This window comes from Molossus molossus, unplaced genomic scaffold, assembly GCF_014108415.1.
Source record: "Molossus molossus isolate mMolMol1 unplaced genomic scaffold, mMolMol1.p scaffold_m16_p_9, whole genome shotgun sequence".
Classification (NCBI taxonomy): Eukaryota; Metazoa; Chordata; class Mammalia; order Chiroptera; family Molossidae; genus Molossus; species Molossus molossus.
Genome location: NW_023425403.1, coordinates 61,562,614 through 61,633,395, shown reverse-complemented (window position 1 = coordinate 61,633,395; position 70,782 = coordinate 61,562,614). Strand labels below are relative to the sequence as shown.

At 50.8% G+C, this 70,782-nt stretch overlaps 1 protein-coding gene across 1 annotated transcript; it reads left to right on the top strand.

Annotated features, from left to right (window-relative positions):
- The first annotated feature begins 15,523 nt into the window (after positions 1–15,523).
- On the top strand, positions 15,524–61,432 carry GAS6 (growth arrest specific 6). The gene is made up of 15 exons (XM_036250059.1): positions 15,524–15,602; positions 15,884–16,050; positions 30,116–30,140; positions 31,706–31,768; positions 42,841–42,963; positions 43,946–44,068; positions 46,717–46,839; positions 47,702–47,823; positions 49,152–49,270; positions 49,619–49,808; positions 51,941–52,105; positions 53,232–53,400; positions 56,992–57,164; positions 59,610–59,838; positions 60,884–61,432. Exons 1-15 carry the CDS (start codon positions 15,524–15,526, stop codon positions 61,036–61,038), a joined length of 2,025 nt encoding a protein of 674 aa, XP_036105952.1. The 3' UTR covers positions 61,039–61,432.
- The last annotated feature ends 9,350 nt before the right edge of the window (positions 61,433–70,782 follow it).

Genomic DNA, 70,782 nt, shown 5'->3' with positions numbered 1-70,782 from the left:
CAGGTTTTGGCACAACTGTGCCAAATTCATAAGACAAAAGAACAAACCATCACCTGCAAACCACTCGAGTGAGAGCATTCGGAAGATGGGTCTACTCGGCTCTGCCGTCCTGGGAAAACAGAGAGCCACAGATCTCACCTCTGATGCGTGCAGGGGCAGACAAGTCCCCATTGAGGCCTCTCCCAACGTTCCCATCCCATCACCCAGTGTTATGAGTTGATGGTATCATTCTGAAATTCATGTGCGAGTCCTAACCCCACGGTCTTTCAGAATGTGACCTTGTTTGGAAATAGGGTCATTGCAGATGTAACTGATTTTTTTTTTTTTTTATCCTCACCCGAGGACATTTTTTGTTCAGGTAGAGTGGGAGGGAGAGAGAGGGAGCGAGCGAGCGAGAGAGAGAGAGAGAGAGAGAGAGAAACATCGATGTGAAAGGGACACATCGAGTGGCTGCCACCCGCACGACCAACCAGGGCCAGGGACAAACTGCAACCAAGGTACGCGCCCTTAGCGGGAACCGAACCCGGGTCTCTCGGGACCGCAGGCTGATGCTCTAACCGCCGAGCCACACCGGCCAGGGCAGATGTAACTGATTAAGATGAGGTTCTAATCCAATATGACTTGTGTCTGTATACGAAGAGAAGAGACACAGAGGCAAGATTGTATAAAGACAAGGCAGGGTCTGCCGGCAAACCCCAGGGGCTGCAAGAGGCAGGAAGGGCCCTCCCCTGAAGCCTCTGAGGGACTTGGCTTTCCAAGGCCTTGATCTTGGTCCTTGTTATGGTGGTCCCAGGACACTGACACACCCGTGTGCACAGCCTTTCTGAGGACCGAGCTGTGCTGACATGGGCGTGGCAGACCTACTGAGGTGCCTTGAGCATGACAACTGGCCTGTCCTTGAAGGTTAAAACTGACTCGTCATGTGTTAAAATAGCTGAGTCAATTCTAAAGGCTCAGGAGGCTGCTGTAAACACTTTGGATACTCTCCAAACATTTCTAGAGCTCTTCAAGCTCCATGTTAAACCAGTTTTTTTTTTTTAATTAATTAAAGCAGAGCTCACCAGTTTGTTTGAAACTTTCAGGGTTCAGCAAACTTCAGCACTTGTGAGGAGATGTGTGCCACAGTTTATTCAATTTCCTTTTAATAACTTTGTTTACGTGTCACCAGCATTCACGACCCAGGATCCAGTTTCTGTCGGCACTGGTGGGTGTGTTTCACACTGAGCTCACGGCATGACTGCATCGTCCCGAGACCGCCCTCTGTCACGTTTTCCTCAGTGCTGAGCCAGCCCTGAAGGCAGACCAGACCGAAATCTTCACTGCTGCCCACACCGAGCTGCAATTAAATCCTCCCCACAGAGGAGCCGTCCGCGACACCTATTAGAGACAAGGTGGGGAATGACACACCTGAAGGCCCGTCCTGAGTGTATCAGGTCATGTGACCATACTTCCTTCCCAGGTTCCAAGGGAGGAGACGAGTTCTAGCTTGCTTTCCACTCATTTACTCAGTTTCCCTAAAAACTCTTCTCCATCCTCCATCAAAGAGGGGAGGCTTTTGAAACTCCTCGGGATGTCCCAAATCTCATTTTTTACGATTATCCATGTTTTCTTTTAGGTAGATGTTAAATGACAAAGCAGACCTCCCGGGCCAGTCTAGGAGTGCTAACTCTTCCACAGTTCTCCCCGTGTCCACCCATCACGCACCCTGTCTCCTGGTCTCAGATGCCCAAGGTGCCACACGGCCCCTCCCAGGCTGGGGCAGAATGTGGGCCCCTCTGTCCCCAAGAAACCCGTGAAGGCGACAACACCCCTAACCACCACCTGCTCCTGTGCTGCTCCGGGTTTGGGCTCAGAAGTGCCTTTCAGTGCTTTCTCCGGAAAAATCCGACTCACCTCCTACTTCCTGTTGTGAAAACTAAGTGAGCAACCTCAGTCTTCAGAGACAGTTTGCCAGGGAAGATAGTTATCGCATAATTTTCTAAATAAATAAACAAAGTTATATGGCTTTTCAAAGATCCTGATGACTGTTACAGATAAGAGAAGGGAACAGTCCAATGAGTAATCAGATAATTCACCGCAAGAAACAAATCAGTCCTAATGACCTTGTAATTAGGTCTTTTCAACCTAAGCCACCTAAGCAGGCGGCTTGCAGGCCGTGCACGTTTGTCCGCGATGGTCAGAGAGCCCAGCGAGGCCGCTTTCAGCTGAGCGTGCAGAACGCTTGTGGGGGGAGAGTCCCGGGCCCCACACGCTGTTGTGCCTGACATTACTTGAACCCTCTTTATGCAACAGCGAATGCTCACCCTCACAGGGGTTGGTCGACATTTAGAAATTATACTTGCTATAGATGCTCCCTGTGAAAAACTCAATAGGTGCAGAAATAGAAGGACAAAGCAGAAAGGGAAGGCCTCCTCCCTGCCACAGGTGGCTGCTGTCTGCGGCCCACTCACTGGCGTGGAGATGGGGTTTCCACACACATCCATCGCTCGGGGCGTTCTGCGGTCCCTCCTTACAGCTTTGATGCGGGACACTCTGAGGCCACAATTACAGCTCCTCTGAGAAACACGTGCTTAGAGCTTATCATCAGAAAGCTTCTTCTCCAAAATATGACGTCTCTCGGGTTCTGTGAAAGCTGCTGATTATTACAGCCCTAGGGTCCTTGGGCGGTTCCCAAGAGTCTATGCATCTCCCTGTCCTGGGCCACCATCCAGGTGGAACTTCACATCGTCCATTGCCCTGCCTGGCCTTCATTTCCAGAACTTCCCAGAGGCTGGGCCTCCCAGCAGGTGGTCTGCCTCCTCCCTTCGGGCACCTTGAAGCAACCTGAACCATACATTCCTGGCGGGACCCAAGTGGTGCAGGAGGCGCGCTGTCTAATACTTGTCTCCCGCACACGGCAGTGAGGAAGAGGCCAAAGGCCCCTGTTGGGCTTGGGGCATTCAATCGCCGCCACACTTGGGGCTGAAAGCATTGTCCTGTCCAAACGATGCTGAAAGCATTGTCCTATCAAGATGGACTTCAACTTGAAATCCACTTGAAGTGTGTTCAGAGTCCACATGGCATTTCAGTTCCCCACAGCTCTCCATGGCTCCCATGTGCCATCCAAAGAAGGCCCAAGTGTCTTAGCTGGGAACCGAAACCCCTCTACTCTCTTCTGAATTTTCCCCTGTTCCAGAATTTATCAACAGAAGCACACACAACACTGCCTGTGGAACAATCTGCGTGTGAGACTGTCTGCGCAATGCAGGGTGTTCAGCACCCCTAGCCCTGGCCTCTAGTTTCAGTGACGCTCCCCAATCACTGTGACAATGGAAGTGACTTCCACACGCTCTCCAGCCGCAAGGGTCACCACGGTCCCTGAGCACCTCCGAGCATGACCCTGAGGGACACGGGTCAGTACGGCTAACGCAGGGCCTTCCACACACCCATTTCTTCAGCTCTTCTCCCCCACTCTCCTCACCAGCCCCAAGGACCAGAAGGAAACTATAAATGAAATGCCAAAGGGCTTTTGAGGGGGGCGAGACCAGACCCAGACTGAGGGTGGGAGTCAGAAAGCAGCGGGAGGAGGAGGCATCACGGGCCGGGAGCAGAGGGTCCAGCAAACTCCAGCTCAGGGTAAACCCAGCTCTTCTGTGCTGAATGCACGTTTCATGTGTGTGCCCGTGTGTGTGTGTGTGTGTGTGTGTGCATGTTTCCCTGCTTTGGCCCAGTCTGGAAGGCTCCTGGTCATAGACCATGAGTCATAACTTTGACAGTTGAGCCGCCACGAGGGGAGGATGTGAATCCAGACTCCGAGGGCATGTGCCACGTCCCTTGGGGAGCAGGGACGGACTGAATACTGCAAATGGCTGCAGTGATCTGACTTCCTTCTGGGACATCCCCATGTCTCCTTTTCCAGAAGCAGGGCACCGGGCGGGGGCGTTGGGCCCTCAGAACATTATCAAGAAGCTGTCATGTGTTGTTCTGCATCAGAACGACCAGCTTTGTGTCTCTTGGGGACATGTCCAGTCCTCTTCCTTCGTAGGTCAAGTGAGAGGGACTTCAGCAAAGACACCCCACAGTGGAGGGGAGGGTGCTCTGAGGCCACTCGCGTGTTTTCCTCCTGCCCATCTGCGAACATAATCTTAGCGTCTTCATAAAGGAAGTGACAGTGGTGCTGAGCATGGCGGGGGCAGTTTGGGGCTTCCTGTCCTTGAAAGCAGCGCCTGACTTCCTGAGGTCACAAGACCCCAGTGTCTGGGTGTTGCAGGCCAAGCTGCACAGTATCCAGGCCAAGCTTCCGGAACATATCTGCTTGCAGGGTGGATCTGGCTGACTTCTCTCCCAGAAGAGAGAATGCAGAGGCAGCTCACCTCGCTGGGCTCTTGCTCTCAGCTGCAGGGTCTTGCCGAGATCTCCCCTCCCCTAACTAAGCCTGGGCAGTGGGAGCAGGGACTCCGGCTACGCTGGCTTCCTACCATCGTGAGCGGCAAAAGCCTCATGTTGCCACCCGTTTTGTCAGCACCTCCAGCTGCTTTTGACCAACCACCAAGTTCCATGTTCACCCCTCCGGGCCTTCCCAGAGCCAGACTGATAAGGAATCTGTTACAAAGGGGAGACTTCCATTTGAAATCCACTTGAAGTGTGTTCAGAGTTACTTAGCTAACAAAATTTATTGGGGATGCTAAATGGATACAAAAAGAACATTTTCTACTTGGCTTTGCAAAACATATATATATATCTTGGTCATGATAATAAAAGTAAAAGTCCAACTGTAGCTATGTGGTGTGCTGAATGGGGGAATCTGGCATTACCCGCCTCCACGGGACATCAGCTGGAGCCGGATGCCAGGCCCAGCACCTGATGATGTTTCTTGTAAACTGTGACTCCATTAGGTGGTCGCGGCAGCAAAGCGTAGATCAAACCCTACAAAATAATGTCAGGTTTTCAGAATTTTAAAATCCACTTCTGAGCTGATTCACCGGCTTTTCTAACAAATATTGTTATCAGCCAGAAGGGAAAGAAATGTTCTGAAGAAAGTTATTGTTCTGGAAGTTCTAAAAATGTAAACTTTTATGTCACAGGACATGTCGTTTACACCTCCAGTACAGAAAGTTATTTTTCCAGATAAGGGGCATCTGTTGCATTTTGTCTGCCCAGCAACTTTCCCTTTTTGGAGCTCTGTCCTGCCAAGCAGGGCTGTTGGTCAGATGGCACATTTCCTGTCAGAGCCGCGAGTGAACGCCTCCCCGATCATGAGTGGGAGCGCGGCCCACGCAAGCCCACTGACTCCTCCTTGAATTTTAGTGGGAGCCTATGGAACCATGGAGGTTTCCTCCAGATGTGAGGATATTGCAAGCCGAGGGCAGCTGTGCCAACGCTGCCGCTCCCAAAGGAAATGTGACTTCAGGAGAAATCCAGGGAGGGAAAGGCAGTCCTGGCGTTGCCGGAAGCCTGAGGTCAGCGCAGCCTGGACTTCCCAGTTACTCGAACCAACGCATTCCATTTGCAGTGTAAGCACGTCTGCGTGGTGTTTCTGCACACGTGACCAAACTGGCCCTAAATAGCACAGTACTGGAATCGACAAGTCTTAACTGCAGTTATCCCTGGGCAGTGGCATCACAGGGCACAGGCTTTGTCCAAGCACAGGGTCATCAGGATGGCTGTGGCAAAATATTTATGCTTTACAGTGCCACCTTGGTCACCCCTGCTCCTGGGGTCCTCCCAGACCTACTGGCTGGATGCCCAGGTGACCCCACTTGGCATCATCATCCTTCCAACCGCTCCTTTTCCATGATTCTCAGCTCCCACGAGGTTTCCTGTCAGGGTGATTCATTATAGCAGTTCTCTTGTGCTAGACCTGAGTAGGGGGATGTTTTGGAATGAATACTTGGTCAGTAGTAGCCTCTCTACAGTAGACACACTCAGCAGTGAGGCTGTCACCCTCTTCTAAGATCAGCAGGGGGTCAGCAGTGGAAGCTGCGTGGCTACAGCAGGATGGGGAGTCACAGGCATGGCTTCCATTTGGCCATGCCAAGGAGCTCCCCTTCACTGTCTCCTTTCATTGCCACACAGTTCCCCAACAGTTAGGAAGTGTCATGTTATTTTGCAGACAAGGAAATGTGAGGTGGAGAATAACAGTGACTTGCAAAAAGTCACATTAAGTGGAAGAGGTAAACTGTATCTATTCAATTTATTATTATAGTGTTTTCCTTTATTGATTTTAGAGAGAGCGGAAGGGAGAGGGAGAGACAGAGAGAAACATGGATTGGATGTCTCCTGCATGCCCCCCACTGGGGACCAGGCCCACAACCTGGGCATGTGCCCTGACTGGGAATCAAACCTTGGTGCATGGGTCGATGCTCAACCACTGAGCCACACCAGCTGGGCTGTATCTATTCAGTTTAAAGGTCCCCCTCTTCCCACCTTGCGGATCCTCCCTGCCCCATTTTCTCCCCTCCTTCCCTCCCTCCACTAGGCAAATTTATCAGGACTCACAAAGACGAGGCTCTATGTTTCACACTAAGGAGGGGTTAACCAGGTTACGGTAGGCAGCCTTGCCTGGAAATGGGTGTTGTTTCTCTGGGAAGATCCCTATGGCATTCCATAAACCATTTATATTTGGTACTAAACCTCACTGTAAGTAACACGCTACAAAGGGACCCCCAAGGGCACACTGTAGGGAGACCAAGAATCTCTGTCTGCTGAAGGCTGAGGTGGTCATGGGAACCAAGACTTTTGATGTTAAAAATTAACCCCCTGGAAAACCAGAACAAGATAGTCACCCTCAGGCAAAGCGCTGGAGGACTTTTCCACAAAGGGATTTTCACCTTAATGAGGTCTAACCACTTTTATTTTAAGTCTCTCCTTATCAGTAACTACTTTATTATTATTATTTTTAAACTTGCCTTCCCCACCTTATTGTTTGTGTCTATTGGTTATGCATATATGCACAGAAGTTCTTTGGTTTATCTCTTCCCGCCCTCCCTGCCCCCTTCCCTTTGAGGTTCATCGGTCTAACAACCAAGTTGTACCTAATTCCTTCATCTTCTTCACTCATCTCCCCAGCCGCCTCCCATCTGGCAAGCAACAAAAAGTTCTGTGTATCTATGAGTCTGTTTCTGTTCTGTTTGCTCATTTTGTTTGTAGATCCAATTGTTAACAGATATGTATTCATCGCCATTTTATTCATATTTTTGTTCTCCTTCAAGAAGACCCTTCAACATTTCACGTAATACTGGTTTGGTGGTGATAAACCCCTTTAGCTTTTTCTTGTCTGGGAAACTCTTGATATATCCATCAATTCTAAATGACAGCTTTGCAGGATAGAGTAATCTTGGTGGTAGGTTGTTGCTTTTCATCATTTTGAATATCTTTTACCACTCCTTTCTGGCCTGCAAAGTTTCTTTTGAGAAATTGATGGACAGGCTTATGAAAGCTCCTTTGTAGGTAACGAACTGCTTTTGTCTTGATGCTTTTAAGATTCTCTCTTTGTGTTTAACCTTTGGCATTTTGATGATGTGTCTTGGTGTGGACCTCTTTGGGTTCATATTGTTTGGGACTCTGTGCTTCCTGGATTTGTATGTTTCCTTCACCAAGATAGGGAAGTTTTCTGCCATTATTTTTTCAAATAGGTTTTCAATTTCTTGCTCTCTTTCTGGCACCCCCATGATGTGAATGCTGGTAAACTTGAAGTTGTCCCAGAGGTTCCTTACACTGTCCTCATTTTTTTGGATTCTTTTTTCTTTTTGCTGTTCTGATTGGGTGTTTTTTGCTTCCTTATATTCCAAATCGATGGTTTGCTTCTTGGCTTCACCTACTCTACTATTGATTCTTGTAAATAATTCTTTATTTCAGTTAGTGCATCCTTCATTTCTGAGTGGTACTTTTTTATGTTGTTGATGTTCTCACTAAGTCCCTTGGAGTTCTCCTTAAGTTCCTTGAATGTCTCACTAAGTTCCTTGAGGCTCTAACTTCCTTGAGCATCCTTATAATCAATGTTTTGAACTCTGTATTTGATTGATTGCTTATCTCCATTTTGTTTAGTTCTTTTCCTGAAATTTTGTTCTGTTTTTTCACTTGGGACATGTTTCTTTGTTTCCTCATTTTGGTTGCTTCCTTGTTTTGTTTCTATGTATTAGGTAGAGTTGCTATGTCTTCTAAGCTTTGTAGGGTAGCCTATTATTGTAGGTCTCCTGTGGGGTCCAGTGGCACAGTCTTCCTAAATCACTCCAGTTGGGCCCTCGAAGTGCACCTCTAGTGTGGACTACACCCTTCTGTTGTAATTGAGGCTTGATTGCTGTTGACACGTCAATGGGAGGGATTTACTCAGGCTGGTCAGGTGCAAGGACTGGCTGTGCCCAATAACCACTGGCCTCTGACTCCCTTGGAGAATCAGTGGTGTAGGGCCCTAACACACAGAGCAAGACTTACTTCAGCAGGGCTCTGGTACCTACTGAGTCCACTCACTGAGTGTGTCACTTGTGGAGGTGGTTTGGTAATGCTTCAATGTGGTCTGAGGCTGTCCACTGGGTGTGCTGGCTGTGGGACAAGGTCCACCTCTGCCTATGTTCTACCCGGGGCCACACGGCATAAGCTACAAAGAGAAGTCCCCATCACTTCTGGCTGTAAAACCAGCAGGAACTGAGGAACAGCGGGGCTGAGGCTGCTGGAGTCCTAGGCAGCTCCTCTTAAAGGGCCCACACACGGACTTACTTGGATGTGCTCCTTCTGGGCTCCAGCGTGGAGGGGAGGCAGCTTGAAAGGCACCAGAGACATATGGGGAAGAACTGAATTGTTCGGGATTGGGACAAGAGCTGGAGGGGCAGCTTTCTCCTGGCCAGACCTGTTCTGGGAGGCCGTTGTTCCTTTGGTGAGCCCTTCCCCCACAGGGCAGGCAGACAGCCCCCATATCTGGGACTCCAGCAACCTGGCTCACACTGGTTGCCCCACCCTGGCGATTCCCTGAGGCCCCGCCACACCCAACCTTCAGGCCCATCCAAGCTGTTTCCAGTGGCTTTACCATAGGATTGGCCTGTCTTGGATCCTGCTTCCGATTTTTCTAAAATCTCTCAAACAAGCAGCATCTGGTCTCAGTGAACCTCATACCTCTTGTTAAGTGGCCCCAGGCCTGGCACTAGAAACAGCCAGCCTTGGTTCACAACTTGGCTTTTCCTGGGCACCTCCAAGCCCAGCGCAAGCAGCAGCTATCAGCAGATCAGTGTGCTGGCTCTGGGGCAAGGTCAGCCTCTGCCTATGTTCTACCCGGGGCCACCAGGCATAAGCTACAAAGTGATCTGCTAATGGCTGCTTCTTGCGCTGGGCTTGGAGGTGCCCAGGAAAAGCCAAGTTGTGAACCAAGGCTGGCTGTTTCTAGTGCCAGGCCTGGGGCCACTTAACAAGAGGTATGGGGTTCACTGAGACCAGATGCTGCTTGTTTGAGAGATTTTAGAAAAATCGGAAGCAGGATCCAAGACAGGCCAATCCTATGGTAAAGCCACTGGAAACAGCTTGGATGGGCCTGAAGGTTGGGTGTGGCGGGGCCTCAGGGAATCGCCAGGGTGGGGCAACCAGTGTGAGCCAGGTTGCTGGAGTCTCAGATATGGCGGCTGTTTGCCTGCCCTGTGGGGGAAGGGCTCACCAAAGGAACAACGGCCTCCCAGAACAGGTCTGGCCAGGAGAAAGCTGCCCCTCCAGCTCTTGTCCCAATCCCGAACAATTCAGTTCTTCCCCATATGTCTCTGGTGCCTTTCAAGCTGCCTCCCCTCCACGCTGGAGCCCAGAAGGAGCACATCCAAGTAAGTCCGTGTGTGGGCCCTTTAAGAGGAGCTGCCTAGGACTCCAGCAGCCTCAGCCCCTCTGTTCCTCAGTTCCTGCTGGTTTTACGGCCAGAAGTGATGAGGACTTCTCTTCCTGCACTGGAATCCTGAGCTGGGCACCTGGTGTGGAATGGGGACCCCTCACTCCTCAGGTAGGACCTTCACAGCCAAGGTGTCCTCCAGATTTTTATCCACCACATGTGGGTGTGGGACCAGCCTGTCCGTGCCTCTGCCCCTCCTACCCGTCTGATGTGGCTTCTTCTTTAATGTCATGGTTGTAGGACATTCATTCAGCTCGATGCCAGGCGGTTCTGAATGATGGTTGTTCTGTAGCTTAGCTATAATTTTGATGTGGTTGTGGGAGGAGGCAAGACCGCGGTTACCTACGCCGCCATCTTGACCGGAAGTCTCTAACCACTTTTATTCACTATGGTGAGCAGTGTTTTCAAACTTTTTGACCACAAACCACAGTAATAATTACATTTTACATCATGACCCAGTACACACTCAGAAAACAGATATACAGTAGTGGAAATGAACCCACATCTGATAAATTCTGATATCCTCTATCTATTCTGTATCATTAAAAAACTGCTGGTTAACAAAATACTAAATTGATTTCAAGACCTACCAGTGGGCCCTGGCCGGTTTGGCTCAGCGGTTAGAGCGTTGGCCTGCGGTCCTGAGAGACACGGGTTCGGTTCCCGCTAAGGGCGCGTACCTCGGTTGCAGTTTGTCCCCGGCCCTGGTCGGTCGTGCGGGTGGCAGCCACTCGATGTGTTCCTTTCACATCGATGTTTCTCTCTCTCTCTGTTCCTCTCTCTCCCTCCCACTCTACCTGAACAAAGAATGGAAAAATGTCCTCGGGTGAGGAAAAAAAAAAAAAAAAAGACCTACCAGTGGGTAGAGACACTTAACAACTAATTCTATGAAGCCAGCATTTCTTGGATACCAAACCAGATAAAGATAATACAAGAAAAGGAAATGTCATCATAACATGGATGGAAAGATTTTTAACAAATTTTTTGCAAAATGAATTCAACAACAATTTATAAAGCAATTAATACATCATGACCAAGTGGGGTTTACCTCAGGGATGCAAGGTTTATTTAACACTAGAAAATCAAGGAAATTCACATATTAATACATGGAAAAAGGAAAAACAAACATGAAATTAGAAATAAAAGGGAACTTCCTCATATTGATAAAACTCATCTATGAAAATCCTGCAGCTAACATTATACTTAATGGTGAATTATTTCTCTAGGATCAGGAACAATATCCACTATCGCCATTTCTAGTGAACATTGTAGTGGAGGTTGCTAGACAGTCAATAAGGCAAGAAAAGAAGTAAAAAGCACCCAGATTTGAAAGGAGGAAGTAAAGTAGCTATATTCACAAACACGTGATCATCTATGTAAAAACTTTCTATTGAATCTACCAAAAAAAATCAATGAAACTAAAAATTTAGTTATATCAAGTTATAGGATGAAAGATAAATATACAAAAAGTAACTGTTTAAATAATCAGAAATATAAATTAAAAACATTTAGAATAGAATGAAAAATATGTAAAATATTTAGAAACAAATTCAAAGTGGATCATAGTCTAAATGTAAAACTCAAACCTATAAAACTGCTGGAAGAGAATCTTTGTGGCCTTGGGTTAGGCAAATATGATTCCAAAAGTAGAATTCACTTAAAAGTAATAAATTGTACTTCAAAATTAAGAACTCTGCTCTTTGAAAAAGCAGAGTTTTCCTTCTTTAGTAACTAGTATTTGCAAATCACACATCTAATAAAGGACTTGTATCTAGAATATTTAAATGACTTAAAACTCAACAAACAACTCACATATTGAAAAAGTAAACATCTGAAATAAAAGAAAAATTAAAAAATAAAATTTAAACACACACTTCATAAAAAAATATACTTGGATGGCAATAACAACATCATTACTTATTAACAACATTAAACAACATCATTAATTAAACAACATCATTAGTTACTAATAGTTACTAACAACATCATTAGCTACTAGAAAAGTACAAATTCAGCCCAGCTGGTGTGGCTCAGTGGTTGAGCATTGACCTATGTACCAGGAGGTTGCTGGTTTGATTCCCAGGCAGGGCACATGCCCAGGTTGCAGGTTCAATCCCTGGTAGGGGGCGTGCAGGAGGCAGCCAATCGATGCTGATGCTTCTCTCCCTCATTGATGTTTCTATCTCTCTCTCCCTCTCCCTTCCTCTCTCTCTAAAAAAATCAATAAAAAAAAAAAGAAAGAAAAGTGCAATTTCAAGCCACAATGAGATATCACCGTGCATCTACTAGAATGGCTAAAATGAGAAAGACTAACCATCTCAAGTGTTGGTGGGGATGTGGAGCAACTGGAATTCTTATACACTGCTGGTGGGCATGTAAAATGGTAAATCACTTTGAAAAACAGTTTGCTGGTTTCTTAAAAAGTTAGGTAAATACCTATCATATGGTCCAATCATTTTGCTTTTAGAAATGAAAGTTTTTGTGTATACACTAACTTTTATGAAAATGTTCATAGCCGTTATACTGGTAATAGCCAATCACTGAAAACAAGCTAAATGTCCATCAACAGGTGAATGATAAACAAATTTTAACATATCCATACAAGAGACTACTGAGCAATAAAAAGGAATAAATTACCAATATATGCATCAATGTAGGTGAATCTGAAAAATACGCTGAGTGAAAGACGACAGACAAAAAAGTCTTTACATACTGTATGATTCCTTTTATGTACAATTCCAGAAAATGCAAACTATTCTATAGTGACAGAAAGCTGGCCAGTGGTTCTGCTTAGTGATAGGGATGAGGGCTTATGTTCAGGAGGGAGGATTTGCCAAAGGGCATGAGGAGAAGTTTCTGAGTGATGGGTATGACTGTGGTGGTGGTTTCACAAGTGTATACATATATCATAGATATATCAAAGCTTATGTGTGCAGTGTGTTGTACACTATTACCATTATACCTCAATAAAGCTGTTTTAAAAAATCAAACAAAAATAACAAATCTGATTGGTCTGGTCAACACCCAGTATAATGTCTTTTAAGACAGTAGACTCCTCAAAAACATGGGTTTGAATTGTGCAGATGGGTCTACTTACAGACAGGTTTTTGAAGAGAAACAAACAGTAAGACTTCCGTATCCCTGGGTTTCACATTTATGGATTCAACCAACCACCAATAGAAAGCAGTATTTTAGATCCCTGGTTGGAAATGTGTGGATGGAAAGAGCTGACGTATACATTGTTCTGTGCTATTTTATGTAAGGGGCTTGAGCATCCACAGATTTTGGTATCTGAGGGGGTGGGGTCATGGAAACAATCCCCCTTGAATACCTAACATTTTGGGGGAGTCAGAAGTTATACATGGATTTTTGACTGAATGTGGAGAGAAGCAGCACCACTAACCCCACCTCACCCCTAAATTGTTCAAGAGTCAGCTGTACTTAATTCACATTTTTGAGTGAATACCTAAATAAATGGTCTTACTGCCTCGAAATCATCACCCACAGATGTGATGACAAGAGAATGCAGAACTTTCATTGCCCTACAACCACCTCATTTCCTACCCCACCCCCACACTTTCATCCCAGTTTATCCTTAGAAAGAGCCACCAGCTTTCCACCTCCTGACCACAGGCCAAGTGTCCATTGCTCTGGGTCCAACCTGCCCCTTGTGGAGGTGAGCTATCTACGTCACCATTGCTATTTCAGTGATATACAGTGTCTGCTAACTCTTCCCAATTTTGGAACACATTATCCAATTTGTTTTTTACCTATTTTCCATTTCTGCTTTATAGCAAATTTCCTGCATTGATAACATGGGTGAAAATTTTGGACTTAGCTTGAGTCACACATCCTCCACTGCTCCCCATATTTTCTTTCTGCATTCTGAAGTTATCAAAATCAAATAAGCAAGTGCCTGAAAATGCATTTTATTAAACAAAGTTTCTACATGATGGGAGGTATATTATTGGGACACCAACTCAGTAGATGGAATGAATGGGGAAGGGGAGTGAGGTCCACATCAACAGGTCAGGGGACCTGAAAGGCTCCATCCAGTGGGTCCATACTGATGCCAAGTCACCTGAAGCAGCGAGTCCACACACATGCAGACCCTTCCAGAGGGACAAAACAGAGGCCTGTATGCTCACTCTTACTAGGCTCAACCTCTGAGAATTACATGCACTCTATAAACTCTCTTCTCCAAACACACACAAATGATGCAGGAAATAATTGCAAACAATTTCTAGGAGTTCACACACTTCCTGAAATCTACCCATGGGCTGCTGGCTTAGAACCCCTAAGAAATAATCCACAGAAGTGTCCGAATACAATGGTCTTTCTCAGCTCCGTGGTGCTTGCAGGAACTTCCATCACTAGGCTGCAGTTGAGTCGCTAGCTGACAAGGGAGTGCCTTGTGACTCCAGTTCAGACACAGATGCAGATGACTTATCTATTAAATTGTTAATTCTATTTGAAGATGGTCCTCATTCATTTCCTGGAATTTAACATTAATGCTGATTAACCCACCTTTAAACCAATGACCTCAAAGAATTCTACCAGCAATGACATCTCATTCTCCTACTACAGAAGGGGAGGAGAAACAGGTCTGGACTCAAAGTTTCAAGCCCACCAAGCAAAATGACCAACCACTTGGGGTGGAGGCGACTTGCTGTCCCTTTCTTACCGTTTTGGGGTGTGAGGGGTATGGACTAAGATTCCCCAGAGGTCAGTCAGCTTCCAGGACACCCGCACGCTGGGTTTACACTGCCTGCTTCAGTCATCCTTGAGTGGTCTGCTGTGTTTTGGTTTTGTTTGTTTGTGTGTTTTTTGCCTATGACTTTGCGAAATATTTGGGAAGGAGAGACAGAAAGTCTTGGTCTCTGTGAACAAGCACAATGTTGCTTTCAGCTTAAATATCCACTGGGAAACCTCAAGGTTTTCAATGTCATCATTATGGAAAACGCAGATTACAAAAGGATAATTTAATGTCACTCCCTGGCCCCCACTGGGATTCATTTTGACCTCAGTTTATCTTTTCTTTGGTGGGTTCTTGAGAAAATTTGCCTAAGAATGAAGAATCCAAAAAGGATAGGGTAGGCTTGGGTTGGGGGAGGGTTTAAATCTGGTACTTGGTCATATTGTAGTACCTGGTCACGTTGTACTTGGGTGTTATTTCTTCCCTTTTACCCCATTCGGATTAATAGATTCAATCGCCGATTTAGTAGAAACTCCTCCAGGACTCGGCAGTCTTAAGCAGCCACCGTGTGAAGTAGCCACGCCCCGTTGACCTGCTTCCTGTTCAATCTTTGATCTTCCCAACGAAAACCAGCTCGGGCGCCAGGCGGCTGGTGGGAGCTAGCGGCCCCGCCCGCCCGGCGCGGCCCCGAGGCCAGTCCTGCCCCCGGCCGCGCGCCCCGCCCCGGCCACCCCTGGCCTCGCCGTCGCCTCCGCCCAGACCAGCCGCAAGCCTGAGGTGCTGCTGCCGCTGCCGCCGCCGCCGCCGCCGCCGGGATGTGACCTTCAGAGCCGCCTGCACAGGATGACCGGAGCCACCGCCCCGCGGCGCCCGCGGCTCGCCCCGGCCTCCCCGGCACTCTGACCGCGCGCGCTCCCGACTGCCCGCCCGGCTCCCGTCCCCGGTCCCGGTCCCCGTCCCCGTCCCCGTCCCCGGTCCCCGGCCTCGCCATGCCGCCGCCGCTCGGGCCCGCCGCCGCCCTGGGCACCGTGCTGCTCCTACTCCTGCTGGCCTCGGAGTCCACGCACAGTGAGTACCGCGCGGGGGCTGCGGCGCGGGCTGGATCGAGAGACCCTCCCCAAAAAGACTGCGCCACCTCCGGGGGCATGGGCAACACCAGTGCCGGCACGCCGACCCGGCCCGGTGCGCCCTTCTCCGTGCGCTCCCGCCCCGCCTCCGCATCCCTGGGCCCGCTGCTGGGAGCACGGAGCGTGCGGGCCGGGTTGACAGCGTGTCCTCGCTCTCTCCCTTCTCTCTCCCCGCACCTCCGCGCTCCTTCCCGCCCCGTCCTCTGACTCGCGTCGGGGCAGCCGTGATGCTGCGAGCGCGCGAGGCGGCGCAGTTCCTGCGGCCCAGGCATCGTCGCGCATACCAGGTCTTCGAGGAGGCCAAGCAGGGCCACCTGGAGAGGGAGTGCGTCGAGGAGCTGTGCAGCAAGGAGGAGGCCCGGGAGGTGTTCGAGAACGATCCCGAGACGGTGAGCGCGGGGGCAGGCGCCGTGCGGAGGAGGTGAAGAAGTGGGAGGTGTGCCTGGGGCGCCTGGGGGCGCCTTGGGATTCTACGGCTGGGTGGGACCGCGACGCGGAGCGTTAGAGCCGCCAGATCACCTTGAGTGCTGTCCCTGCAGCCTTCCTTCCGTGCGCACCCTTGCAGGAAGCCCAGGGGTTCCTCTAGCACCTCAGACTTCCCTTCCCAGAGTCTGCGGTGTGTCCTTCATGTGGGAGGACTGTGCTGCAAGTCGCACCCAGAACTCCTAAATAGGAAGGTATTGCGTTTAGGAATGGTGAAAGGGGGGGGGCGGGATATAAGGATATAGGGAGTCTGGACCCCGGCTTACCCTCAAGCCTCTTCCACACCTTTTGAGATAGAATTTTCTAGGTGACTCCCAGGTGCTCCTGTTAGGTAGAGGCAGAAGCAGATCTTTGAGCAGGGTCCTGTTAGAACTCTACAGTTCTCTTCTTCAGTAGACCTCTGAAGGCAGCCACCTTAAAGGAAATACGCAGTATATGACACCTCCACCAGAAAGAAATACAGGCCGTTTTTGTTTTGTTTTTTTAATGTGAAAGAAATACAATGGTTAAAAAACCCAAATAGCTTCCTACCTCCCCTCTCTCTTAGCTGTATTGGAGGTGAGGGGTGGGGCTGCCCACAACTTCTTGATCCTCATGAAGAGGGATACAGGGTTTGCCTGAAAGAGGAAATGAAAGATGGGAAGACTAGGACCTGAAAGACTAGTGTGGCTCAGTTGGTTAGGCACCGTCCTGTGCACAGAAAGGTCACTGGTTTGATTCCTAGTCAGGACACATGCCCAGGTTTTGGACTTGATCCCTGGTAGGGGTATGTGTGAGAGGCAGCCTATGTCACATCAGTTTTTCTCTCTCTCTTCCTTTCTCTTTAAAATAAATAAATTAAATAAATAAATAAATGTATTTATGTGTGTGTGTGTGTGTGTGTGTGTGTGTGTATGCATGTATATGTATATGGGCTAGAATTGCTTGCAGCAGTAGGTCCCAAAATATGATTACAGACATAGTGCTAGAACATATATGGTTGGAATGCCTGGAAGGGGGCACAAGGTCAGGGGGACCTCAGGGTGGAAGTTAGGAAAGGGCCCCAGCACACGCGCACACACACGCACACACACCAGCCCCTTTCCACAAGGTGCTCTTTTAGAAACAGCTGGTGATTTCAGAAGCCTGATGGTGCTGGCTCAGGACATATTTCTATTAATAATGCCCTTGGAGACTGTAGGGGGCCGGGCAGCCAAGTGCCGGCAGGGAGCAGCCCAGGTGTGGACTTGGCGGCTGTGCAGGAGCTATATGATCTTAAGGGAGAGGAGATGTGTAAGAATATTCATGGTGGTTGTGATCTGTGGGACCTGGTGAAAGCCCTGGATATATATCTTTTCTTGGGCAAATGACCTTCGAAAGTAGTAGTGATAGAAATGGGATGGACTTACATTACATCACTTTATGCTGTGAGATCAGGGTGATTTCACAACTGTTTTTGGTTCTACCAGATCTTTTCTTTCAAAGTATTCTCTAGAATAAAGTAAGTGTCACATGCAGTAAATGAATGGCTCTGTGTGACTGATGTATTCTTTTGGACTTATATTTCTGATTAGTTGACTTGACAATCCCTTTTAGGTCCCCTTTCTGAAAACAAGCTCTAAAACGGTTGACTGCCACTGTGTTTCTTTCTGGCCAGTTCACTGTTGCTGTGGGTCAGCTATGATAGGGTGATTTTCTCCAGTGTTACTGCCCTCAATGTCAGTAGCAACACAGTTTCAGTCCTGTGTATTGAGCAGTATGGAGCAGTTTTGTGGGTCTTTTCTGGCCTGGCTCTTTTCCCGTTTCTTTGATGATAAATCCTAGTAGCCCAATGACTCATGCCTCTGCAGAGGATTTTTGAAGGTTCTAGCAGCAGGGCTGTGTGCCTGGCCACCCAAGATCACTGTCCAGCTGCAGGATTGTGTGACAGGTGCAGTGTTCTCTATCCACATATCTAGCCTGGAACATTGACTTGTGCAGAAATTGTGCAATGGGGTTAGCAGGTGACAAGAGTTGAGAGCAACCCACCCTCCTATCCCCTGCCCTGCCTACCCCAGCCTCTGTCTGCCCAGGACAGAAAAATCCTGACCTGGCTTTCCCTTCCTGTTTGGACATACTATGCATTAACCATTGTGCCACTCTTCCCAGAATGTTAATCCCTTCTTTCATTTTAATTGCTTTTATGTTGTACTTTTAACTTTATTTGCAAATGTAGGAGTGAAGAAAAAAAAAAAGTGTTCAGGATCCCATACCTTTAATGCAAACACTGTTTTTTCAGCCTGTGTCTACGGAGAGACCTTGCACATTCCTGTGAGGTCTTGGCTCCCTCCTTTTCCAAGGCACAGCTGAGTTGCTTTCATGCTTGGGGTTGAAGGGATGAGGTGGGGCACCCTCCCTTATACTCCGGCCTCATCAGAAGTTTGTCAACTCCTTCTCATCGCAAAGCCTCCTATAATTTCTTAGAATTTTGTCCTCCTTTCCACCCCCCACCCCCAAATAGTAATTACATTTATTCCATTATTTATCAGTTTCCCAAATTGGACTGGTTACTTCTGCGTCATCCCTCCCAGTTAGTTGGATTACAAGCCCTTCAATTTAACCTGTACCTTGTATTCTGTGTAGACTTTTGTGTAGACTGTTGTGTAGGCCATGTGCTCCTTAGTCTGGATTTTGCCTTTGGCTTGTTTTCCTTTTCTTTGAGGCAGTGTGGAATGCTGGGAGAAGCTGGGTTAGGGTGAGGGGGTCAGGGTGAGGGGTTAAGGGCTGATTTGAGTCCCAGCTGTTCTGGTAGACCAGTTGTCCACTTCGATGTATCCAGGTTTCCTATTCCATCTCTTTACTTTGGGAAGATTCATGTTCTCTGGCAGTGCTGAGATACTCCAAACACTGTTCAATGCTAATGTATTATAGTAAATACAGCACTGTTGAAAGAGACAGTCCTATGAAATAACCAATGAGTTCCTCTGCTGCAAAAGTTTGGGGCTCTCACTAGGAAATATTTATACCTTGCCTTCAAATGTAGCTCATTTTGCAGTTGTTTTGTTTTTGTTTTTTTTGAGGCTGATGGAGTGACTCAGGATGAGGAGCACTGAGCTTATTTAGCTTAAGACATCCCCAGGACCTGACTGTGTGACTGTCACAGAACCTTGAGGGTCATAGTGTCCTGATATGAAAGACTGCACCAGAATTGGCATTTCTTGAGTTGTAATCACCTGACCCTGTGATGGGGGTGCTTGTAGGAAATGCCAGTGCTCCCAGGCCAGGGTCACCTTCACGGCTGATTCCACCTGCCCCTCCTTGTTGTCTTCTGGGTTAAGATGCTGGAAGCAGCCAGTCTGTCCTCAGTGTGCCTGGCCCAGTTGTAACCACCTGCCCCGCTGTCGTTCTGCCTTTGGTGGAGTTTACAACACTGCTCCTTCCTGCTGGCAGAGAAGACAGTGCTACGTGTCTCGTTCCCTTTCCTGGGGCTCTGAGGGCACCCTGGTGGAGGAAGCCCCAGGGAGGGACTGGGGAAGCTGGGGATAGGGTGTGGTGACTTGGGCATCTGAAGCCAACTCTCTGGGCTGCAAACCCTCTTCCAGAATTTGGAGGTTTGTACTTGTCGAACATGCACTGTGTGCTGGGCGTGCTCTAGGTCTTCCTTCCTGATCGGAGTCGAAGTCGTTCCAGACTGAGCTGTTTTCCTCTTTGGGGCAAGGAAGGGAGCCTGACTGTTCAGCAGGTAGCTGTTCGTGCCATGGCTCTTCCTGATTTCTGGGGTGATCACACCTTGCTAGAAAGGAAGGGAGCCTGGTGGGTGCCTTCTTGACTCTCAGGCATTCTGGTCACCTGCTTCCCTCCTGGAGGTAGATGACCTCCCACCCACATTCTTTCTGGCCCCAGGAGAGTGTCCCAGGCACCCATTGTTGCCACTGCTAATCATCTGTTTCTTCTGTCTAGAACCCAGTGGTGATTACATTCCCTCCTTATCTTGTTTCCTTTGGTGTTATTCTCTGTTTCTGACATTTCCCTCTCCCTTGCTTTTTTTTATTCTAGGACCCTGGGTAGTCCATCCCCTGCCTGTCTTTAGGGGCTTCCCCTGAGTTCTTATGAAAGGTCACCCAGGCTAGCCCAGCAGGTCACCTTTCTGTGTAAATCCTTTCAGGCAGGTGGATACCAGATGCCCTACAGGTACCATCTCAGTAATCACCCTTTGCTTTCAGAAAGGATTCTGGACATAAGGCTTACCCCGACTCGACCTGCTGCCCAGGCATATGTCACCTGACAGCACCTGGTGCCTGCCCCTGCAGCTGACCTATGGCTTGTTGGTAGGAAAAAATTCCATACTGCGGTTTTTTATCCCACCATCTGGTTTAATTTGAGATACAAACAATAATATTTACACTGTTCACAACTGGCTAGTGGCGCACCCTGAAGACCACAACCGGCAAGACCACGACTGCTGGCCTGTGCTGGAGCGTTTGGGTTCACCCTTTTCCTCCTTGCATCTGTCTCTGTCTTTGGCTCTGTCTCTGTCCACTCTCTCTCTCTATCTCTATGTAATCTCTCTGTCTCTGTCTCTACCTCTCTCTCTGGGTCTCTCACCCCTCTGTCTCTATCTCCCTCTGTCTCCCATCTATCTCACCCCCACCACCCTTAGCTCTTGCAGATGGCAGGGAACTCAGTTGTAGTGATAGGTTCTCTACCTCAGAGAGTTTTTAGGGGGGCAGTCAGTTTCAGAGCCTCATGTGCTGCTGATTGGTCTTGACCTGTGTGTGCTCCCAGGACACCCGTCTTCCTGAGATCCCAGATTCTTTGAGGACAACTTGGGGAGGGGAACCCCATACAGAGGTGAAAATTCCTCCCTCAAGTTGCCCCTTTTGGGGTGGTCTAGGGGGTATCATGAGGGTAAAAGTGGGGTCCTAGCAGGAGGGTGGGGAGGAAGAAGGAGTGGGACCTTGTCAGCTTCAGTGATTTGCCTCTGCAATGCAGGTCCCCGAATTGGGGTGATGACACCTTAGCTGTGGCATCCAGGACAGCTGCTGCTCACCTATGCCTTCCTGCCCTCCACACCCCACTCTGCCTTCCCAGCACACACACACACACTCTCAGACACATATGCATATAGTCACACCCACACCTGCACATATATATAGACATACACTCAGAAACAGAACATCCATGCAGACACATACAGACACGCACAGTCACATACATGCACACACTTTTCTCTCTGCAACTGCGGGTCCATTGAGAAGTGAGCCCAGGTCCTTCGTCCTGTGGAGACCCAGCTCTGCTCTTTCTCCAGGTTCTGTTGCTAGGGGAGCATCGTGATTCCAGGGCAAGTGGTTCTGCTCCCACTGACTGCTTTGGGCCAAGGCCTCCCCTCCTGGGACCTCTCCCACTTGGGCTTTTGCCACTGGAGGCTTGAGGAAGCCCGTCACGGGCTGGGTTGCTGAATTGTTGTTCGACCGGTTATGCTTTCTCTAGAGTTGGCTCCTGCACAGCTCAGAGACCTGCAGACAGTTGGTTAGAGCAGAGCTAGCACCCACAGGTCCCTAGCACCCAGGCTGCCTCTCTCTGGGGGTGGGCCTCGAACAAGAAACAAACCCTGCCTGGCTCCCCCCGGCCGCCTTCTGTTGCTGCTGTGCCTCCCTCTAAGTTTGTTTTAATCCTAGGAGTCTGCAGGGACTGAGCCAGGCTCTCCAGTGTAATGACAGGCCAGGCCCCATAAATTACACCTCGTCCTCGCCAATGGCTCAGCATCTGTGGAAAACCAATTAAAGACATTTCAGAAAACACTGAACGCCTGCCTTTGTTATTTAGGAACAAAACACCCTTTTAAGAAGCTGATGCTCATGGCCTGTTTCTTGAAATTCCAAGTAGCTGGGCCAGGACATTTCAAACACGTCCCAGGTTACTAGGCTCTAGCACTACTGGCCGGTGTCCCAATTTCTTCATGCTTCGTTTTTCCCTTGTTTTTCTAAGGTCAAGCTTGGGAGCTGTTTCAGTGATGCAGAGTTGTTATGGGTTGAGGGTCAGTATTTGATGTTGGAAATACCCTTTGCCTCTTTGATGGTTATTATAGCCCACTGGTTTCATTGTGAACCTGGTGCAAATGCCCTGTAAATTTGACCCTGACAGAGTAGTTCATTAAAAGCTTTAAATTAAACTTTAAAGCGGAGTTGGAAGTGGAAGAAGTTGAGAAGGACATCAGTTCTTTGTTTCCCTCTGACAAAGGCGCAGATCTGCTTTGACTGATTGCAGGGATTACAAATAGAATATTCATGAGAGTAACATGTTACTATCATACTTGTTAATATCATGCTTGTTTTCTTGGACTTGTTTTTTCAAATTGCAGGTGATATTTGTTTCTGATGTTAGCACCCATGATAATAAAATACATTTTTTTCCCCATAAGTCCCTAAAACCTGCCGTCTAGAGCCAGTTTTCTGAGGACTCTTCTTGGTATGTGGGGCTCCTTGGAAATCATACAGCTGGGCTTAGCCAGCTCCTGGGGGTGGGGGTGCACTGGTCACTGGGCAGCCGCACACTCAGCTGCATAGGGGCCTCCCTGAGGCCAAGCTGGGGCCATCTGCCCAAGATGGTTGTGTGACTGGCGGCTGCAGGTGCAGCCTCCCTGCAACCCTCTGCTGTGGACACACATTTCTCTAGCACGATGCTTCAGAAAGAAATAGAAGACTGTGCATAGGAGGTTCCTCTTGGCAGTTGTCTGGGGGCCAACACAGGCATGTGGGTTTGTGCTTCCCTCCTGCCTCATTGGGTAGCAAACTCCTCAACTTCAAAGGCAAATCCACCGCTTGCGATGTAGGGATCTGTTGCCAGGGGCTTGCTGCAGCCATCATTATCAGATGCATTCTTTGCGTCACTCCTTACACTGATCACATGCACACTGATTTTTTTTATCTTCACCCGAGGACATTTTTCCATTTTTTATTCAGATAGAGCAGGAGGGAGAGAGAGAAAGAGAAACATTGATGTTAAAGGGACACATTGAGTGGCTGCCACCCGCATGACCCAGCCAGGGCCAAGGACAAACTGCTGCCAAGGTACATGCCCTTAGTAGGAACCGAACCCGGGTCTCTGTGGACTGCAGGCTGATGCTCTAACTGCTGAGCCAAACCGGCCAGGGCCCACACTATGATTTAACGTGGATCCAGAGACACTAAAATACATTTGAACTTCCCTTTGTTAGCCAGGAACAAACAGGAATTTTGCAATAATGTTTGTGGCAGATTTAGGCACTCTCATGAGTGAATCTTTTTAGGGACTTGTCTAAGTTAATTTATTAGTGGGAGGACTCATATGGAAACCGAGGTCCCCAAACTCCAAGTTTAATATGCAAGCGCTTAAAGGAATGGAGACCTTGAGAGGGCGAACATGGGTCCAGAGGAGGTGTCTACATAGCCCAATAGACAGTGGCTTCTGGAGAGAAATGGCTTTGTCCCAAAGATTGTCTTGGAGCCCATGCTATTTTTTGTTTTTGTTTTTTTGTTTGTTTGTTTTTTAATCCTCATCCGAGGACATTTTTCCATTTTTTGTTCAGATTGAGTGGGAGGGAGAGAGAGAGAGAGAAAGAGAGAGAAACATCGACGTGAAAGGGACACATCGAGTGGCTGCCACCCGCACAACACAACCAGGGCCGGGGACAAACTGCAACCGTGGTACATGCCCTTAGCGGGAACCGAACCCAGGTCTCTCTGGACCGCAGGCCGATGATCTAACCCGCTGAGCCAAACCGGCCAGGGCTGTTTTTTGTTTTTTGTTTTTATCCTCACTCTAGGACATTTTTTGCATTTATCTTCAGATAGAGCGGAAGGTAGAGGAGGAGGAAGAGAGAGAGAGAAACATCGATGTGAGAGAGACACATCGACTGGTTGCCACCCACACAACTCCAACCGGGACCTGGGACAAACTGCAACCAAGGTACGTGCCCTTAGTGGGAACCGAACCCAGGGCTCTCCAGTCCGCGGGGCCGACGCTCTAACCGCTGAGCAAACCGGCTAGGGTGCCCCTGCTGTTTCAACTGCTAAATTGCTAATCCTGTACTCTGTCAAGTGTCTTATTTTGCTATTTTACACGATGAGAAAATACATCATTTTCTTTTTCCCAAAGAAACAAAAAGAGAAGTGCAACTGTGCATTTGGTGTGGGTGCGACTTCCTTGGTATTTGCCGAGTTGTCCCAAAGCAGCAAGAACTGCCACCCGGGGGTGAGGAGCTGGGCAGGTGGTCACGGGCTCTCCTCCCATGACCGTTAAGCCTGTAGGCTGTGGGTGGGTGCCAACAAGGCTTCCCTCCACGTTCTCCTCTCTCTCTCCTTCAGACTGGCTTCTTTCCTCCTTCCCCATTTTGGTCACTGCTACTGTTCAGCCTCTCAGGCCTGGAGTGAGTGTCTGAAGGCCCCTCTGCCCGCCCATCCCCTCCCACCCCTGTCTGTACCAAGCGGCCTCATCCCAAGGCCTCCTCCTGTGGCATCTCTCCTAGTTACCACTTCCATGACTGCCCACAGCCGTCCCTGGATAGGCTGACATTCCATCCCATCAGTAAAGCTCCCTGCCTGGCTTGTCTGTCCCCATTCACACTGCTCACCAACCGAGCACAGTTTCTCCCCTGAAAGCTTTGGGATCAAGCCCAGACCTCTCAGCAGGGCCTGTTGAGGCATCATGCCCTCTCCAGCACCTGAGATCACACAGGCCTCTTCCCTGCGCAGGAAAGACTGGATTTCCCTGTTTTTTTGCTCCTCCAGCTAAGTGCCTGACTGAATGTATTCTACCCGCAGGCACCCTGCTTGGGGCCACCGGGGGTGTGGTCTTTGATTCCAGCAGGTGGGCAGTGTTTGCATCCTGGCAGCCGTGCAGCCAGGGCAACTGCTGGGACTCTCCACGTTCTAGTGGCCACGTGTCGCTGGAGGTGGGAGCATCTGTGGATGTGACTCCGCGGGTGACATGAGCAGAGGGACTCGCACACATGTACAGTTCTGGAAGCCTGAAGCCTGAAATCACTCTCTGGGGCTAAAACGAAGGCGTCCAACCGGCTGCTTCTTTCTGGAGGTTCCAGGGGAGAATCCATGCCCACCTTTTCAGCCTCCAGAGGTGCCACCTTCCCTGGTTGGCAGCCCCTCCTCCGCCCGCACAGCCAGGAAGGTCAGCGCGTCTTTTCAAGCTGCCCTTCCTGGTTCTCTCTCTGCCTGCTTCTTCCACACGTAAGGATAGTCTAGACATCGGGTGAACCAAGTGTAAATCTCATCTTCCCCATGAGCATGAAAGCAGGGGCCACCACCAAGCCTGAATCTCCTGAGGGCTTAGTTGCTTCCTGCTCCTTCCTGTCAGCATATCTTCCTCGCTCAGTGACGTCGCTGCTGTGGCCTTGAGCAGCAAGCAGTTTGCTGAGCAGAGCTGTTGATGGTCAGCCAGCGCAGTGGAAAGTGGGAGAGGCCTTTGCCAGGAGAGCACATGAGCACAGGAGGAGAGGTCTTTGAAAGTGACTCCATTTAAAACACATCATATTGCACAGTGACTGGAAAAATTAATGTTGAGAAGTGAAACTGCAAATTATAAAAACAAATTTAGTCCATCTCATACTTTATTATTTTTTTAATTTTTAAAAAAATCCTCACCTGAGGATATTTCTCTATTTATCTTCAGATAAAGTGGGAGGGAGAGAAAGGGAGAGAGAGAAACATCAGCGTGATAGGGACACATCGACTGGTTGCCTCCCGCACGACCCCAGCCAGGGCCAGGGACGACCTGCAACCGAAGTATGTGCCCTTGACAGGAATTGAACTCACGATTCATTGGTTCTCGTGCGGATGCTCTACCACTGAGCCAAACTGGCCAGGGCCATCTCATACTTTATAAAATTTGGAGTATAAATGCAATTAGGCACTACATTTTGAGAAGAAAGATAGAAGTAACATTCTTCTAACCATAAATGGAGATATTTTTTGCAAAAAGTGTGATGTCTTTGTCCACATTCATAATCCTTATTCTCTTCTGAAGCAGCCATTTATGACACTTGCAGACTTTCCTTTCTTTTATTGTTAATTGGCCTAAACCCTTATTTGTCAGTGCCTCTGCAGTGGATGGTTCCCAAACATTCATATAGACTCATAAATTCTTTTATTTTTTTAATGTTTTTATTGATATTTTAGAGAGAGAGAGAAACATCAATCAACTGCCTCCTTACACAACCCCTACTGGAGATTGAGCCTGAAACCCCAGCATGTGCCCCAATCATGAACCCAACCGGCAATTTCTTGGTGCGTGGGACAACGTCCAACCAACTAAGCCACACCGGCCAGGGCTGGACTTATGAAATCTTGAGTCTTTGTAGATTTATAATTTTACTTTGCAGGTGATTACAGTTCTGTTTGCACTAACTTGTCAAATTCAGCTAGCCTGAAATTTTTGCTGCATAAATTTGAAAAATGCAAACGAGGAGTTAGTTTACTTCGTTCTCATGTGAAAGGTGGGGAGCAGGCCGAGGAGTGCTGCTCAGAGGTGCCCATGGACTCACATTACCTGTTTGTGCTCTGCTGTACTGGTGGGTGGCCTTTGTCTTCAAGGCCTCCTCACACACCTGTCAAGATGCTGGAGCGCCAGCCATCACATCTGCACTTTAGCAAGGAAGGTGGAGAGGCAAAGATCCCCTCGTCCAACTCTCCCCACTCAGTTTCACATTGTGCTCTATCTTATTGGCTAGAATTTAGTCACATGGCTAGTTGCAAAGGAAGCTGGTAATGTAGTATAGCTAGCTGGGTGCATTGTAGCTTTAAAACAAACGTGAAGTTCTGTTTCTAAGGATGAAAGGAGAACTGGGGAGCTCTGCCATGGGGAAGACATATTTGGGAACAAACCTCTTTTACAAAGTTAATTCCCATGAGTATTTTTATGCCTGGTGATAGACATTGTAACTAGCTGTGTCAGAGAGTTTTTGCATAACCCACTTCTCACACAGTTGTTGTCAGCTACATTCACAATCCTGCTGTACCTTTTAATGTAGTACTTGGTGGAGGGACCAGCCCTCCCCTCCACTTCCCTGGTGTCCACGCTGGGCCTATGCAGTCATTTGTCAGCCTGCAGCTGGCGATGAGAGGAGGGCTTCTGCCCTCGTTGTAGGCCTTGGCATGGCTGGAGAGGAGCCCGAGGACTCCACTCAGGGCCTCCTTGCTGTTGCTGGGTGCCCATAGCACATGAGAAGTATATAAGCACAGTGCAGAGGTATGGTGATGTGGACAGGTATAGACTGCAGCGAGCGTGGTCACTGGGGTTCAGTGTGGGGACCAAAGTCTCCACACCCATCCCCCAGAGCCTCTGTGGCTCATACCAGGGCCCTGAGCATCCAGAACAGCATGTATCAACTCATGTTGGTTACAAGTGTTTCAGTTTTGTCCTAAAACTGGTTATGTAAAAGGCCTGGAGAACTTGGCTTTCCAGTGGGCTGTAGCGACTCCTAAGGTCCCTGTTGGTTCAGGCCCCTGTCCCTGTCACACCATGTGTGTGGGGTGCAAGGGATGGCCATGGTGGAGGAGGGGTGCCTAGAGCTGTGGGCTGCGTGCTGCACAGACCCTGCAGCCAACCCCTGGGGTCAGTGCCAGGGATGCTGTGGCCTCTGTTCCGTGGACCCCATGGTGTGCTGCTCATGACAGTCCGCCTGCCTCCTGGGCTTTAGGCCAGGGTTTACGCCCTGACCAACCTGTGATGCAGGTGGGGCCACTCTGTGTTCTGTGTTTGGTGCCTTTCTGCACAGAATGAAGGGGAGGGTGATTTGCATAGGCCTCCTCTTCTGTCTGAACTTTGAAGGACAAATGGAAAGGTCTCTTTCTCCTAGGAGAGTGTGTAACATTTTAAGTATATTTGTTTTAGCTTTGTTTTTATTCAGGGTTAACCTTCTCTCTCCTAGATTACCAGGCAAATTAAATTAGCACATGATTCATACTCCTCCCCCACCCCCAAATAAACCAAGCACACAAATTAGGATAAATTGTCACCAGGTTTTATGACTCTGTGGTTTCAGTAGCCACATTCCCTTTAGGTGTGGTTCACTGAGGAGCAATGAGCATGGTTTTTCTATTAATGTTTTTTTCACAACAGTAGAATTCATTATTAAAACATACTACAGATAACTATAAACGGGGCATGATTTTGAAACAATACACCGTTCTGGAAAGTTGTGGTAATGTAAATGTTTATGTATAATTAAGTCCTTTACTCATAGTTTTTCATTCTTTCTTAGTCTAACGATCAGTTTCCTAAACCTGGGTGCACAGTTTTTGCATTCATTTTAAATCTTTTCTTTGGGAACCAACACCTTTCCTTTTGTGACAAAGCTCTGTGGCCCTTGTTCTCCCTCTAAGCCCAGAAAGAGATCAGCACCTGCTTGCACTCCAGGAAGGAGGCCGCAAGGCGTCATCACCCTCTGGTCCAAGGTTTCCCCAGAGTGCACCTGGCCTGGTCTGCCTTTCCTGTGCTCAGGAGTTGGCCAATCTGTGACCGACAGCAAGAGAAAGAAGTGAAACCAAGTGTGCCATGGGCCTCTGAATGCTGGCACAGAGGGACGATCCCCTCCCCGACTTTGTAGCTCTGACTTCCAGACCCCTCCCCTTTGTCACACTTGCACCGAGCGTTATCTTTGCAACTGTCACACAAGCTGAAATATCAGACTTGCTCTGGCCATTGCTTTTCCTTTAAAGGGTTTAACAGTTTTGTTTTCTAAAATCACATCTTCACTAGAACATTACTCTCTAAAAACTCACCTGAGTGCATCTTAGCAAATTGTCCCCAGTGCCACCCCAGCCCGAGCACTCGCATTGCCCTCAAGTGGCACGCCCCAAGCCTCTTTCACGAGCAGCAGAGAAGGGAGCTCTGGCCAAGCATGTGAATGAAGGTGACAGGTGAGGTTGTACGAGGACTGGCAAATGTGCAGAAGAACGGCGCCCCATGTGGGTGGCCCTGGGGGCACCTCTGCCGATCACTCTTCAAATGCAACGTCCCAGCTCCGGGCACACTCTTTCGGGATGCAGGGTGCTGTTGGGAGCCCCGTTCAGCTTCAGGACCTCAGTCAATTCTGCCACCCATGCTGAGCCTTGGTTCCTCATCTGTGATAATGAGTTCATGAAAAAGAAATTTCTTAGAAGTGGTTGTGAGAATCGAACAAAATAATCTAAAAATATGGAATGTCACCAGCTTGCAGTTAACACCCAACATCTAGTGGCTGCTGTTGCTTAGTCACTTGGTTCCATTAAGTGGGGTAATTAGGGCCAAACTGTACCATGATTGACTTGAAGGGGAGATCAGAGTGGACGTGGTGGGGCTCCTTTAACCAGCCCACGGCCTGGGGTCTATGACTGGGGCAAAAGGACCCTGAAGGGCTTCCCAGCAGGTCCCTGCTGCTCCCCCAGGTGGGGCAGTTAGCTCTCCTATTCAACAGTTCCCTTGTACAGTGCAGATCTCTTCGTTTGACTCATGGATAAAAAGACTCCTTGCTTATACCCTCCATGACTCACCCAACACCCCTTTGTTTTACAAATACAGTAAAGGCAAATCAGTGCCTATGTGCTGATCGTCACACGACGGTCTCCACGTTCCTGCGAGGGCCCCTACATCAATGAGCGTCCAAGAATTGGTCTTTACTTGCACTATTTCTCATCCTTCTGTAAGACTTTGAGTGGCACCTTCTAAGTCGCTGAGTGGCAGTGCTGTTGCTGGTCTAATCACCACGATGGCTTTGCAAACATTCAGCTGCCTGGACTGTCCCCTCTCACTTCCCTCACTGTCTTCCAGGCAGGAAGTGGCTTTCTGGGTGGTTCTCCCTCTGCTGGTCCTGTTACTGAGCCAGCTATGGAGAAATTCTCTGCGTCCTCAAACACCTGCCTCCCCGAGATCTATTTCTGTCTATTGGGGAAGAAAGGCGAGGTCCGATGAACCAGCTGCTGACTTGTGTAGGAAGCCTCGTATTGTGCCAGTAAACGTGTCCTTTTTCTTTTTCCGCAGGAATACTTTTATCCGAGATACTTAGGTAAGTTTAAGTCACTGCTTCTTTTGGTTGTCATAAAGGCATAGTTGGAGGATACGTGTCACATGTTGGAGAAACAATTAGTCAAAACCTCACTACCAAGTTATTCCTGGAGGGAAGATTGCTTAATTACATAGAGAGTTTGAAACTGTCCAGAGCACAAAGATCAGAACACTTCTGTCTTTCGTACCATAGTGATGCGTGTGCCCCTAACCTCAGTCCAATGCCGTTATTTGCAAACCTCTTTCTGCTCTGAGTCCAGGTTTGTTGCTTATTGTTTGGGAATGTGATCGAGTTAGTAATTCTCAGACGTTTTGCTCTCAGGTCTCTGCATTTCTGACATTATTGAGGGTGACCACCTGCTTCTATTCATGGGGCTGTATTTATTGATATTTGCCATGCTAGTAGTTAAAACTGAGAACATTGAACATGTTTTTATTTGAATGACAGGAATGCACAGGCACACGCTCTCTCGGCCACTGAGCGGTGATGTCACTGTGCAGAGTGGCCTCCTGAAAGCCCTGCTGTACGCTGGGGAGAGGCAGAGTAAAAGAGCATACGACAGCTGAGCCTTACCAGGACAGTGCTGTCGACCTCCCTGACAACCTGAGAGAGGCCGTGGATTTCACTGAGAACTCCTTTAACAAACACCGTTTTAAGATGGTTTTGGATACGTACCACTTAGAACGAGAGAAATGTATTTCAGGGTCTTCCTTGCTGATTTTGTAAAGTGCATGTGGGTACATTTTCCATGGGTCTTATATCCTCTTAGAGGTACCTTCCCTGGCAACAAGCCAAGTGGACCTGTGACTGCCCAGAAGAGCCCGAGAACCCTTCTGCTTCTGGGCTCCCTATTGGTCTCTGCGGGCCTTGCTCCTGGGTATGTGGGGTTTGTTTCCTGAGGCAAAGGGTGACCAGTCATCCCATGAGCCCACCTTTTAGGGACCATCTGTTGCCCATGCCAGTGTCCCCTTAGGCATGGAGAAGGAGCAGGGATCTATGGGAGGCCAAGGCTGAAGTGGCTCAGTGCCCATTCTGCACAACTTCAGGTTTCATATTGTCCCGGGATGCATGTGTTCGAGATGCCCAGCCCCCCGTCCCTATTCCCGTGTCTGTGTGGAACATGCGTGGTCGATCTGCGTCCAGCACGTCCAACTGCTTGACTTTCCAAAGCAGATCAACTTTCAAATTAAGTTCCAAACGGGGAGCGGGGGGTCAACTTGAAACGGAAGTTTAACTCTCTATGATCAGAAAATGTACTGCACGTTCTTAGTGGTTGTCCTGTACAAGAGCAGAGGGAACCCCCAGGAGGCTGGGCACGGTGCTTGGTAACGCTCTTTGTGTACAGTCTGCCATTTTGGTGGCACTTTCCGGTTGGTCAGTGTTAAATATTTTGTTCAAATGTATTAAAAAAGCTAAGCTGTGTTATTGCTGGAGGACTGTTCCACCCAGGTAAGTGCGAATGATCTACTTTTCCAGAGGCGTCTAAGCGACTGTAGTACTATATCTAAAGTCTGTTTCCTCTTCTGTGACTGAAGAATGACACACCACCCATTTCTCTCTTGCAGACTGCATTAATAAACATGGATCTCCGTACGCAAAACACCCAGATTTTGTTAAATGCGTTCAAAGTAAGTCCGTTCTCCTTCCTGTCTTCCTCAAAGCCCTGAGAGTTTGGATAACTTTAAGCTTTGTTGTGGTTTTCAGGGGTCTTGAATATTTGCATTATCTCAAGGGGCTATAACACCTGCCTGAGGTCTGCTCCCTTTACAGTGAACTGCCTTGTTTCAGCAAGAATGTTTTGTGTTTGAATCGGAAAGAAATGCACATGGTGTGAAATTCAAACCTTTCATAAGGGTGTAAAGAGAAAGCATATCCCTGGCCCTGCCTCCTAGTTAACCAGTAAGTAAGTTCTCTTTCCCAAAGGCCACTATGGTTACCAGTTCTAACAATACATAAATGTGAGCAGTCCCAGGGGGAGCTTAGCCTACACACGATCTGACCCCACTTTTGTCACCGGATCCCGTGGACACCTTTCATACCAGTACATACGGAGCTGCACACACACACACGTCCCTGTCAACATTGGCAGTGGGTAAGGAATGCAGTTTTACCAATGTGTATTGGTGGTCTTCTCAGCTATTTCCAGTTTGTTATTATTATGAACTGAACCAGAGTGATATCTTTGTACATTTGTCACCTCACACACGTCTAAGTATATCTGCAGAATAAATCCCTAGGAATGGAATTGCAGAATCAAGCCTACAAACGGTGAAAAATGACATTTTATTTTATTCTGTCATTTCAGTTTGTGTTTTTCTTACTAATGAGTAAAGCTGACTTTCATATGTTTAAGGACCTTATGTTTTTCCTGTGAATTATTTGTTCACACTCTTGACCTATTTTTCTCAATTTATAGGAGCTCTTGATAAGATTTTGCAAATTTGCCATTTGTACATGTAACAGTTTACTTGGGTCATAATGCATCTTTTTATTATTGTTATTTTGTTATTACACAGTAAAAATCACATTCCTGTTGCGTGAATTTTAACCCATGCACAGAACTGTGTAACCACCTCAGCGGAGCCTGGCTCGGGGCCTTCCTTGGTCTGAGTGGTTGAAAGTGCAGCCTAGGTGTTGGTATTTTTTTCGCACCTGTTCCACAGGTGAGGAAGACTGAGGTTCGAAGGGCACAGCGTCATAGCATAGCAGGCAGGGCTCTTCCTGCACTTAGTGTGAGACCTGCCTTTTTAGGAATAGCCGAGAAGGCCCGCCAGACCCAGACTGCTCATAGTCCCTGGCTGGTTAGGGCTCCATGGGGCTGCTGTGTCCAGTCAGCCTCTGGTCCATGTGCCGGCTCCACGCTTCACCTGACTTGCTCCCATCACAGACCCCAGCCCCAGCCCAGATCAGCAGAGGAAATGGTTGATCTAATGTGGGAAAGGAGAGTAGTGCTACTGTGTCACCCAGCTCCCCTCTCCCCTGGGCAGAAGCACCTGTTAACTCAGAGGAGCCCAAGCCCATGGCCATGCATGGAGGGAGACCTGGAGCAAGCCCCTCCCCTCAGGGTCAGGCCATGACCTCAGCCTCCTGGGGTCATCCAAGACCTCACTGGGGCCTTAGGCAGACATGGGAGCAATTCAGCTTTGTGTCATTTTGGCTTTTTGGGTTTCATTATTTTTTGTTGTTAATCCTCACCCAAGGATATTTTTCCATTGACTTTTGTTTTTTTAATTATCATCATTGGATTTTTTTTTTTCTATTTATCTTCAGATAGAGTGGGAGGGAGGAAGAGAGAGAGTGAAACATCGTCCTGAGAGGGACACATTGACAGGTTGCCTCCCACACAACCCTGACCAGGGCCGGGGATGAACCACAACGAGGTACGTGCCCTTGGCCGGAATTGAACCCGTGACTCAGGTCCGAGGGCTGATGCTCTAACCGCTGAGCCAAACTGGCCAGGGCTCCATTGACTTTTAGATGACATAGAAGGGAGGGAGGGAGGGAGAGAGAGAAAAACATCGATGTGAGAGATACATCGATTGGTTGCCTTCCATAAAACCCCGACTGGAGCTGGAGGACAAACCTGCAACCCAGGTATGTGCCCTTGACCAGGAATCGAACCCAAGACAACTTTGGTCCACGAGCTGATGCTCTAACTGCTGAGCCAAACCAGCCAGGGCTTAGCTTTTTGTTTTTAGTTACCATTTTTTTAATGACTTGAAAAAAATTAAAATTTATTAGAATAATGGCACACAAGTCAAGATAATAACAATTAAAAATATTTACATAGTGCCCTGGCTGGTTTGGCTCAGTGGTTGGAGTGTCGGCCCGTGGACCAGTGAGTTGTGGGTTCAATTCCGGCCAAGGGCACGTACCTCGTTTGTGGTTCATCCCCAGCCCTGGTCAGGGTCATGTGGGAGGCAACCAGTCGATGTGTCCCTTCGATGTGTCACTTCGATGTTTCTTGCTCCTTCTCTCTCCCTCCCTCCCATTCTATCTGAAGATAGATAGAGAAATAGTCTCAGATGAGGATTAAAAAAAAAATATATATATATATATATATATATATATATATATTTACATAGGTTAACATAAAAAATATGTGACTATCTGGAAACCCATATTTAATGTTACTGGAAAATAAGACTTTAGAAGATATTGAAGATTTGAATTTGAGGGAAAATAAATCCATAGCAAATTATGAAATATCTGTTAGCATTTTGTTGTCCATTTGCTAAACTAATTTCTTATTTTATAGTACTATATTCATATTTATTAGGTTGTTTTAGTTCCTGGGTTATCTGAGATTATGAAACAACTATCGAATGTTTTGTGTTGAACTGTATGGGACGCCTGGACTTGCTCCTGATGAAGGAGGGAACCGGATGTGTTCACATTTTTCTAGATAGCATCCCCCTTGTTCCAACACCATTTATTTAAAATCACTGGGGCTTTTCCCAGAGTAAGGCCACCCCAGTCTTGGGCTGTGTCGTTCCTATGTTAGAGATTTCACGGCATCAAAGTGACTTAAATTGTTTGGACAGCAAAGATGATTTCTCAATGGGATTAAGATGCTCTCTCCTCCTGGGTGGCGGCAGCCTGGGAAATGAGAGGGAGAGAGCATCCCAGAGCTGTTTCCCGAGCCGACGTTTAGAGGAGAGTCTTGTGCAGCTACTGCTCACGCCAGATGTGCTCAGGCAGTTTCCAGCCGCTTAGGGAGCTGCCTCCACGCCCGGTCTCTCCGTCCAGCCCCGGACCCGCCGTGACCCTCCCCGTGGACCCAGTGCCTCCTCCTCAGGCCCGTAACCAGGGCACTGTGCACCTCAGATGACTTCTCCGAAGCCTGAGGCACTGAACAAATCCACCAGCTGTCCTTAGAGAGGGACCTTGTAAAGACTGCCAGGGGTTGGGCTGTCACTTGGGGAGAGACGCGCACCCTGTCTTGCGGTCCCCAAAGATGAGCCTGCCAGGCCTGAGTGCACATGGGGTCAGTTCAGGCAACTTCGCACTGTTTTCATCCGTTCCTTCCTAAAAATAGTCTTATCTGGTGATGACGGGCAGTTTTCAGCTGAGTGCTTTGGTTCGCCATTATTAAAATGAAAGCAGTGGCCTCAAAGAGATCATCTTTTAGTTGCCAAAGTGTTCAGCCCAGACAAGCCCCAGGCCCGGGACAGACTTTCCCAGACAGTTCAGCCTTCCCGGTTCACGGATGCCTCATAGTGCCCCTGTGTCTCCAGCGGGAGGGCCCCGGTCGCTCTCTGAAGCTTGGGTTTCTCTGCTTTGCCCAGCTGGGTGATAAGCCCCAGGCCCAATTTTCCTCCTGAGCAGGGATCCCTTTGCCCTTTCTCTCCAGTCGAAACAGTGCCCCCCACCCCCACCCCACTGGAGCACACTGTCCCAGTTAACTTGTCATTACCTGCACATTTTGGGAAGGGGAGTAGAAAGCACCTAAGGACGCCATGCTGTTGGATGTCAGCAGATGTTTCACATTCCAGGCCACAGCAACAAACAGGTTCCTTCCTCTCTTTCCTTCAGCACAGCCTCTAAGGCCAAGGTAAACCCATTAGCTCCTGACCAGCTCCTTCCGTTCGGAGGCCTGACGTCAGGGCACAGATCACCGTCAGCCCAGAAACCTCTGCAGGCCGGCTGGGGGTCGGGGTGGGAAGTTAAGTGGGTGCCTTTGGGCCTGCAAGGGTTTGTCTCATTCCGAGGAGGTTTGCTGGACACCTGCTGAGTGTCAGGCTCTCAAATGTTCATTCTTCTTTCCTTTTGTCCTGGGGATAAACTGCTTCTTCTTTCCTTTTCACTGAATTTATTGAAGCGACATCGGTTAATAAAATTATATAGGTTTCAGGTGTACAGTTCTATAATACATCATCTGTATATTGTATTGTGTGTTCATCACCCCAAGTCAGGTCTTCCATCACCGTTTATCCCCCCTTTACCCTCTTCTACCTCCTCTACTCCCTTCCCCTCTGTTCATCACCATACTGTTGTCTGTATCTGAGTTGTTGTTTTGTTTTTGTTTAATCCCTTCACCTTTTTCACCCAGCCCCCCAACACCCCTCCCCTCTGACAGCTGTCAGTCTGGTCTCTGTATCTATGGATCTGTTTTACTTTGTTTGTTAATTTATTTTGTTCATTAGATTCCACATGCAAGTGAAATCATATGGTACTAGTCTTTCCCTGCCTGGCTTATTTCACTTACTATAATATTCTCCAGGTCCATCCATGCTGTCACAAAAGGTAAGGTGTTCTTTTTTATGGCTGAGTAATATTCCATCATGTAAATGTACCATAGTTTTTTTATCCACTCATCTACTGATGGACACTTGGGCTGCTTCCAAATCTTAGCCATTGTAAATAACATTGCAGTGAACGTGGGGGTACATATATTCTTTTTTAATTAATGTTTTGGATTTCTTCAGATGTATTCCCAGAAGTGGAATCACTGGGTCATAAGGCAGTTCCATTTTTAATTTTTTGAGGTAACTCCATACTGCTTTCTTTCCACAGTGGCTGCACCAATCTGCATTCCCACCAACAGTGCACTAGGGTTCCCTTTTCTCCACCTCCTCATCAACACTGGTTGTTGGTTGATTTATTGATGATAGCCATTCTGACAGGTGTAGTTTTAATTTACATTTCTCCGATGATTAGCGACATTGAGCATCTTTTTGTATGTCTCTTAGCCAACTATATTTCCTCTTTGGAGAAGTGTCTATTCAGGTCCTTTGTCTGTTTTTTAATTGAATTGTGTGTGGGTTTTTTGTTTGTTTTTGGTGCTGAGTTGTATACATTGTTCATAAGTTTTGTGGACTAACCCCTTATCAGATGTCTCATTGGCGAATATGTTCTCCCATTCAGTGGGTTATCTTCATTTTGTTGATGGTTTCCTTTGCTGTGCAAATACTTTTTGGTTTGATGTAGTCCCATTTGTTTTTTTCTTTTGTTTCCCTTGCCCAAAGAGATATATCAGAAAAAATATTGCTACAAGAGATGTCTGGGATTTTCCAGCCTACGTTTTCTTCTAGAAGTTTTATGGTTTTGAGCCTAACATTTAAGTCTTTTATCCATTTGGGGTTTATTTTTGTGTATGGTGTATGAAGGTGGTCTAATTTTATTTTTTTTGCATGTATCTGTCCAATTTTCCCAACACCGCTTATTGAATAGGCTATCTTTACTCCATTGTATGTTCTTGCCTCCTTTGTCAAATATTAATTGACTATAAAGGCATGGGTTTATTTCTGAGCTCTGTATTTTGTTCCATTTCTCTATCTCTCTGTTTTTATGCCAATATCATGCTGTTTTAACTACTATGGCCTTGTACTATAGTTTGATATCAGGTAGCATTATTTCTGCAACTTTATTCTTCTTTCTCAAATTGCTGTGGCTATTCTGAGTCTTTTGTGGCTCCATATAAATTTTTTGAATATTTGTTCTAGTTTTATGAAGTACACCATTGGTATCTTGATAGGAATTGCATTGACTCTATAGATTGCTTTGGGTAGTATGGACATTTTAATGATGTTAATTCTTCCTATCTGTGAACATGGTATATGCTTCCATTTATTTATATCTTCTTCATTTTCCTTCTTCAGTGTCATAATTTCCTTAGTATAGGTCTTACATCCTTGGTTAAATATATTCCTAGGTATTTTATTCTTTTTGAAGCAGTTGTGAATGGGATTGTTTTTTTAGTTTCCTTTTCTGATAGTTCATTATTGGTTTATAAAAGTGCAACTGATTTCTGGATATTAATTTTGTATTCTGCTGCTTTACTGAATTCATTTATCAGTTCTGGTAGGTTTTTGGTGGAATCTTTAGGGTTCTCTGTATACAGTATCATGTCATCTGAAAATAGTAGCAGTTTTACTTCTTTTCCAATTTTGATGCCTTTTATTTCTTCTTGTCTGATTGCTGTGGCTAGGAATTCTAGTACTGTGTTCAATAACAGTGGTGAAAACAGACATCTCTGTTTTGTTCCTGCACTCATGGGAAATGCTTGTAGTTTTTGCCCATTAATAATGATGTTGGCTGTGGGTTTGTCATATATGGACTTTTGTTGAGGTATGTTCCCACTTGCTGAGAGTTTTATCATAAATGGGTGCTGGATTTTATCAAATGCTTTCTCTGCATCTATTTATATGATCATGTGGCTTTTATCCTTCATTTTTTTATGTGGTGTATCACATTTATTGATTTGCAGATATTGTACCAACCTTGCATCCCCGGAATAAATCCCACTTGATCAAGGTGTATGATCTTTTTGTTTTTTAATCCTCACCCGACAATATTTTTCTGTTTATCTTCAGATAGAGTGGGAGGGAGAGAGGGGGAGAGAAAGGGGGAGAGAAAGGGAGAGAGAGAAACATCCAATGTGAGAGGGACACATCAACTGGTTGCCTTTGCATGACCCCAACCAGGGCTGGGGACAAACTGAAATTGAGGCATGTGTCCTAGGCTGGAATTGGACCCAAGACTTATTGGTCCATGGGCCAATGCTCTACCGCTGAGCCAAACCGGCAAGGGCAAGGTGTATGATCTTTTTAATGTATCGCTGGATCTGGTTTGCTAATATTTTGTTGAGCATATGCTCATCAGGGATGTTGGCCTATAATTTTCTTTCTTGCAGTGTCTTTATTTGGTTTTGGAATTAAGATAATGCTAGCCTCATAAAATGAGCTTGGGAGTCTTCCTTCCTCTTGAATTTTTTGGAATAGTTTGCGAAGGATAGGTGTTAATTCTTCGAATGTTTGGTAAAATTCACCTGTGAAGCCATTTGGTCCAGGACTTTTGTTTGTTAGGATTATTATTATTACTGCTTTAATTTCACTAGTTGTAAACTATTTATTCCAATTCTCTGAGCCTTCCTGATTCAGTTTTGAAAGATTGTATGTTTCTAGGAATTTATTCATTTCTTCCAGATTGTCCAATTTGTTGGCATCTAGTTGTTAGTAATATTTTCTTACAATCCTTTGTATTTCTTTGGTGTCAGTTGTTACTTCTCCTCTTTCATTTCTGATTTTATTTTATTTAGTTCCTCTCTCTTTTTTTCTTGATGAGTCTGGTCAAAAGTTTGCCAATCTTGTTCGTCTCTTCAAAGAACCATTGCTTTTTTCTAGATTTTATTTTATTTCTGCTCTGATCTTTATTATTTCTTCCCTTCAGTGCACATGTTTTTTTTGGGGGGGGGGTACAGGGAGCGGTAAATTCCTTCTACCAGTAAGCAAGTAGGACCTGGGTCCAGCGGTCAGAGGAATTTGGTCATGGAATGGTCATCACCCACAGCTGCCTCAAACCCCCCCCCCCCGAGGTCAGCCCGCAGTCCCCACACATTCTGGATGCCTTTCCATGCTGCTGGGACGAGGGTTATACTTTGAGGGGAGAAGGGATGGGGAGGGTGAGGTCGGCCCAGCCACAGGACAAGAGAGATGAAGGGACAGATCTTGGCAGGAAGGGGCTCTGAGGGATTTCCTTCTGGGGTGGGTGTTGTGTAGGAATCTCCTGGAAAACCCCACCCTAGTAGAAGCTGGTGTTGGCCCTTCAGCCCCCAGGGACCCTGAGTCCTTTGAAGCGATGTTTAGGCATTCTGGGCAAATTCTAGACGAAGCTAACACGCCCTTCACGCCCAAGGTACATGTGTATACTTCTGAAATAACTTCACATCTTTAACCAGTATTTCAGGTGGAGACACACACCACATCCCTGACTTCCCTCCCGTGGGAGCCCATCTGGGCCTTCTGTCGAGTGTCATGGGAGGTGTCAGGTGAACCAGCTGCTTCATCCAGGCTCCGGTGCTGGCCAGGCCCAGCATGTCACCATCCCTGGTCTCTGACCATCCTGCTCACAGAGCCCCTTCCTGTCCAGACGAAGTCAGGAAAGCAGACCCGTCCCTTCATCTCTCTAGTCCTGGGACTGGCTTCTCTCTAACACACAGCACCCTCCCCCTCCCTGTCCCTTCTGGTCCCAGGGTATGACCCTCCTCACAGCGAGTGCGGCAGCATGTGGGGACCGCAGGCTGACCTCGGGTGGGTTCGAGGCAGCTGTGGGTGATGACCATTCCTTGACCAAATTCCTCTGATCACTGGACCCAGTTCCTACTTGCTTACTGGTAGAAGGCATTCACAGTTCCCTGCCAAAACAACCGTGCAGTGCCTCCAAAATACCGGGAGACGTGTTTGGTCTACACTCGCGAGTGTTTTGTGGGCTGCGACCAAGCCAAACAAGCCCACTTTGAGGTGTGCTGTGGAAAGGTCATAAGGAAATGTGATGAGGGATTCGGGTTCCAGTTTTCAGATACGATTATGCAGAGTCCCCAAGGATCGGGGTCCCCAGACCACGTGGACAGCCGAGGGAACACACAGCACAGCAGCCCGGGCTGACTCCAGCTCGCGTGAGGAATTCACAGACCACTTCCCTCCTGTGCTGGTGGCAGGAAACAGGTCCACCAGGCACTCGCGATGACAGGAACAAGCCCTGTGGTGGAAATGCTGTCCCCAGATTTGGAGTCAGGCTGGAGATGGCAGTCATTTTTAAGGAAGAAGTGATGAGTTGTACGTGACCCCAGGACAGACTCTGGCCTGGTGTTTTCAGCAGCTGGAGGGCCTGTTCCAGTGACCGGGCCGTGGAGGGAAGGGTGACTTCAGATCTGTCTGTGGGGGGCAGAGAGGAAACGCTGGAGAGCCATTGCGTCCCAGGTACCCGGGAGTCAGATGACCCTCTTCGCACCTGCCACATTACCTAAGATGGGCTATTCACTTCCTAAATTTAAAAAGTGACAGCACCTGGTTCAAGTGCTGGATGTATGGCCCTTAGAAACAGTACTAGTGACGTGGCGTGAATGATAGCGGGTACTGTGTGTTAGAGACAGGTCAGTGTAACTGGTCTGAGCCGCGGCCAGCCGACATGACCCTGGCGTCACCTGCCCCTCTGCTGTCTGGTCTGCCACCTGCCTAGGCCTGGGGATTTTCGACAAGCTATGAGCGTGGGTGACCCCAGTCCCCAGGGCTGCTGGGGAAGTGTACCTAGCTGCCCACAACCAAAAACCACGAGAAGCTGGTTTTGCTGTCAGTTGTCAGTGCGGCTCCAATCCACTCACCTCGGGCACTGACAAGTTTACCCAGAGCGGTGGGTGCCGTCCCCCTCTGACCGTGACGAGCAGCGTCAGCCCTCCGGTTGGACCTCAGCCATGGACCTCGTGCTGTTCAGGGGCTGCAAAAGGCATGTCCACCCTGGACTGGAGGAGAGAGAGAAAGGAAAGCCACGGTCACAGGGAGATGTGTAGTGTCTGTAGGCTCATGAGAAAGTCCATAGATTCTGCGAGGGGCAAAGGGAAAAGCAGCTGTAAAAGAGGGAAGAGAGAGGGCTGTTCAGACACAGACGATCATGTGGCACTTTCTGTGGGAACTGTGGGCCGTGCTGCTGGAGGTCAGGGTGGGCACAGCCTGGAGCAGGCTGTCAGGACACAGCTTCGCTTGACGAGATTCTCTGGGAAACCTCCCCAGGTGAGCAGCAGGGACTGCAGGGCCTGCTGTTCCCGACACCTGCCTGTGCCCCTGCACGGCTGAGCCTGGCCAGCTCGGGGTCTCTCACCTCCCAGAAGGTCTCGGCCATCGTGTGTGTCTGTTGACGCGAGCCCTTCTCAGGCCGGTGGATCCGGCCTCCCCGTGGTGTTCTGAGAAGCTCACGGTGTTTCAGATCCAGCGGTGACGGCAGAGAAGTGGGTAGAAGGCCTGTGTCTCCCCACCCGGCCCACGGCCCACCTCGGCACAGCCAGGGCCCTTGTGGAAGGATTCGTGGAGCTCTGGGCACAATCGTAGCTTCCCCCCAAGTACTCTGCGCTCGGCTGCCTGAAGCGTGGGAGCACGTAATCGCCACGCCGACGGGGTGAGCGCCCCGCTGGCCACGAGTCCACAGGCTTCCGCTGTGTTTGTGAGAAGCGCCGTGGGGAGCCCTTGGAAGGTGCTCCTCGGGGACAGTCTCTTAACCGCAGTCCCTAAACAGGTGGAAATTATGCTGGTGATTGGCATGCTCATTATATCCCAGGCAGGTGGCTCCCCAGGCAGGCGGGCCAGCCACACCGGCCGGAGCGCTGTCGTGGTCGCCCTGGGACCCAGCGGGAGGACCTGGGCGCGGCCAGCAGCCTGGCCTGGGGCAGCTCCCCCGTCCCGTGCAGGCAGACTTCTGGGGGAAGCAGGCAGTGCTCCCACAGAGGCCAGCCCGGTGGAGGGAATGTTGGCAGAGGCTGAGGGGTCATAGTTTGAGTGGGCAGGCGGGGCCTGGCCTGCGGGTGGAGCCGTCCACCGGGGCTGGGAGAATGCTCCTCATCAGCCCGGAGGGCCCCTGGGTCAGCCAGGGCTCTGCTGACCTGCTCCCTGGGAGGTCCGCACTCCTGAGGCCGAGCCAGTTCCCTCCTCTTCTCACTTGCTCCCTGATGGGCCGAGCCCCCGAGCCCCTGGAACCAGCTGGGGGCCTGGCCAGCCTGTTCTGTGACCCTCATCCTGCCCAGAGGTGGGTTCTGCGTGGCCAGCCTGGGCCAGCAGAGAGGACGCCAGTGCCCCGGACGTGCCTCAGAGTGCTCCTGCCAACGTCCAGTGTGCCCAGGGCCCCGACACCAGGCTGTGCTCCCGCCCGCCATGAAGCTCCTACTAGCTGGCAGGAGCAACTCAGGACGATGTTCTCCTTCCTCTCATTTCAGACCTTCCTGACCAGTGCTCTCCAAACCCCTGCAGCAAGGAGGGGACTCAAGCCTGCCAAGACCTCATGGGCAACTTCTTCTGCCAGTGCAGAGCTGGCTGGGGGGGCCGGCTCTGCGACAGAGGTAAGGCCACCCCGGCCATGGGACACGGCTGAGGGTGTGGGTACGGGACCTCCCCGCAGGGCCACGGGAGGGCCCCAGGCTGGAGAGGCTGGGTCCCCTCCCTCTTTACTCCCTGCCCCACTCGGGGACACAGCCTGTTCTGGCTGAGACAGGACTGGGGAGGCACGAAGGTGCCCGCAGGCTGTCCGGATCCAGGCCCTCACTGGCTATCCTCCAGCTCAGCTGCCAGGCAAGGAGGGAGAAGATGAGCGGGCAGGGCGTCCTCGGCCCCCCGTGAGAATCACCGAGTGAGAATGTTTAACCAGTGCCGGAGGTCCTGCTTCTGCTCTCGGGATGGGCACTGTCCAGCTTGAGAAGCCATCTGTCAGCTCCTTGAGAGAACTGACTTCTCTAAGAGCAGGACTGGGACAAAGGAGGGGCCACCACAGGGCAGTAAGACCACCACGCGGGAGCCTAGCAGCTACCCATGAGCCTCAGCCCCAGTGATGAAAAAGATGAGAGTAGTTTCCAGCCTCTCTCGAGGTTGCAGTTGTCAACAAAGAAGTTGCAAGGAAAATCCCCCAGCACCTGGTTAGGACTCTAGGCGGGCCCCTTCATGGTGGTGGAGACCCTGTCCCACCTCGGGACCTCCTGGTGTCCTTCCTGGGCAGCTGAGCTGAGCTGGAGGCCCACAGGTGGTCTGTGAGGCTCAGCTCAGCCTGTGTGGGGCTTGGCCCGGCTGAGTTTGGGCCTCACAGCTGCCTGGCCATGTCCATCCTTGGACACTTAACATTCTGCCCTCCTCCCGTGTGCACTTGGATGGCCACAGAGCTGGCACTGTGGACTGTCACCACCCGCGGCACAGGAGATGTCCCTGTGTCTCCTGCCCACGGTCTGAGGGCGCACGCAGTGGAGCTAGCCCTGCAAACGCTGAGGCGTGCTCGAGCGGTTGTGGGTCACCTTGGGGCTCTCCCCAGTCCCTCTGTGTCCTGTGTGTGCCCAGATGTCAACGAATGCAGCCAGAAGAATGGGGGGTGCAACCAAATATGCTACAACAAGCCAGGCAGCTTCCACTGTGCCTGCTACAGCGGCTACGCGCTCTCCAAGGACAGCAGGAGCTGCCGAGGTAAGGCCCTGGATGGGACCCTGGGGCTGTCCCGGGCCTCTCTCCTCATCTCCCAGTTGCCCTCTTCTCTGCTCCTCTTTTACTTTTGCAGTTGCCAAGTTGCTGCATTTGGCAGTCACATTGGCTCCTTTGCAAGAGGCTGTTGGCAGTGGCTGCTGCTTTTCTGGAAGGGAGGGAAGGAGGGAGGAGGGGTGTCCTGCAGAAAGAACACATGCCCGGGCATGTCAGCAGCCAGGGCCCTGCCCCAGCACCACCTCCTCAGCACCACAGACACAGGATGATTCAGTGTCTGTGGACCAGGCCGGCCCAGCTGAGCCGGAGATCGCAGCCCTGGAGGGGGCGCGGCTGCTGGGCCTCCTTCCAGTGCCACGGAGCCTGCAGGCTTTTCCGTGAAACTAAGAGCCCAGGACATCACAGGGGCTGTGGGCGGGGGGCGAGAGGCTCCAGTGCCGGGGTCTGTCTCCCCACACACAGCCAGCTCCCCTCCCCACCCAGCGCCAGCACTCCTCGGAAAGGCGCGCTCAGCGAGTACAGCTCAGCAGTGGGCTCCCTCTGCTTCCCGCCTGGCCTGGGGCTCCCAGAGGCCCAGCACCCTGAGCCGACCGAAGGGCACTGCGAGCTGTGGCCCCATCCTCTGCTCCTGTGCAGCCCAGGGTACTGCCTGGTCAAAGCCACCATAGACCACACAGGAGCAGCACCCCACTTAAAAAATTGTTTTAATTAAAAAATATTTTTTTAAATTCTCACCTGAGGATATTTTTCCATCTATCTTCAGATAGAGTGGGGGAGAGGGAGAGAGAGACAGAGAAACATCGACGTGAGAGAAAACACGTCACCTGGTTGCCTCCTGCGTGACCCCGACCAGGGCCGGGGACGAACTGCAGCCGAGGTACATGCCTTTGGCCGGAATCAAACCCAAGATGCTGGTCTGGAGGGCCGATGCTCTAACCACTAAGCAAAACTGGCCAGGGCTTGCACCCTACTTTTTAGAGGGATACTTCTTCCTCTCTCCCGCCCTGAGTGTGCTAACATCTGTCTGGCGGCAGCATCCCTGAGAATCTGGGCACGTTTCTTAGAGCCGCCAGGAGCTCACCCAGGAAACGGGACACGCAGCGTTCAGGGAGAAGCAGTGAGGCGCAGGGTTCAAGCCTGGAACCACGGGGCCAATCTCTGAGTCAGGATAAGGGTGACTTTCTTTTTTTTTTTTTTAATCCTCACCCGAGGACATTTTTCTGTTCAGATAGAGCGGCAGGGAGAGAGAGGAAGAGAGAGAGAGAGAAACATCGATGTGAAGGGACACATCGAGTGGCTGCCACCCGCACGACACAACCAGGGCCGGGGACAAACTGCAACCGAGGTACGCGCCCTTAGCGGGAACCGAACCCGGGTCTCTCTGGACCGCAGGTCAACGCTCCAACCGCTGAGCCAAACTGGCCAGGGCAGGGTGACTTTCTTAAAAAAATATATACATGTGTGTGTGTGTGTGTATGTGTGTATATATATAATTGATTTCATAGAGGAAGGGAGGGGGAGAGAGAGATAGAAACATCGACTGGCCACCTCCTGCATGCCCTCCACTGGGGATTGGGCCCACAACCTGGCATGTGTCCTGATCTCTTGGTGCATAGGTCAGTGCTCAGCCACTGAGCCACACCGGCCAGGCATGACTTTCCCCATTTGGAAAATAGCTTCCTCATTTGTGCTCATCAGTGGCCCCCATTGATGACCCAGGAGGTGTTCCTGCATCTATATGACCGTTCTGACCTGAGTACACAGAGTAGCCCATTGTCCTTTCCATCTGCCGACCTCGCCGGAGACCAGCAGCCCTCTGGCAGGGCTGTGGGCCAGGGCCCAGTCCAGGCTGGGCTCTGTCAGGCCTGAGAAGTCCTGCACCCTGCAGGCGTGTCCTGGTCTCTAAGAGCAGGCAAGGACATGGCTGTTGTTGGGCAGACGTATTTCACACAGACCCACCGGGCTCTTTGCCCCCAGGCAGTGCCACTGTGGCTGCCTGGGGAAGGTCTGCTTTGGCCTCAGGAAAGACCCCAAGTGACCAAATTGCTGGTCTGCATTCACCTCCCACCAAGTCTGTGAAGCTGGAGGAGGACACAGTGGTCTGAGAGAACCCCTGCATCCTGGTCCTTTTCCCTCCAGAACAGTATGCAGGACAGCGGGGTGGGACTTTGCACCTGCCTGAGTCGGGGGGTGCCCAAAGGTACTCGCATTACTGTGGCTGACTAGTAATTAGTGTGATGGCAGGAGCCCCGCTCTCACTGGGAGCGACTTCATTACTGCCTGCACTGCAGGTATTTGAATTACACAGTTCTGTGCACACCTCTGGCCAAGCAGTGCTCTGTCCAGTGTCTGAAATTGACCTCTTATTTGGGACTCGATCAGAAATTCTTTCCATTCTCAATCCCCATTCCTGGGCCTAGAGCTGAAAATTCCTGTGGACAGAAGGAAGGGACAGGCAGGAGAAGGGGGGGGGTCGGGTCAGACCAGGGGAACCTGGGACCAGGGATCCCTCTCGAGCCTGTCCTCAGCCTGCCAGCCAGGACAGCAGGACATTTCTGGCTCACTGCTAGCAGCCTCGGCCGGCTGCATCTCCCTGCCAGTCTGTAACAGAGCTGCGGTCCTCTGGGTTCTTGCAGACATAGACGAGTGTGCCGACGCAGATGCCTGTGGGGAGGCGCGCTGCCGGAACCTGCCGGGCTCCTACTCCTGCCTGTGTGACGAGGGCTACGCATTCAGTTCCCAGGAGAAGGCCTGCCAAGGTACCCAGCCCCAGCCGCCGCAGGCGCCGCACATACACACGTACATGCACTACACATGTAAACATGTACACCGCTGTGTACACATGTGCATACCCATGCGTGCGCACACACACATCACGTGCATGCCACACACGTATGCACCCACATGCGCTGCTTAATGCAGCTGGGTACCTTCTCCAACGTGCCAAGGACACAGAGATAGGATTCCACAAGGAAATGCCCCTCCGCTCCTGTGGCAGACTCGGGCTTCTCTACAACCAAGGTTCAACCTGCCGTATTTGGAGACAGGCCTGTCAGATCTTACTTCCCCAGCTGAGTCCCAGCCATGTCCTCAGGGAGCATGGGGATGATGCTCAGAGAGATGTTCTCTCTCCCCAACTTCCTGCCTGGTGCTCTGGTGGCTGCCAAAAACTTGAGGGAGATGATAGGGTGGTTCCCTGCACCCTCCTCCCTGCACCCTCCCTGCACCCTCCTCCATCTTCCCTCCAGGGCCACCCCTCAAACCCCTCAACTCCTGTCCATGGCACAAACCTGCCCCCGAACCTTCGAGCCAAGCATTGTACAGATGTGATGTTCGCTGGCCCGATAATGCGCAGTGGGCTCAGCGTGTCTGAGCGTCCTCCTGCACTGTGCAGCAACTGCTCTGCAGGAAGAGCAGAGACGGCGCGGACAGCCGCGGCTGCCCAGGCTTGGGTGCTGGGCGTGACTTTGGAGGCCAGGCGGGAGCCCTGGGAGTGGGAGTCGGGGTGATGCCTCCCGAGTCACAGCCTGGAGCTCGCCTTCCGGTGAGCGTGCCCCGTATGAGAGCAGAGGGAGCGTGTGCGTCGCACCAGTGAGGGGACATTTCCCTTGTGGCCGACAGATGTGGACGAGTGTGCAGAGGGACGCTGTGAGCAGGCCTGCGTCAACTCCCCGGGGACCTACACCTGCCACTGCAACGGACGAGGGGGCCTAAAGCTGTCCCACGACATGAACACCTGCGAGGTAGCACCCTGCCTGTAGCCAGGACACTCTGGCCTTGCCCTCGATGTGGCCGGGCTGCCCAAGGGGGCTCATTTTTGGCCCACTAAAAGCTGATGGGGAAGTTTTTGGGGAGAAGTGCTTTTGCTGAGAGGCCTGGTGTACTTGGAGAGATGTGGACGGGAGACGTGCTGTCCCGTCCCGGGTGTTTGGTTGTATTTATGAGATCGCTGCAGCAGCTTCCTACTCCGTCGGGCATGTGGGTTTGCGGTGTGACTCGTCTGCACAGAAATGAGCACCTCCTTGCCCCTCAGGCTCCTCAGGTGTGCAGTCAGAGCCCCGCCTCTGGCCCCCGCCCACCCTTGGGGCTCACACCGCTGTGGTCCCCTGGGCAGTGGAGAAGGTGCCTGGCAGAGCAGCTTCCAGTAACAAGGGAAGCAAAGCACACCTGACCCCTCAGCCTGTAAAGATACGCTTCCTGAAGCTCGCTCCAAATACTGCCTAATTGATTATGTTTAAATCACATTACCATATCATTATCCATGAATTTTTTTTTTAATCCTCACCTGAGGATATTTTTTCCCATCTATCTTCAGATAGAGTGGGAGGGAGAGATAGAAACATCGATATAAGAGAGACACCGATTAGTTGCCTCCCACACGACCCCCATCAGCGCTGGGGACCGAATCACAACCGAGGTACATGTCCTTGACTGGAATCGAACCCACAACTATTTGTTCTGTGGGCCGATGTTCTAACCGGTCAGGGCTATCCATGAAGAATTTTTTTTTAATGAAATGCATGCCAAGACTAGTAACACAAAACCTAGAAAAAGGTTCTAACTAATCAACTAAAGTATACAAACAAGTTCTGGCAATCAAAACACTAACGTTTTAACGATTGCCCCTAGGACATCAGGGAAAAAATGTTACTACTGGATGGTAACTTTCTAGAAACAACAGTCTCCAAGGCCTCCATATTTTATTGATTTTACCATATATTGTATTTGTTTTTTATTATTCGATACACTTTTTTATGTGTTTGAAATATTTCACAATTAAAAGAAAATAAGAGGAAAGGAAAACTAGCAGGGAGCACGGCAGGGCATCCCGCTGTGAGCCCGGAGCCCCCGCGCAGTGGGTGGTGGGTTCTCACAGAGTCTCTGGGGGTCCCAGCAAGAGCCCAGCCCTGCCGTCCAGGCATGCCCCGTGTATATGCCAGGGAGCACGCTGGGCGGGTATGTGGCAGGACACGGAGGGCTGGCCCTGCGTCCCGATGGGCCCCCCATAACTGGAAGAGGGGCTGAACCAGGGCATGCCTCTGCCTGACCCTCCGCACTCCCGTTCTGGCAGGACATTTTGCCCTGTGTACCTTTCAACGTGGCCAAAAGCGTGAAGTCCTTGTACCTGGGCCGCATGTTCAGTGGGACACCAGTGATCAGACTTCGCTTCAAAAGGTTGCAGCCCACGAGGTGAGAAGGGGGGACTCAGAGCAGACCCACAGGGCCCCAGGGAAGTGGCCGTCTGAGGGCTCCACGCCCCCGAGTCCCGGGCCGACACCCAGAAGGGGCCTGACCATGGCTCAGCCTTGGCACAGCCGCAGCCTCAGTACAGTTTCAGCGTGGGCTCTGGGTCAGTGCCAGCAGGACAGGTGCCCAGGACTGCTCTGGGTGCCCTCGGGAGTTTGGCCGGGTGTGCAGTGTGACGCTGGCCGGGTTTCCCGCGTCTCTTCCTGAGGCCAGTCTGAACTCTCACAGGGCAGGAGGCCGAGAGCCACTGACCTGCATGTAACCACTTTGCTTCTCGGTGCTGGCACTCAGATTGGTGGCCGAGTTTGACTTCAGGACCTTTGACCCCGAAGGCATCCTCTTCTTTGCTGGAGGCCATCAAGGCAGCAACTGGATCGTCCTGGGCCTGCGGGCCGGCCGGCTGGAGCTGCAGCTTCGCTACCACGGCGTCGGCCGGGTCACCAGCAGCGGGCCCGTCATCAGCCACGGCATGTGGCAGACGGTGAGTGTGGCCACCGCCCACCTCTGCCCCTCCTGGGCCAGCCTGGGGTCTCCTGGATGAGGGCCCTGGCAGGTCTCGTTCGCTCATGCCTCAACAGTTAGTGGGTGCTGCACGTGGCAGGACAGGCCCTCTGCCCCCCAGGGGCTTACAGTCTGATGGGGCATCATCTCATCATGTAGTCAGCACATGGCTCCTACCTTGAGAGCCTGGTGCTCAGCAGGACGATTCCGCCAGGGGACATCTGGCTGAGTCTGGAGACACTGTTTGGGGTTGGGGGTCAGGGCACCGGGTTGAGGCCAGGGGTCTGCTAGATACCCTGCAACACACAGCCCCCCGTAGAGAACCTTCCGGTTTAGGCTGTTCATAGTCCTACAGCTGAGAAACCCTGATCAAGGTCCAGGCACCTGCTCCTGTCTCCATGTGGCCTGTCCAGGCCCCAGGGGCTCAACCGGTCAGCGTAAGGTGGGGTGAGACGTGACACACTGACACCGTCCCAGGCTCTGGCTTCAGGATTCGGCTCTGATACTGCTGAAGTGCAGGTGCACTCACACTCGGGGGTTAGACCTGACCGGAGGCCGCTGTCAGAGGCTGGCGGTGGAGCTCACTGCCTTTCTTGCACCCCAACGCCTGGGGCAAAGCAGCCTGCGCCACCACAGGCTCCCTCCAACAATCCACAGGCTCCATAATTGGAAGTGGACCTTTAAAAGTAAACACTTGAAAGAGAAATGAGAAAAGCGTTCTCTTTTCCTTTAGAAGTGAAGATAAAATGGAAAATTCCACCCAGCCTCTGTGAATAAAAACACTGTAGATGTTTGCTAATGTTTCCATCCTGTCAAGTACTGTTTAGTTTCTTCTTTCCTAACCTCTTAAAGTGCGAGTGTTTCCAAATCAGTAAAGCTGCAGATGAAACAGTGAATCTGGAAGGAAGCAGTTGAAGGGGCTTAAGCAGGTGTTCCAGGCCATGGCTGTGGCAGGAGGGTGCTGGGAGGTGCTGGCCAGTGCCCTGGCTGAGAATGCTGGGCGAACATGACCAGGCCGTGGGCATAGCTGCCGTCCCACCCTGCGACAGGAGCTGGTCACTGAGGAGCAGGGTCAGCTCAGTGACGACGTCTTTCCATTCTACCCCGGTGGCCCTCCACACACGGACACCACGTTTTTTGACCAAACTCACACCCAAGCACTTAAATGTTTCTCCATGCTAGCCAAAGAGGAAACCGATTGCTCTCTGGAAGGTGAGGGAGCTACACCATACATCGAGTGACAGATTTTAATTTTCTCTACACAGAAAGTATAAAAGAATGGGAAGTCTCAGAATGAACTCAAGACCCTTCAGCATTTGGTGTATGCCAAGTACTGACTTAGGTGTTGTAGATTTAGAAATAGATCGTGTTTTCCTGCCTTTAGCAGCGCACAGATAAGGATAAGATGGACCAAAATGGGGGAGCAGGGCTGACCTTAGTGGGGTGGTGGTGTCAGGGCTGACTGAGTGGGGTGGTGGTGTCGGGGCTGACCCAGTGGGGTGGCGGTAGTGTGGGGGCTGACCCAGTGGGGGGGGGTGGTGTCGGGGCTGACCGAGTAGGGGGGCGGGGGTGGCGGGGCTGACCCAGTGGGGGGCGGGGTGTGGGGGCTGACCCAGTGGGGGGGCGGTAGTGTCGGGGCTGACCCAGTGGGGGGGGGTGTCGGGGCTGACCGAGTAGGGGGGCGGGGGTGTCGGGGCTGACCCAGTGGGGGGCAGGGTGTGGGGGCTGACCCAGTGGGGGGCGGGGGTGTCGGGCTGACCCAGTGGGGGGGGGGGTGTCGGGGCTGACCCAGTGGGGTGGTGGTGTCAGGCACAATTCCCACTCCCTGACTGAGGTTCAGGGAAGGGCTCTGAGACATGAGATGAGAAATGGCTCCAGCAGGGTCCTGTGGGGCAAGGTAGCCATGTGGGGAGGGGGCCTCAGAGCCTGACCCGCACCACTGACTGCATAGAGGCTGTGTGGACTCAGAGGCAGGGAGGAGGTGTAGGTGACAAGCGTAGTCAACCGTAGATTGGGTGTCCTTTGGTCCCAGGTGGTGAAGATCGTGGTCCCCTGAGGTTGGGTGCCCCTCAGAAGGGACCCTGCCACCTCTCACAGCACTGGTTTCTCCAGATCTCCATTGAGGAGTTGGAGCAGAACCTGGTCATCAAGGTGAACAAGGATGCTGTCATGAAGATCGTGGTGGCCGGGGAGCTGTTTCAGCAGGACAGAGGACTGTACCACCTGAACCTCACCGTGGGAGGCATTCCCTTCAAGGAGAAGGACCTCGTCCAGCCTGTAAGTGCCGCCATTTGTCCTCGGATCAGAGCCTGGGGTCGGTCTGCAGATGAGGCTTAGCTGTGAGCGGCCAGTGTTTAGCACTGACCAGGTTTGGGGAAGGACCCAGAGTAAGGTCGAGTTTCCCTAGAGGTTAACAAGCAGCAGGTGCGGCTTATGTCATTAATCTCATCGTCACGTTCTATGAGACTCATTTGAGTTTTCATCTGAATTGATAATAAAAATGTCTATTTTGCAGTGAAGATAAAACACAATGAAATTATTCTTTAACAAAAAGAGCAATCAACTTTTTTGGAGAATTCCCAAGAACATTTGGGGTGTTAACCCTGCCAGGAAATCCATAGGGGAAAAAGACCTAATGGGGAGGTCAGTACTGGTCATTTTCAAAGTCCCGCCCCTTCTCACCCTTCCCCACACCACATGCCTTTGCCCCTCATCTGTGTTTCTCCATCTCCCAGCATGCTGATGTCCGTGGCCAGAATCTTTGGCACTGTGATGATGATTTTCACACCAAATAATGAGAAATGAGTCATGAGTATGTTGCTGCTCCGAACAGTGGGTGGTATTAGCACCATCTTCCCTCCGGGGGCAGAGGAGGGACGGCCTCCAGTGTCGGACCCCACTCCAGGGCTTCCCCCATTTTTACCATTACATTCCTTGCACCTCCTCATTTTACAAATAACAGCGGAGGTGCCCTGATTTGCTCAAAACTGCATAGAAAGTGGATGGCTGGGCTGGAGTCCGTACTCCCGGCTCCTGGACTTTCACCCGGAGGTGCAGTGGCTGGTCGGTGCTCTGCTCCGTGTTATAAGTGGGGACACCGATGCAGACAGCAGGTGGGGTTCACCACACGATCCGTGTTCTCCTTAGACTGCATGGAAAGAGGACCCATCCCGCGTGCTGCCCTCGGGCGTCCTGCAGGGAGCTGTCTGTCGAGTACAGCGCCCTCTTGTGAAATAACTGCCACACATAGGAGTTGTCCGTTTTGCAGTTGATTTCCACATGCCTGAGCCCAGAGGGTGCCCTGTTCCTCTGACGAGGGTGGCATTAGCCGCATGGTCTCCTCATGGTATCTAGCAGCCTGTGTGGCTCCAAGGAAGCCACTGGGATTTCTCTGTCTTTGCAGATAAACCCCCGCCTGGATGGTTGCATGAGGAGCTGGAACTTGATGAACGGTGAAGATGCCACCATCCAAGAAACAGTCAAAATGAACACAAAAATGCAGTGCTTCTCTGTGACAGAGAAAGGGTCCTTCTACCCCGGGAGTGGATTTGCTTTCTACAGGCTTGAATATGGTAAGTCTTGCCTCCTAGGTTGGTATGGCTGTGGCCATACTCGGAGCCAGTATACACTAAACAATAGAAAAACCAAGAACTAGCTTCTTCCCTAGGATGACAGTGTTGGGGATAAGCTGGGCCCAGTGTGGGCTGTGGAGCAGGGTGCAGCGGGGTGAGGGTGCGGCCGCCCCTCTCGGGCCTGTTTTGCATTAGCCAGTGAGGAGAAGTGACAGGTGGAGAAGACGGCCGCCCTGCCGGTGTGTGGTTGCTGCGGTAGGGAGGCTGGGCGGGAGGAGAGGCCATCAGAGGGCACTTGGCAGGGGTTTCTGAGATGAGACAAGCTTGGGTTTGTCCACATGCTGGAGAGGCTCCCAGACCTGTCCTTGACACTGTGATCTCCAGTGACGCGGGAGGAGTAAAAAGGGGGCAGTATCTAAAAATCACAGTGTGGCTGAATTGAGGACTCCAGTGAACTCGAGTTTTAAAGAGAGAGAAGAAGGCCATCCAGGTTGAATAGAAGCCGGTGGCCCAGCCCCAGAACCCTGCCAAGAAGGCTGACCGTCTCAAAAGAATTGAGGCTCACCGAGCCAGTGTTGAAAGCAACAAAGGAAGCTTTTCATTCATACCTGGGGAAAGAAAACATGTTCAAAAGGAACGTGAAGCTGGTGTGCGATACCCACACCGAGCGGGGAAGCAGGCGGGCTGGGGCCCTGGGTGCTGTTTGCACACACAGAGTTGTGTGTGAGGATGGTGAGGGTGGGGCCTGAGGTCAGCTGGGAATCCCTCGTCCATCAGTGAGCATCGTCTAGGAAGTGCATGTAGCTGCAGAGGGTCCCTGGCTTCTGTAAAGCAGGGGCCCTTAATTTCTTAAAACACAACGCATCTATCTCTTTCTTTTTATTATCAAATTAGTGACCATTTACAGTAACAACAAATAATCCTAACATGCTGACAAATGAGCATTCATTTAAACATGAACTTCACGTGAACTGAACATTCCAATGAAGCTGTTGATGGCCCGGTGACAGAAGCGCTGTTCTGAGGCCGGGGGCATGAACGGTTTGGATGGGTGGTGGGTGGCTAAGGACTTCTGTTGTTTGACTCTGGGCTCACAAGATTGTCCCTAATCTTCTCCTTAGATAGGTTTAAAATTAACCTTAGTTTCTTGAGCATACACCAGTTGGAGCCCCTAATCGTCATGATGCCTGGGTTTGTAGACCTGAGTGGCTCTGGGCTTGAGGATGTTAGGAGAGCCGTAATCCTGGCCCAGGAAAATACACATGCACAGAATCGTGGGAGCTCTTTCGGTGGGTTCACGAGCCCCGGAGCCCGCCATGCAAGTCATGTCCACAGCCTCTCTGTCTGATAGCTCTTAGGGGAGCTGAGTCTCTCGGGCTCCTGGCTCCTACCCCGGTCAAGGCAGGCTCTGTGGGAATTCTCCATGCTCCCTTTTCCATGGCCCCTGCCGCCCAGCATCCAGCATTGCTGCAGTGGCCATCTGTCCTGGGCCGTTCTGGCTTTGCCCTGCCTCTCTCTTCATTCCCACTCTGCAAGCGTCCCGCTGGGGTGCCCCCAGCCCCTCTCTGTCCTAACTGAGCCATTCATGGCTAAATGCCCACACTCAGCCTCCCCTGCTCCTCAGCCTATGCTCCTTCAGACCTCATGTCACCTCCAGCACCCAGGGGGACGTCCAGGTTCAGGAGGGCACACTCAGCCCAGAGATGAGACGTGCTTCTCCCTCCTTAGCAAGAGAGGCCGTCCTCAGACCTGTGTCGCCACCCCCTCTGTGCTTTGGTGTCCTTGTCAGGGCGTCACCGTGTGACTAAAGGTGCCGTGGAGAACCATTAGCTCCTAGTTGTACTTCCTAATACGATACAGACAGTATTTCTTCAGTCTTTATCTTTATACACGCAAAGCTAGAACATCATTATAAGGTTTAATATCAAATCGTGTAATATAAAACATTTCATTCTTTTTTCACTTAGTGTTATAAACATTTTCCCGGTGTAGCCAAGACATCACAGGTGTACTCTCCGGTGACTGCCGTTGCTGTGCGTGTCCCGGGGTGCTGGCCACTGTTGCTTGTGTGGTTCTGATCTGTACGTGCTGTGACCGCAGGGTCCAGATGGCATTTAGAATCTGTGCATGTTTAATAGATCTTGAGCTACCCCCCCTTTATAACACAGAAAAGACTCATCGGGAAATGGCAGGTCTGGACTCCTTTGCTCTGCAGGAGTTCACAGTCAGTTTGGACTCACTAGGCCTCGAGGCCTGAGAAGCCCGGGGCGGGGCGGAGTGCGTGGGAGACCCCATCCTGTGCCTGAGAATTATTCCCAAGGAGAGCTGAGGTACTGGTGCCTCCAGAAATGCTCTGACAACCGGCCATGTGCCTGAACCCCGTCGGGGGGACTGACTACCAGAGAACACTCTCCTCTTCCTCCACAAACAAAGGGAAAACTTGGCAACAGAGGAAAATCATATATATGTGTGTGTGTGTATGTATTTTAATTCTGTGTGCATTCAATTCAATGAACAATTATCGAGAACTGACCGACCATAACAGACCCCGCCCAGGGATGGGGCCCACAGATGCCCGAGGCACTCAGAGTCCAGTGGGGAGGAGACAGACCATGACTCACCCTTGCCGCTGACCCTGACCTGAGCGAGTGCGAGCAGACATTGCTTCCGTGTCATTCTGCCTAAACAGCACTCCTTCATCAGGATTGTCAGGTGCTTGTGAGACAGAAACACTTCAAAACCAAGTGGCAGAGGCTTTCTTCTGGCTTCATCAGCAGATGATTCAAACATAAGGAAAAAACATGGGTGGTATTTGCCCTCAGAGAACCACGATCCCGCCCTTTCTACCAAGATGGGGTTTTTGGAACCATTTGTGTAAGATACAGACAGATAGTGTGTACATATTTCATTTAGATGCATGGTATGCGATACATCATCACTTATATATGATATATAATGTATCTAAATAAAAATCCCTCCACGGAGGCATTAGAATAGTAAAAAAAAAATGTAACTCGGAATATGCCGTTGTATATGGTGTTGGGGTGATGCTCACGGCAGCTTCTGTTTGCATTGCATTAAACTCCAGAGTACTTCCGGCCTTGTGGGACTGCCTGAGGCCACGGGTGAGATGCAGTGGGGTGGGCGGCTCTGAAGCTCCAACAGGTTCTGTGGAAAGAGCTGGGTCTTGCAGAAGTGAGGGAGCCCAGGGGTGGCGGATGCCCATGCCCACATGGCACGCTTGTCCCCGCGGTCCCCGCAGGTCTGAATGCTGGTCTGATGGTCAAGAGAAGGGACGTGTGGGAGATGAGGGTGCTGGCGTGGCCAGGAAGGAAGCCGGCATCCTCGGGTGACCCCAGTGTCTTTTGACTGGGTGAGCCTGCATCCAGTACCTGAGTTGGGCTGTCCCTTGTCACCTGTGATTTGGCTCAAACAGTGATGGCTTCTCAAAAGCTCAGCGTGGAGTTATCGCTCAGCTCCCCACTGCTCCTCAGCGCCCCCAGCAGGGCTGGCAGCTGCTCCTGGTGCTGCCTGCTCACTCCCAACTTTCCCTCGTTTGTATGGCCTTTTGATGTGCCGCCTTCATCGCAGCTCGAACATCCCCGGACGTCGGGACCGAAACAACCTGGGAAATAGAGGTCGTGGCTCGGATCCGCCCTGCCACCGACACGGGGGTGCTGTTCGCGCTGGTGCATGACCACCACACTGTCGCCTTGTCTGTGGCCCTGGTCGACTACCACTCCACCAAGAAGCTCAAAAAACAGGTACCACTCACTATCCTGCCCGAGGGTGGTGGGGCTGCCCTCGCATCCAGCAAACCGCCCCTGGAGCTGCCCGCCCTTCCTGCGGCCAGGCCACCGGTCCCCTCCCTGCCTCTGGCAGTTCTGCCCCGCCCTCACTCTGTCACCAGGGTCCAGCCAGTCGTGCTTGGTTGGGGACGTGGTTGACACAGATCACCTGACACAGGTGCACCTCTTGGCCGTGTGGGCTGAGGAGGCCAGGGCCTTCCAGCCAGTTGTGCAGCAGGGGACTCCTGCCTACACCGCTCTGCAGTTTAGAACTTTTTGAATTAGTTGCTCATCCTTAAGTCAGACAGTTTCACTAACACATTCAGATTTCCCAAAAGAGAGAGACGAGTCAAGGACATGGACAGCAGTATGGTGATGGCCGGGACGGAGGGGGATGGGTGGAGCTGGAAGAGGGCATGGCGGGATAAATGGTGATAGGAAAAATAAAATAAAGTTTAAAAATAAATACAGAGATATTTTTTAAAAAGAAAAGTCAGATGTGCGAACACAGCCCGGACCCCCAGAGAACGTCGTTCCCTGGGTGCGAGGCGGAGCTCTGAGTACAGCTGCCCTGGACGCCGCCTGCCCTGTCCACCTGATGCGGTCCCCACTGCTCCCGACCGTCTCTGGGCTGGCCGTCCCCTTAGAGAACAGCCGAGAGACTGCAAATAGGTTTTATTCTCTGCATCTGTCCAAGGAGGAAGCATAGCTGACCTGGAGGGGTACGGGTTACCAAGTCAGCCTGTCCTCAAAGGCAGTCCAGCTCTTCCGCTGACCAAGACTAGGCTCTGACCGGTTTGGTTTACACCCAGACTCACTCCCCACCACCCAGGCACGGTGCACGTTCAACCAGTCCCCGGAACGTGGAACAAACAGTTGTGGTGGCCACCCAGGCAGGCAGGGTGCAGGAGGAGAGGGCAGGACTCTGCAGTGTTTCTGACCCGTGTTATGGTGTGTTCCTGTTCTCTCAGTGTTTCTGACGCGTGGTATAGTGTGTTCCTGTTCTCTGAGTGTTTCTGACCCGTGTTATGGTGTGTTCCTGTTCTCTCAGTGTTTCTGACGTGTGTTATGGTGTGTTCCTGTTCTCTCAGTGTTTCTGACCCGTGTTATAGTGTGTTCCTGTTCTCTGAGTGTTTCTGACCCGTGTTATGGTGTGTTCCTGTTCTAGCAGAGTGTGTCTGACCCGTGTTATGGTGTGTTTCTGTTCTCTCAGTGTTTCTGACCCGTGTTATGGTGTGTTCCTGTTCTAGCAGTGTTTCTGACCCGTGTTATGGTGTGTTCCTGTTCTCTCAGTGTTTCTGATCCGTGTTATGGTGTGTTCCTGTTCTAGCAGAGTGTTTCTGACCCGTATTATGGTGTGTTCCTGTTCTAGAGTGTTTCTGACCCATGTTATGGTGTGTTCCTGTTCTCTCAGTGTTTCTGACCCGTGTTATGGTGTGTTCCTGTTCTCTCAGTGTTTCTGACGCGTGTTATGGTGTGTTCCTGTTCTCTGAGTGTTTCTGACCCATGTTATGGTGTGTTCCTGTTCTCTCAGTGTTTCTGACCCGTGTTATGGTGTGTTCCTGTTCTCTCAGTGTTTCTGACCCGAGTTATAGTGTGTTCCTGTTCTAGAGTGTTTCTGACCCATGTTATGGTGTGTTCCTGTTCTCTCAGTGTTTCTGACCCATGTTATGGTGTGTTCCTGTTCTCTCAGTGTTTCTGACCCGTGTTATGGTGTATTCCTGTTCTCTGAGTGTTTCTGACCCATGTTATGGTGTGTTCCTGTTCTCTCAGTGTTTCTGACCCGTGTTATGGTGTGTTCCTGTTCTCTCAGTGTTTCTGACCCGAGTTATAGTGTGTTCCTGTTCTAGCAGAGTGTGTCTGACCCGTGTTATGGTGTGTTTCTGTTCTCTCAGTGTTTCTGACCCGTGTTATGGTGTGTTCCTGTTCTACCAGAGTGTTTCTGACCCGTGTTATAGTGTGTTTCTGTTCTGTCAGTGTTTCTGACCCGTGTTAGAGAGTGTTTCTGTTCTGTCAGTGTTTCTGACCCGTGTTATGGTGTGTTTCTGTTCTGTCAGAGTGTTTCTGACCCGTGTTATAGTGTGTTTCTGTTCTGTCAGAGTGTTTCTGATCTGTGTTAGAGAGTGTTTCTGTTCTAGACTGTTAGAGTGTCTTTCTGGCCTGTTTGTCAGAGGCGTGTTCTGCCTGGCACAAGTACCTCAGGCTGCAGGGCCCATATCTGCTGGGATGTCTGTTTGCTGCCCACCCTACTGTTCTGCGTGGTGGCTTCCTGTGATACCTCCTGGCCTGGAGGAGACCCTGCCCCCAAAGTGGGCTTGGGGCGTGGGAAGACCCGCCAGCCTCCAGCCTGGGCAGAGCTCACAGTGGTCTCAGTCGCAAGGCTGCACTACCCCGTGTGCTCAGGTGTGCCTCTCCCTGCAGCTGGTTGTCTTGGCGGTGGAGAATGTCACACTGGCCCTGATGGAGATCAAGGTGTGTGACAGCCAAGAGCACGTGGTGACCGTCTCTGTGAGGAAGAGTGGGGCCACCCTGGCTGTTGACGGCACCAAAGGCCAGAGTGAAGTGAGCCCTGCAGAGCTGCAGGAGAGGCTGGCTGTCCTCGAGAGGCACCTGCAGGGCCCTGTGCTCACCTTCGTCGGGGGACTGCCAGGTAGGACTCCCTGTGGGCTGCACCTCGGAGGTGGGGCATTGACCATTCTGACCATCCCCCACTCGCTCACCCCAGAGTGAACCTGGGAGCTTCTGCACTGAGAGGGACTTCTGTTTCAGAGCGAGAGAAAATACATGTAGCTTTGTCGGCTGGCACTGTGACACCTTCATGTCCATCAACACCAGCCTAGCAGCTCATGGGTTGAGGTTGAGAACATGCTCACTTGGAACAAGTGTCGACCTGAACCTGACTCACCTCCCCTGTGTCCTCCAGGAGTACCCAGCTGGGCATGTGTCACAGTGACTCTGGCCAAGGCCCACGGGAAGGCCCAGCTGGCCTGAGGCTGGGCTGCAGCCAGGTGCCCCAGTTCCCCAGGCCTGCCTGCCCCACTGAGTCCTGGTGCCCAGCCACTGTGGCAGTGAACAGAGTAACCACCAGCCCCCCCGAGTCCAGGGAGGGCCAGCATACAGCTGCCTCCTACAGACTGGGCGGGACCTGCTTCCGATCAGATGGAGAGCCTTTGCCTGTGTTGCCTGTCATGAGCCGAGTGGTCAGGGCAAAGTGGTAAAAAGGCAGACGAGGGCCAGGTGCCGAGTATGGACGCCAGTCTCCGTGGCTCGGCGCAGGTTTTCACTTGCTCCGGATAGCAGGGTTTCTGTCTTGGCTGCCAGACACAAACTCCATTTAGTTTTAATAAACAAAGCTTTGAAGAGGGTGGGAGAGGGCCGGGAAGCCCTGCAGCGTGAATGATTCATTTGGGCTAAGAAGAAGATAATATTTATTTAACTGACTTGACTATCTGTGTGTCCTTCCTTGGGGGGCAGAGGGAGGCTTCTTGCCACAGGCTGACGGGCAGATGTTTAGTGCTTGCCTGCGGACACACAGCCCAGCCAGGATGGTGACGTTCTGGGGCCAGGAAACAGTGCCCTCGAGGAGACAGGCCGGGGACTCAGCGGCACCCACGAGCCAGTGAGTGCCGCAGAGGGGACCCGGGGTGGGGAGCCCAGCCTCCTAAGACGGTGTTTGTTCTTTCCCATGGGCCCAGATGTGCCGGTGACCTCAGCGCCAGTCACGGCTTTCTACCGCGGCTGCATGACGCTGGAGGTCAACCAGAAGGCGCTGGACCTGGACGAGGCCGCCTACAAGCACAGTGACATCACGTCACACTCCTGTCCCCCGGTCAAGCAGGCCGCCCCCTAGACTGAGCACTGCTGCAGGATGAGAGGCCACCAAGCACTCCGCGTGCTTTCTCTTCCTCCAGCAAGGAGGGAAGGCGCCGGCACCCGCCCGCCCCGCGTGAGCAGCTCCCGAAACACTGAACCCTCGCGAGCCGAGTGTCTCTGGAGACCTTCTGTTCCTTGTAATATATGTGTAAATAGACGAGAAGACTAATGTTAATGACCCAGAAGCACACCCCGACCCCAGAGCGTCCTGTGTGAAGCTGGGCTCCAGGGAGCCGACCCGCGGTGCAGGCGGGAGGCCCGCACACACCAGAGGGGACCCAGGAACATAATTCTCAGTTATTTTTATTACCAAATGCTTCTTTCTGACCTAAAAGTATGGAAAAATAAACGATTTACAGAAACCTTTTTAACTCCGTGTGGCAGTCTCTGCTCCTTCACCTTAGTGCTAACAGCTCGGGGGTAGAGGGAAGGGGGAACCCATGCTGTGGGTCAGGCTGGGCGAGGCCTTGCGCACGAATGTCCCTTCTGCCCACTCGCGGGACTCTCCCCAGTGCCCACCAGGGTTGCCAGTGGCGGGTGGCGCTGACCACTCTGTAAGAGGGATGAGCCCACTTGACTCAGGAAGAGGCGGGCTGGCCCCTGGGCTCCCTCCCGACCGGGCGGTGGCGGGTGAACAACACAGCGCAGGCAGCACCTCTCCTTCCTTCACCCCCAGCCTCTCGCTTCCTGAGGCTGTGAGCAAAGCCGAAATGGAGTCTGGAGGCCGGTCCCACGTAGGTCCCCTGGGCCTCGGCTCCTGGCCATACGTGAGGGGTGGAGACAGTCCTCACACTGACCCCGGGAGGGTGAGGGGCAATGACCGCAGCAGCCGTATGAAGACGCATGTGGGCGCCGGGGACCACCAGACGGGGGAGGTCACAGGCCTGCATCCCCAGGGGAGACCAGGACCCAAGGTTGGCAGTTACTGGGGGACACGTCCCTTCTGCGCCTGATGTGACCGCCGGGGAGGGGCCGGTGCCACAGACTCATGCAAGCAGAGGGTCCCAGAGACGTGTTTGGCATCTGGTGGGGACTATGCTTGACAACTGAACGGTTCCTCTAAATGGAAATTCTTTTTTTTTTTTAAGGGTCTGGGGCAGTTGGGCGGGTTTGGGTTGAGTCCACTTTCAGAGCTGCTCGGGGAGCAGCGGAGCGTCCCACCCTCGCCGTCTCACTGCGGAGCTAACCCCGCAAAGCCGTGTTAGCCGGCCAGTCAGGCAGTCTAGGTTTCAGCGTCTTTGCGTCCTCCTGGCTGCGGAACACGAGTTGATGTCACAGCTTGACTCAGAAATAAGCGGGGTTCGGAGGGAGGATGGAAGCCGAAGAACCCACCCACAGCTAGAGAGTGGGCACAGGGAAAGCAAAGTGGGTGCGCACCACGGCGGAGGAGACGCCCCTCTGGATCTCCGCGAGAGGGGAATGGCCTCCAGGACGGCATCACAGGCCCCGCTGGCTGGACGGGCAAGGCGGAGTGACCCCAAATACACCGCGGGGGGGGGGCAGTTGTCCCTTTCACCAGAGGGCTGGCACTCCCTTGACAGGGCGGGGTCCCCATGACTCTGGGAGGAGTTGGCAATCACAGACACCCTCAAAGACGACCAGACTGAGGCATGAAGGTACCAAGGTGACTTGGCAAGGACACAGGAAGGCGGTGATGCTTAGGTCTCCAGGACCCCACAGGGCTGGCCCAAGTAGCCAGGGTCCACTCCACCAGGGTCACCATGGGCCCTTGGAGCACTCACCTGTGTCTTTGGGGCTCCTGCTGGCTTGAACCCACTTTTCTGCTTCCCTGCCCATCCTACAGCCCCGTGTGTGTCCAGGCAGCACGCCCACCGACCCACCAGCGGGGCGCGGCTGGCTCAGCCGGGCAGGCTGCGTCCTTTCTGCTGCTGTCCTTCCTTAACTTTAAGCAGCATCTGGGTGGAAGTTTTGTTGTCTCAGGACCTCAGAAAACTAGTCTAAGAGGTTCTCTGGGTAAATTTCCACATCGGCGCATGAGAAATAAGAGACATTTGGGGCCTCGGAGAGGAGGTCAGGCCGTCCCTGAGCCACTCCAACCAACCGTGTTCTCGTGTAAAGTCCGTCAACAGCCAAGGGCCTGTGTGGAAGGAGGATCCCCACCAGCCTCTGCTCCCGACTCTGTGGGTTCCCCACTCTCCATCGGTGACCCAGGTGGATGTGTGTGCCAGTTCACAGTGTAAGCGGACACCTAACCCAGGCACCTTGTGCTGACTCTGGGATGGGCAGGCGGCCTGGTTGGGCTGAGCTGGTCATGCCAGGGCTTGGAGATGTAGGACACAGCCTCAGGCTGTCCATCTGGGCACGAGAGCCAGGTTTCTGGGGACTCTGATGTTGACCAGGAGGACCCACGCAGGGACGCCCTCTGCTCAATAAACAGGAGGTCTCACCCCAACCCTGATGGATCCCCAGAGCCAGCCGAGCAGAGATCTGAGAAGTGTGGGAAGCATAGCTTCACCCTGCTGCCCACCATCTGGCCTCGTACAGCTGTAGGCGCCCAAGGCCACCTTGGGGGCCTCTTCCATTTCTCACCTCCGTCACTACAGCATTCCCTGCGGTGCTCTCTGGTTTTTGGCCACTGTGGAGGCTGTTTTGGAATGTTCTGTGGAATGCTCTCCTGGCCAGCTAGGAGTTTCCTCCGGCCAGCCCCAATTCTCCCGAGAAAGCCAGAAGGACCAGCAGCAGGAAGGACACATGCTGAGCTCTGGAACCCCCGAAGAGACACACAACAGAGGCCAGCATCTTAGAGGCTTTCTGACTACCTTGGGTTCATCTTCTGTCCAAGGACAGCTAGGTACACATCTATTTCCTGTTTTGGTTTCCTTAGACTTCCATTGGGTGCCAGAGGTTATTCTAACTACGGCCAAGAAAAAGCTTATAGTAACTGCAGGGCCAAATGCTGCAATACATTCACCAGCTGTGCCAGCCAAGTTGGCATCCTCGCCTCTATCCAGTCTAGGCATGGCCAGGCTGCAGAGGAGGCTGTGACAGACAGAGAGTTCCATACTTCCTGGAGGTGGGCTACAGAAAGGAGCTGGGAGGATCCTGAGTGTGAGCTGTGGAGAAGGAGCTGGGAGGATCCTGAGTGTGAACTACGGAGAAGGAGCTGGGAGGATCCTGTGTGTGAGCTATGGAGTCGGAGCTGGGAGGATCCTGAGTGTGAGCTATAGAGAAGGGGCTGGGAGGATCCTGAGTGTGAGCTATAGAGAAGGGGCTGGGAGGATCCTGAGTGTGAACTACGGAGAAGGAGCTGGGAGGATCCTGTGTGTGACCTATGGAGTCGGAGCTGGGAGGATACTGAGTGTGAGCTATAGGAAAGGGGCTGGGAGGATCCTGAGTGTGAGCTATAGAGAGAGGGCTGGGAGGCTCCGGAGTAGTGAACCTATGGAAGAAGGAGTCTGGGAGGATCCTAGTGGGAACTAGCGGAGAAGGAGCTGGGAGGAATCCTGGATGTGAACTATAGAGAAGGGGCTGGGAGGATCCCTTGAGTGTGAACTATGGAGAAGGAGCTGGGAGGATCCTGAGTGTGACCTATGGAGTCGGAGCTGGGAGGATCCTGAGTGTGAACTATGGAGAAGGAGCTGGGAGGATCCTGAGTGTGAGCTGTGGAGAAGGAGCTGGGAGGATCCTGAGTGTGAACTATGGAGAAGGAGCTGGGAGGATCCTGTGTGTGACCTATGGAGTCGGAGCTGGGAGGATCCTGAGTGTGAGCTATAGAGAAGGAGCTGGGAGGATCCTGAGTGTGAGCTATAGAGAAGGGGCTGGGAGGATCCTGAGTGTGAACTATGGAGAAGGAGCTGGGAGGATCCTGAGTGTGAACTATGGAGAAGGAGCTGGGAGGATCCTGAGTGTGAGCTATGGAGAAGGAGCTGGGAGGATCCTGAGTGTGAGCTATAGAGAAGGGGCTGGGAGGATCCTGAGTGTGAACTATGGAGAAGGAGCTGGGAGGATCCTGAGTGTGAACTATGGAGAAGGAGCTGGGAGGATCCTGAGTGTGAGCTATAGAGAAGGAGCTGGGAGGATCCTGAGTGTGAGCTATAGAGAAGGGGCTGGGAGGATCCTGAGTGTGAACTATGGAGAAGGAGCTGGGAGGATCCTGAGTGTGAGCTATGGAGAAGGAGCTGGGAGGATCCTGTGTGTGAGCTATAGAGAAGGGGCTGGGAGGATCCTGAGTGTGAACTATGGAGAAGGAGCTGGGAGGATCCTGAGTGTGAGCTATAGAGAAGGAGCTGGGAGGATCCTGAGTGTGAGCTATAGAGAAGGGGCTGGGAGGATCCTGAGTGTGAACTATGGAGAAGGAGCTGGGAGGATCCTGAGTGTGAGCTATAGAGAAGGGGCTGGGAGGATCCTGAGTGTGAACTACGGAGAAGGAGCTGGGAGGATCCTGAGTGTGAACTATGGAGAAGGAGCTGGGAGGATCCTGAGTGTGAACTATGGAGAAGGAGCTGGGAGGATCCTGAGTGTGAACTATAGAGAAGGGGCTGGGAGGATCCTGAGTGTGAACTATGGAGAAGGAGCTGGGAGGATCCTGAGTGTGAACTATGGAGAAGGAGCTGGGAGGATCCTGAGTGTGAGCTACAGAGAAGGGGCTGGGAGGATCCTGAGTGTGAGCTGTGGAGAAGGAGCTGGGAGGATCCTGAGTGTGAGCTGTGGAGAAGGAGCTGGGAGGATCCTGAGTGTGAGCTATAGAGAAGGGGCTGGGAGGATCCTGAGTGTGAGCTACAGAGAAGGAGCTGGGAGGATCCTGAGTGTGAACTATGGAGAAGGAGCTGGGAGGATCCTGTGTGTGACCTATGGAGTCGGAGCTGGGAGGATCCTGAGTGTGACCTATGGAGTCGGAGCTGGGAGGATCCTGAGTGTGAGCTATAGAGAAGGAGCTGGGAGGATCCTGAGTGTGAGCTATAGAGAAGGAGCTGGGAGGATCCTGAGTGTGACCTATGGAGTAGGAGCTGGGAGGATCCTGAGTGTGAGCTATGGAGAAGGAGCTGGGAGGATCCTGTGTGTGACCTATGGAGTCGGAGCTGGGAGGATCCTGAGTGTGAACTATGGAGGAAGAGAGTAGATGATTTGATTGAATGTGTGGAGATAGAGTGGTGAGTGGATTTTTCTACTGACGTACGTATGCTCTGAGTTGATTTCAGAGATTGTATTTTTTTTTTTTATCTTCACCCGAGGACACTTTTTCATTCTTTGTTCAGATAGAGCAGGAGGGAGAGAGAGAGAGAGAGAAACATTGATATGAAAGGGACACATCGAGTGGCTGCCACCCGCACGACCAACCAGGGCCGGGGACAAACTGCAACCGAGGTACATGCCCTTAGCGGGAACCGAACCCGGGTCTCTCCAGACCGCAGGCCGACGCTTTAACCGCTGAGCCAAACCGGCCAGGGCTAGAGATTGTATTTTTAAGAGAAGAGCAGTAATAATTTTGTTTGTTTTTGTTTATAGGATGGTTGATTAAGAATGCCTTTTTGTGTGGAGGGCTATTCTGTGCATTTGGGTCATATAGTAGTATCTTTGCCAACTATGCATTAGAGGTCAGTAATACATTCCCCCACCCAACACACACACACATACACACACACGCGTACGCGCGTGCGCACTTATGACAAGAGAAAATGTCTTCAGACATTGTCAGATGTTCCCTGGATGCAAAATCATCTCTGTTGAAAACCACGGCATTTTAGAAAAAAGGAAGTTTGGCCCCCACCTCGTATTAACACAGGAAGTTAACTCTGGTTAAAGTATATATTTAAGTCTAAAAGTAATCTGTACAGCATTCAGAAGATAATGTGTAACTATAGCCTATGGGCCCAAGGTGATCCTCCCTTATTTTTGTTAATAAAGCTGTATTGGCACACTATACATCAGTTAATTCACTATTATCTACAGCTCCCTTTGTACTAAAATGGAATAGTTGAGTAGTTGCTACACACCTACTGATGCTCAGAACCTAAAACACTACCTGGCCCTTTACAGAAAAACTTTACTGCCGCCTATGATAGAAGAGTATTTTCATGACTGAGGGTAGATAAATATTTCTTTTCTTTTTTAATTTATTGATTTTTAGAAAGAGAGAGGAAAGGAAGGAGAGAGAGAGAGAGAGAGAAAGAGAGAGAGAGAGAGAGATTTTTGTTGTTCCACTTATTTATGCATTCAGTGGTTGATTCATATATGTGCCCTGACCAGGGATCAAACCTGCAACCTTGGAATATCAGGCTAGACGACGCTCTACCCAACTGAGCCACCCAGCCAGGGCTGAGAAGTACTCCTTAACTAAAACACAAAATGCTCTAAAAATAAAGGAAAAGATTTTAAAATTGGGCTGTGCTAAAATCAAGAATTTCAAGGACAAAGTTGGAAGACTGATGCCACCGGACTTCAAGACTTATTATAAAACTACAGTAATCAGTGCCTCCTGGTATTGCCAAAAGAATAGACAACTAGCCCTGGCCATGTGGCTCAGCTGGTTGGAGGGTCATCCCATGCACCAAAGGGTGGCAGGTTCAATTCTGGTCAGAGCACATACCCAGGTTGCAGGTTCAATCCCCAGTTAGGGGGCATGTGAGAGGCAGCCCACTGATGTTTCTCTCTCTCTCCCTCCTTTCTTGTCCTTTCCTCTCCTTCCTCTCTCTAGAATAAAATAATAATAATAAATTATTAAAAAGTCACCCAGAGAATAATTTTAAAAAAAAAGAATAGACAGGATAGAAAGTCCAAAAATCGACGTAAATATAGCCGACTGGTCTTTGACGCTGGAGCAAAGGCAGTCTTTCCAACAAGGGTCCTGGAACAACGGGAAATCCATCCACACGCAAAAACTGAATCTAGACACAGACCTTACACTTGTCACAAAAATTAACTCAAAATGGACCACAGACCTAAATGCAAAAACAAACAAACAAAAAAACCCCATAAAATTCTTAGAAGATAACATAGAAGAAAATGTAGTTGACCTTGGAAGTGGTGATGACTTTTTAGACAACGTCATAGGTGTGATCCATGAGAGAAAGAGTGGATGAGCTGGACTTCATTAAAGTTAAAACTTCTGCTCTGCAAAAAGCATGGTCAAGAGAATGAAAAGACAAGCCACAGACTGAGAGAAAATATTTGCAAAGGACAAATATGATAAAGGACTGTTATTCAAAGTATACAAAGAACTCTTTTTTTAAAAAAGAAATTAAATGTTTTCATTGATTATTGGAGAAAAAGGAAGGGAGAGAGGGAAATAGAAACAGCAATGAGAGAGAAACATTGATCGGCTGCCTCCTGCACGCCCCCTACTGGGTGTCGAGCCTGCAACCCTGGCATGTGCCCTGACCAGGAATCGAACCTCCACCTCTCTGTCCGTGGGACAATGCTCAATCCACCGAGCCACACCGGCTGGGACCAAGAACTCTTAAAACTCAACAATAAGGAAACAAACAACCAGTATAAAAAATGGGCCAAAGACCTTAACAGACACTTCACCAAAGAAAATGTGCGGATGACAGGTAAACATGAAAAGTTGCTTCATCTCATATGTCATCGGGGAAATGCAAATTAAACAACAAGCTACCACTGAACACCTACTAGAATAACCAAATTCCAGAACACTGACACCAAATGCTGACCAAGATGCAGAGCAACAGGAACTCTCATTCATTGCTGGTGGGAATGCAGAACAGCACAGCCTCTGTAGAGGACAGTTGGTGTTTCTTACAAAACTAAACATACTCTCACCATCTGACCCAGCAATCACACTCCTTGCTATTTTTACCCAAAGGAGTTGAAAATTTATGTCCACAGAAAAACCTGCATATGGATGTTTATAGCAGCTTTATTCTTAATCGCTGAAACTTGGAAGCAACCAAGGTGCCCTTCAGTAGGTGAGTGGATAAACTGTGGCACATCTGGACAATGGAATAGTATTCATATTAAAAAACAATGAACTCTCAAGCTGAGTAGAGACACCAAGGAATCTTAAATGCATAGTACTAAGTGAAAGAAGCCCATGTGAAAAGGCTACATCCTCTATGATTCCAACTAGATGACAGTCTGTAAAAGGCAAAACTACGGAGACAGTAAAAAGATCAGTGATTGCTGGGGGTCAGGGAGCGGGAGAGGCGTCTAGACGAAACGCAGAGAGTCTCCAGGGTGGTGAAAATACTCTGCATGACACTGTTATGGTGGATACGTGTCATTATACACTTGTCCAAAGCCACAGAATGTACACTGTAGACTGGGTGATAATGATGTGTCAGTGTTGGTTAACTGTTGCCACTTAAGCCCCTAATTGAATGAGGGCCCTGCGCCCTGGACTGTTTCTCCCCATGGGTCAGAACAACTCAGCCGAGCATTTCCCTAAGTCAAAGGGCCTCTCACTCCTGTGGCCTTCGTGTTTCCGTCCCCACGCCCAGAGGTGATGGAATCAGGCTGCAGAAGTCTGGAGCAGGGTGGGAGTGGGGAGGGCAGAGCTGGGTGGCTACAGGCTGCCGGAGCCCCGCCAGAGGCCATTCTTTATGGTGATGTGACAACAATGGCAAGTGGCTTATTAGCCAAGCATGTGCGGGTCCCTGGCACTGCTGTAGGTGCTTCACATGCATTCCTGTCACACCCTTTTCTCACTGAGATGCAATCCACATGCCATAACATTGACCCTTCCAAGCATACAATTAAGTGAGTTTCAGCTTGGTCACTAACAGTTGTGCAACCATCCCCACTACCTAGTTCCAGAATATTTCCATCACACCCCAAGGGAACCCTGCACCCATTAGCAGCCTCCTTGACATCTCCCACCCCGCCAGTCTCCAGCCCAGGTCCCCTGAGCACCTGCTGCTGGCTGTGATCAGGAAAGAGGCAGGGCAAACTCAGCAGAAGAGCACTCCAAGGTGGTGCCCATCAGAGCTGCGGTCCAGGTCCTGTGGAGCATCAGGACTCATGCAGAGCCCTGGCTTGTTTGGCTCAGTGGTTAGAGCATCGGCCTGAGGACTGAAGGGTCATGGGTTCAATTCCCGGTCAAGGGCATGTGCCTGGGTTGCGGGTTTGATCCCCAACCCTGGTTGGGGTCGTGCAAGAGACAGCCAATCAATGTGTCTCTCTCACGTTGATTCCCTCCCCCCCCTTCCACTCTATCTAAAATCAATGGGAAATTATCCTCGGGTGAGGATTAACAACAACAAGAAAAGACTCCGGGAGAGACAGGTCAGTGTCCATTGCAGTGAGGCAAAGGCTTTGGCAGAGATGGCCCCTCACACCCTGGGGAATGGCACCAGAGCACACAGCATGCTGGGTGTGGCCAGCGGCCGAGTGCCAGAGGTGGAGAAGCTGTCCCTGGGGACTGGGGACCAGGTGTGCATGCCTGCGGCTGTTCAGGGGGTGAGGGAGGTGCCAGGGCCTAGAGGGGCCGGGGTGATGTGGGAGCCACCCCCAGACTGGAAGCTGAATTGTTCACATTTTTTGTGGCTGGGGCAAGGGATAAAGACATTTTTGTGGGCAAGAGAAAAATTGTTGGCCTTGGAACTTAATATTTTTTATCAGTCTTGGCTCTAGGCTAGATGAAAAGACAGACAGAAGCGGGTTTGGGCGACGCTGGTGTGAACAGTCTGGGGAAACACTGACGCCGCCGCGTGTCTCTGACCCTGGGCGTGTGTGGAGCATGGAGGTCGTCCCTGTGTTCTCTGGCACCCGGCTGTCTTCCGGGTTGGTGGCCCAGGTCCAGTTG

What these genes read in the sequence shown, in the direction of transcription:
- GAS6 (XM_036250059.1), top strand. Translation starts at nt 15,524, where the DNA reads ATGCCGCCGCCGCTCGGGCCCGCCGCCGCCCTGGGCACCGTGCTGCTC. An exon ending in GGGCCGGCTCTGCGACAGAG is followed by an intron (nt 42,964 to 43,945) that starts GTAAGGCCACCC and finishes GTGTGTGCCCAG; the next exon opens with ATGTCAACGAATGCAGCCAG. An exon ending in AAAAGGTTGCAGCCCACGAG is followed by an intron (nt 49,271 to 49,618) that starts GTGAGAAGGGGG and finishes GCTGGCACTCAG; the next exon opens with ATTGGTGGCCGAGTTTGACT.